Genomic DNA, 72089 nt, shown 5'->3' on the forward strand with positions numbered 1-72089 from the left:
CTGACTCTCTGACAGTGCAGCAGTGCCTCAGCACTGACTCTCTGACAGTGCGGCACTCCCTCAGTACTGACCCTCTGACAGTGCAGCACTGCCTCAACACTGACCCTCTGACAGTGCGGCACTCCCTCAGTACTGACCCTCTGACAGTGCAGCACTCCCTCAGTACTGACCCTCTGACAGTGCGGCACTCCCTCAGCACTGACCCTCTGACAGCGCAGCACTCCCTCAGTACTGACCCTCTGACAGTGCAGCACTCCCTCAGTACTGACTCTCTGACAGTGCAGCACTCCCTCAGTACTGACCCTCTGACAGTGCGGCACTCCCTCAGCACTGACCCTCTGACAGCGCAGCACTCCCTCAGTACTGACCCTCTGACAGTGCAGCACTCCCTCAGTACTGACCCTCTGACAGTGCGGCACTCCCTCAGTACTGACCCTCTGACAATGCAGCACTCCCTTATTACTGACCCTCTGACAGTGCAGCACTCCCTCAGTACTGACCCTCTGACAGTGCAGCACTGCCTCAACACTGACCCTCTGACAGTGTGGCACTCCCTCAGCACTGACCCTCTGACAGTGCAGCACTCCCTCAGTACTGACTCTCTGACAGTGCAGCAGTGCCTCAGCACTGACTCTCTGACAGTGCAGCACTCCCTCAGTACTGACCCTCTGACAGTGCAGCATTCCCTCAGTACTGACTCTCTGACAGTGCAGCACTCCCTCAGTACTGACCCTCTGACAGTGCAGCACTCCCTCAGTACTGACCCTCTGACAGTGCAGCACTCCCTCAGTACTGACCCTCTGACAGTGCAGCACTGCCTCAATACTGACCCTCTGACAGTGCAGCACTCCCTCAGTACTGACCCTCTGACAGTGCAGCACTCCCTCAGTACTGACCCTCTGACAGTGCAGCACTCCCTCAGTACTGACCCTCTGACAGTGCAGCACTCCCTCAGTACTGACCCTCTGACAGTGCAGCACTCCCTCAGTACTGACCCTCTGACAGTGCGGCACTCCCTCAGTACTGACCCTCTGACAGTGCAGCACTCCCTCAGTACTGACCCTCTGACAGTGCAGCACTCCCTCAGTACTGACCCTCTGACAGTGCAGCACTCCCTCAGTACTGACCCTCTGACAGTGCGGCACTCCCTCAGTACTGACCCTCTGACAGTGCAGCACTCCCTCAGTACTGACCCTCTGACAGTGCAGCACTCCCTCAGTACTGACCCTCTGACAGTGCAGCACTCCCTCAGTACTGACCCTCTGACAGTGCGGCACTCCCTCAGTACTGACCCTCTGACAGCGGAGCACTCCCTCAGTACTGACCCTCTGACAGTGCGGCACTCCCTCAGTACTGACCCTCTGACAGTGCAGCACTCCCTCAGTACTGACCCTCTGACAGCGCAGCACTCCCTCAGTACTGACCCTCTGACAGCGGAGCACTCCCTCAGCACTGACCCTCTGACAGTGCAGCACTCCCTCAACACTGACCCCCTGACAGTGCAGCACTTCCTCAGTACTGACCCCCTGACAGTGCAGCACTCCCTCAGCACTGATTCTCTGACAGTGCGGCACTCCCTCAGCACTGACCCTCTGACAGTGCAGCAGTCCCTCAGCACTGATTCTCTGACAGTGCGGCACTCCCTCAGTACTGACCCCCTGACAGTGCAGCACTCCCTCAGTACTGACCCCCTGACAGTGCAGCACTCCCTCAGTACTGACCCTCTGACAGTGCGGCACTCCCTCAGCACTGACCCTCTGACAGTGCGGCACTCCCTCAGTACGGACCCTCTGACAGTGCGGCACTCCCTCAGTACTGACCCCCTGACAGTGCGGCACTCCCTCAGCACTGACCCTCTGACAGTGCGGCACTCCCTCAGTACGGACCCTCTGACAGTGCAGCACTCCCTCAGCACTGATTCTCTGACAGTGCGGCACTCCCTCAGTACTGACCCCCTGACAGTGCAGCACTCCCTCAGTACTGACCCCCTGACAGTGCAGCACTCCCTCAGTACTGACCCTCTGACAGTGCGGCACTCCCTCAGCACTGACCCTCTGACAGTGCGGCACTCCCTCAGTACGGACCCTCTGACTGTCTCCAGGTGAGAGAGTCACTCTGAACTAAAGCTAACAGGATGGTGTAGATTTTGCGGAATATTCTGGAAATAGACTGCGACACTGGCTGGAATATAATCAGATGGATTCATGTTTCTTTTCTGTTTATCTGAACCCGAAATATTTAACAACTGATGGAGTCAGAACTCAGACATCGTGGCCCTCTCACCGAGGCTGCTTTGTTTACAGAATCCGCTGTATTTCTCCGGGTTCACAGTTAATGTTCTCTGTTGTTTCCTCCCCGCTCGCAGCACCTGACCTGGCCTCTCCTGTCCGTCGCCATCCTCACTTCCTTTGGTTCCTCCATGGCCTATGGCTATAATCTGGCAGTGGTGAACTCTCCAGCAGAGGTAATGTCACTGACCACATCCAGGGCCGCGTGGAGCAGGAATGGGCGAGTGTGAGGGGGGAGGGGGAGTGTGAGGGCGAGGGGGAGTGTGTGAGGGGGGAGGGTGAGTGTGTAGGGGGAGGGTGAGTGTGAGGGGGAGGGTGAGTGTGTGGGGGGAGGGTGAGTGTGAGGGGGAGGGCGAGTGTGAGGGGGAGGGTGAGTGTGTGGGGGGAGGGTGAGTGTGAGGGGGAGGGTGAGGGGGAGGGCGAGTGTGAGGGGGAGGGTGTGGGTGAGTGTGGGGGGAGGGTGAGTGTGAGGGGGGAGGGTGAGGGGGAGGGTGGGTGTGAGGGGGAGGGGGAGGGTGCGGGGGAGGGGGAGTGTGAGGGGGAGGGTGAGGGGGAGGGGGAGGGTGAGCGTGCGGGGGGAGGGTGAGTATGAGGGGGGAGTGTGAGTGTGAGGGGGAGGGTGGGTGTGAGGGGGAGGGTGAGGGGAGGGTGAGTGTGAGGGGGAGTGTGAGGGGGAGGGTGAGTGTGAGGGGGAGGGTGAGTGTGAGGGGGGAGGGTGAGTGTGAGGGGGGAGGGGGAGTGTGAGGGGGAGGGTGAGTGTGAGGGGGAGGGTGAGTGTGAGGGGGTGTGTGAGGGGAGGGTGAGTGTGAGGGGGAGTGTGAGGGGGAGGGTGAGTGTGAGGGGGAGGGTGAGTGTGAGGGGGGAGGGTGAGTGTGAGGGGGGAGGGTGAGTGTGAGGGGGAGGGTGAGTGTGAGGGGGAGGGCCAGTGTGAGGGGGAGGGTTAGTGTGAGGGGGAGGGTTAGTGTGAGGGGGAGGGTGAGCGTGAGGGGGAGGGTGAGTGTGAGGGGGGAGGGTGAGTGTGAGGGGGAGAGGGAGTGTGGGGGAAGGGTGAGTGTGGGGGGGAGGGTCAGTGTGAGGGGGAGGGGGAGTGTGGGGGAGGCGGAGTGTGGGGCAGGGTGAGTGTGAGGGGGAGTGTGAGGGGGAGGGTGAGTGTGAGGGGGAGAGGGAGTGTGGGGGGAGGGTGAGTGTGAGGGAGGAGGGGGAGTGTGGGGGGAGGGTGAGTGTGAGGGGGGAGTGTGAGGGGGAGTGTGGGGGAGGGTGAGGGGGAGGGTGAGTGTGAGGGGGACGGTGATGGTGGAGGGTGAGTGTGAGGGGGAGGGTGAGTGTGAGGGTGAGGGGGAGGGTGAGTGTGAGGGGGTGAGTGTGAGGGGGAGGGTGAGGGGGAGGGGGACGGTGATGGTGGAGGGTGAGTGTGAGGGGGATTATCTGTGTAAATATGTGGGGTGATGGGAATAGGGCCTGGGTAATCTGCTCTGTCAGTGTGTCGATTGGCTGAATGGCCTCCTCCTGCACTGCGGGGATTCGATGATATCTTGCTGGAGGAAGCTGTCAGTCTCTGAGTCACTCAAACCTTGGGACTGCCAAATTCATGGTCAATCCGTTACAGTTGCTGAATGCTTGTGTTTTTAATTTAATTCATGGGACATGGGCGTCGCTGGCTGACCAGCATTTATTGTACATCCCTAATTGCCCTTGAGAGGGTGGTGGTGAGCTGCCTTCTTGAATCGCTGCAGTCTGTGTGGTGTAGGTACACCCACAGTGCTGTTAGGAAGGGACTTTTCCAGGATTTTTGGGAGTAAAAACATTGGGAATATCAGGAATTGACAATAATCATTGTCCAAGCGAGGGGAGCTTTAGAGAAGTTCCTGTGTGAATCTGTCTGATTGTCACGAATCAGAGAGATGTACAGCTGAGAAAGAGGCCATTCTGCCCATCATCCTGATGCCAGCTCTTTGCTGTAACTATCCAGTTAGCCCCAGCCCCCTGCTCTGTTGTTGAGTCGTTACCCACTTCACTTTTGAAAGTCACGCCTGTATTATTTATCCTCAGTACATTAAAGATTTCTACAATGACACCGTTCTGGAGCGGTTCAACCAATCCCTGTCTGCCCCTCACTTGGTGCTGCTGTACTCAGCCACTGTCTCGGTGTTTGCCGTCGGTGGGATGTGTGGTTCGCTGCTGGTCGGGATGCTTGTGGCAAAGTTCGGTCAGTAAGTATCAAAGGCATTGCCTTTCTCTGCCCTGTCTCAGCTGATCTGCTGCAGTAACCCTCATTCAAGCCTTTGCTGCTTCTAGCTCGACTAACCGATTGCAGGCGCGGCTCACATTCCACCCGCTGTAAACTCTCTTACCCGTGTTTTAACCGGCACCAAGTCCTGTTACCGAATACCCCTCCCCTTCCCCATCGCGTGCTCACTAACAATGGCTGCAAAGCCTTGATTTGAACATTGATATTCTTTTTGGAATTGGAACTTGGTTTCACCACTCCCTATCTCTGGAATCTCCTGCAGCCTCACGTCCTGAGATATCTCTGCTCAGCTAACACCGGCCACTTCAGCACCCCTGGTTTTAATCATTCAACCACTGGAGGCCATATCTGCTAAACTCTGGAATCCAACACTCCTCCACCCACCCCCTCCCCCCGCCGCCCCCCCACCCCCTCCGCCCCCCCCCCCCCCCCCCTTCCTCCCCCTTGGCCTCTCAACCTCACTTTCCTCCTTTAATACACCTTAAAACCGACCTAAAGCAGAAAATGCTGGAAAATCTCATCGCAGCAGCACTGAAATAGTTGTCGATGTACCGATAAAGGAGTAATCGGAGGGGGCCGGAGTAGGACTGGAACAGGAAATGCTTCACATAACCCATAAAGAGAAAGGGATAACTGGGACCCATGCGGGTGCCCAGAGCCACAGCTTCCAATTGGAGGAAGCGAGACGTGTTAAAGGAGAAATTGTTCTGTCTTTCTCGCATTCTGATCATATAATGGACACCTTTTAGCACCTTCTCAGCCCTCTGTATCCTCATTCCTCTTGTCCAATTCCACCTCCCCACCCCAATAGTATAAATCTCTGCTGACTCTCTTTGCTCTCAGCTCTGATGAAGGGTCACCCAGACTCAAAACGTTGGCCCTATTCTCTCCCCACAGATGCTGTCAGACCTGCTGAGAATTTCCAGCATTTTCAGATTCCAGCATCCGCAGTATTTTGCTTTTATTAAAACCGACCTATTTGACCAAGCTTTAGGTCACCTGACCTGATATTGTGTTACGTGTGCTTGGTGTTAATTTTTCCTAATTCGCTCCTGTAAAGCATTGCAGGAAGGTTTTCGATGGGAACGGCTACATAAATGCAAGTTGTTGTTGTGTGGTCTCGGATTCTGCATGGACACTCTCGCTGTTGTTCCAGAGAGTGTGTTGGGACCCTCTCTATAATACGAGCTCTTCAGTCTCTGGATTGTACGGGAGAAATATTCATTGAGAACCTCGACCATCTCCTGCGGTTCCACCATAGAGTCATACAAGTGTACAGCATGGCCCAACTTGTCCATGCCACCCCTTTTTTAACCACGAAGCTAGTCCCAATTTGGTCCATATCCCTCTATACCCATCTTACTCATGTAACTGTCTAAACACTTTTTAAAAGACAAATTTGTACCCACCTCTACTACTGCCTCTAATGCCGACTAATGCAGCTTCTTCCAGACACTCGCAACCCTTTGTGTGAAAAAATTGTCCCTCTGGACCCTTTTGTATCTCTCCCCTCTCACCTTAAATCTATGCCCTCTAGTTTTAGACCCCCCCTACCTTTGGGAAAAAATATTGACTATCTAGCTGATCAGTGCCCCTCATTATTTTATAGACTTCTATAAGATCAACATAAGTCTCCTACGCTCCAGAGAAAAAAGTCCCAGTCTATCCAGCCTCTCCTTATAACTCAATCCATCAAGTCCCGGTAGCATCCTAGTAAATCTCTTCTGCACTCTTTCTAGTTTAATAATATCCTTTCTATAATGGGGTGACCAGAACTGTGCACAGTATTCCAAATGTGGCCTTACCAATGTTTTGTACAACTTCAACAAGACGTCCCAACTCCTGTATTCAATGTTCTGACCAATGAAACCAAGCATGCCGAATGCCTTCTTCACCACTCTATCCACCTGGGACTCCACTTTCAAGGAGCTATGAACCTGTACCCCTAGATCTCTTTGTTCTGTAACTCTCCCCAACGCCCTACCATTAACTGAGTAAGTTCTGCCCTGGTTCAATCTACCAAAATGCATCACCTCACATTTATCTAAATTAAACTCCATTTGCCATTCGTCAGCCCACTGGCCCAATTGATCAAGATCCCGCTCCTATCCTCGATAACCTTCTTTACCATCCACTATGCCACCAATCTTGGTGTCATCTGCAAACTTACTAACCATGCCTCCTAAATTCTCATCCAAATCATTAATATAAATGACAAATAACAGTGGGCCCAGCACTGATCCCTGAGGCACACCACTGGTCACAGGCCTCCAGTTTGAAAAACAACCCCCGACAACCACCCTCTGTCTTCTGTCATCAACAGGTTTATTTGGTAGCAAATGCCAATTTGAATGGCACTTGCTACCAAATAAACCTGTTGGACTTTAACCTGGTGTTGTTAAAACTCTTACTGTGTTTACCGCAGTCCAACGCCGGCATCTCCACATTCTGTCATCAAGCCAATTTTGTATCCATTTGGCTACCTCACTTTGGATCCCGTGAGATTTAACCTTATGCAACAACCTACTATGCGGTACCTTGTCAAAGGCCTTGCCTTGGTGTAGACAACATCAACTGCACTGTCCTCATCTACCTTCTTGGTTACCCCTTCAAAAAACTCAAATTTGTGAGACATGATTTTCCACTCACAAAGCCATGCTGACTGTCCCTAATCAGTTCTTGCATCTCTAAATGCCTGTAGATCCTGTCTCTCAAAATATCTTCCAACAACTTACCCACCACAGATGTGAGGCTCACTGGCCTGTAGTTCCCAGGCTTTTCCCTGCAACCCTTTTTAAACAAAGGCACAATATTTGCCACCCTCCAATCTTCAGGCACCTCACCTGTGACTGTCAATGATTCAAATATCTCTGCTAGGGGACCCGCAATTTCCTCTCTAGCCTCCCACAATGTCCTGGGATACACTTCATCAGGTCCCGGGGATTTATCTACCTTGATGTGCTTTAAGACTTCCAGCACCTCCTTCTCTGTAATATGTACACTCCTCAAGACATCATTATTTATTTCCCCAAGTTCCCTAACATCCATGCTTTTCTCAACAGTAAATACCGATGAGAAATATTCATTTAGGATCTCACCCATCTCTTGGATTCGCACATAGATGATCCTTAAGACGTCCTACTCTCTCCCTAGTTACTCTTTTGCCCATTACGTATTTGTAGAAGCTCTTTGGATTCTCCTTTGTCTTATCTGCCAAAACAATCTTGTGTCCCCTTTTTGCCCTCCTGATTTCTCTCTTAACTCTACTCCTCTGCCCCCTCTACTCTTCAAGGGATCCACTTGATCCCAGCTGCCTACACACGTCATGTGCCGCCTTCTTCTTCTTGACCAGGGCCTCAATATACCGAGTTATCCAGGATTCCCTACTTCTGCAGCCTTGCCCTTCATTCTAAGAGGAATGTGCTTACCCTGAACCCTCGTTAAGACACTATTGAAAGCCTCCCACTTACCAGACACCCCTTTGCCTTCCCACAGACTCCCTCAATTAACTTTTAAAAGTTCCTGCCTGATACCATCAAAATTGGCCTTGCCCCAATTTAGAATTTTAACTTTTGGGTCAGACCTATCATTCTCCACAGCTATCTTAAAACTAATGGAATTATGGTCACTGGTCCCAAAGTGATCCCTCACTAACACTTCTGTCATCTGCCCTTATTTCCCAAGAGGAGGTCAAGTTTTTCCCCCTCTCTAGTTGGGCCATCCACATACTGAATGAGAAATTCCTCCTGAATACACTCAACAAATTTCTCTCCATCCAACCCTCTAATACTATGGCTGTCCCAGTCAATGTTGGGAAAGTTAAAATCTCCGACTATTACCACCCTATTTTTCTTGGAGCTATCTGTAATCTCCTTACATATTTGCTCCTCAATTTGCCGCTGACTATTTGGGGGCCCATAGTACAACCCTATCAAAGTGATTTCCCCCTTCTTATTTCTCAGTTCTACCCATATAGACTCAGTGGCCGAACCCTCGGATATATCCCCTCTCAGTACGGCCATGATGCTTTCCCTAATCAAAAGTGCAACTCCCCCTCCTCTCTTACCTCCTGTTCTATCTTTCCTATAGCATCTGTACCCTGGAACATTGAGCTGCCAGTCCCTATGTATCCACTTTGGTCCTTGAGGGGTCCTATTCTCCCTCTAGTTATTCTTTTTCCTTTGACATACTTAAAGGATCCCTTTGATGATGTCAAGAAGCAAAATTTCACACATTGGGGATTGAAAACACGGAACTTTCTCCCCCAAGAATCCATTGAATATCGGAAAGGGAGTCAAGTGAAAATTCCAAAACAGAGATTGATAGATTTATTTTACGGATATTAAGGCTATTGAAGCCGGCAGGTAGATAGTGTTCAATGTAATATATTGCAAGTCCATACTTTGTCTTCCCTCTGTCGTTTATATCGTGGCATAACCAAGAATGAAATTGCAGAGATTTGCAGTCCATCAGAGGAAGCAGTTGTCACATGAAACTGTTGCAGGTTACATTCTTGAATTCAAGAAAATTGCTCATCACTGTGTGTATGTGTGTGCATGTGTGTATGTGTGTGCATGTGTGTATGTGTGTGCATGCATGTGTATGCATGCATGTGTGTGCATGTGTGTGTGCGTGCATGTGTGTGTGTTTATGACACAAACTTCTAAATTGATTTTAGTGACACATTTGCAGAAGGTTTAAAGAGCGAGAGCATTCAGGGGAGCGGCTGAACAAAGGCAATGCGGTGATGTGGAAGAAGGCCTGAGATGAGGTCCTGGCCATGAAAACGCCAAAAAGTCTGGAAATCCTCGAACATGTGGATGATATAGAAATAAAACTCGATGTCATTGAACAGGAAGATGAAGACTTGTACTCAGTCACAGTGCAAGGTGATGGGTGATGAGAGTAATAAGGCTGAAGATATCATTACAGCTCCGACAATGGAATTGAACATCAGAGTTTCACAATTTACTTTTATCACTGATCCAGTTGCAGCTGTGTCTGTTATCTAGGAAAGAGAGGACAAGAACTCCCAAAGCCACATTCCATTACTCAAAGCTGGTGTGAAACTGATTAGTTACTCCAATGACAGTCTGGCAGTGTGAGGCGAAGATAGTGTTAGGGTGGAAGGTGATGACTCACCCTATCACTCGCCATTGGCTGCACTAAGTGGAGACAAAGGCCGGAATTTTCCCGCCTCGCCCGCACAAAGCTCGTAAGATCCCGCCCAAGGCCAACGGAGAATGCCGTTCTGTGAGCCTGGCCTGCCCCGATTCCGGGGCGGACATCCCGGTAAAATTCCGGCCAATGTCTCTCTGATATTAAAAAATTGGGACAAGAAGATTCAGTTAAACTGAGCCGCGTTCCTTGCAGCAGAGATCAGTAGGAGTGTGTCTGTCATTGAGGAAATTCTAAAAGAGTACAAAGTGGTCATTGTGTAAAGAAACCAAATAATAAAATTAGCCATCGATACGATGATAAATGTTGTAAATCAGCAGATCATTCAAATGGTGACATTCTTTCGAGGTTTCCCATGAAGGCTGATGCATTTTTTGCGACTAAGTTACCCATGAATTACTTCACATACACAAATGACAGGCCAGTAGCTGCCAGAGAAATCAATGAAGAAACTCACAAGGATGTGTGTGATATCAGACTCGGCTGGAGACACTGGATACTGCAAAAGCTTTGGGCCCTGACAATATTCCAGAAATAATCCTGAAGACTTGTGCTCCAGAACTTGCCGCTCCCCTAGCCAAGCTCTTCCAGGACAGTTACAACACTGGCATCTACCCGACAATGTGGAAAATTGCCCAGGTATGTCCTGTACACAAAAAGCAGGACAAATCCAACCCGGCCAATCACTGCCCAATCAGACTACTCTCGATCATCAGCAAACTGATGGAAAGGGTTGTCAGTGGTGCTATCACACAGCACTTCAGCAATTAGTAGGGGAGCTGGTGATGTGTTCCAGAGGCCCAGGCTCAAGTTCAGGATGTGGATTCAAATCCCACCATAGCCGCCGGTGGAATTTAAATTCCATTCATAAAATTTGGAATATGAAATTAGTTTCAGTAATGATGACCATGGAATTTTTGCTGATTATTGTAAAAACCCATCTGGTTCACTCATGTCCTTTAGGGAAGGAAATCTGCCGTCCTTACCCGGTCTGGCCTACATGTGACTCCAGGTCCACAGCAATGTGGTTGATTCTTAACTACTTTCTGAAAATGGCCCAGCAAACCATAGAATCATAGAATCCCTACAGTGCAGTAGGAGGCCACTTGGCCCGTCGAGCTAGCACCAACAACAATCCCATCCAGTCCCTGTCCCTGTAACCCCATGTAGTTACCCTGCTGGTTCCCCTGATACTAAGGGGCAATTTAGCATGGCCAATCAGCCTAACCCATGACCATCTCCAACAAGACAGAATCCAGCCATTGCCCCTTGACACTCAATGGCATTACCCTCGCTAAAGCCCCCACGAACAACATCTATACAAAAAATAATCATATCTGGGATTAAGAATCTACTGATGACCATGAAACCATTGTCGATTGTCGAAAAAATCCATCTGGTTCACTAATGCCCTTTAGGGAAGGAAATCTGCCGTCCTTACCTGGTCTGGCCTACATGTGACTCCAGATCCACAGCAATGTGGTTGACTCTCAACTGCCTTCTGAAATGGCCGAGCGAGACACTCAGTTCAAGGGCAACTAGGGATGAGCATCAAATGCTGACCCAACCAGTGATGCCCTCATCTCATGAACGAATAAAAAAAATCCTGGAGTTACCTTTGGCCTAAAAGTGAACTGGACCAGCCATATACATACAGTGGCTACAAGAGCAGGTCAGAGGCCAGGAATACTGCAGCGAGTAACTCATCTCCTGACTCCCCAGAGCCTGTCCACCATCTACAAGGCACAAGTCAGGAGTGTGATGGGATACTCCCCACTTGCCTGGATGGGTGCAGCTCCAACAACACTCAAGAAGCTTGATACCATCCAGGACAAAGCAGCCCCGCTTGATTGGCACCACATCCACAAACATTCATTCCTCCACCACTGATGCACAGGGACAACCATGTGTACCATTTCCAAGATGCACTGCAGAAACTCCCCAAGGCTCTTTAGATAGCACCTTCCAAACCACGACTGCTACCATCTAGATGGACAAGGACCGCGGATGCATAAAAATACCATGTTCTGTAAGTTCCCTCCAAGCCGCACACCACCCTGACTTGGAAATATATCGGCCATCCACTGTCGCTGGGTCAAAATCCTGGAATTCCTCCCTAACAGCACTGTGGGTGTACCTACACCACATGGACTGCAGCGGTTCAAGAAGGCAGCTCACCCCCACCTTCTCAAAGGAATCAGGAATGGACAATAAAAATACCAGTCGAGCCAGTGGCACCTACGTCCTGTGAAAGAATCAAAAGGATTGAAGGAGCATTTCACACATCGAAATGAACCGAGAGCAGTGGGCGGGGCGGGGGGAAGGTAGGGGGGCAGGGGGGGACGGGATCGGTGGGTAGAGGGCCCATTAGGGACCAAGGGGGCAATCTGCTCGAGGAGTCAGAAGACATTGGTAGCGCGTTAAACAAGTACTACACATCTATCTTCACTCGGGAGAAGGAGGATGTTGGTACAGAATTCGGGGAGAGAGGCTGTGAGGTTCTTGAACTGTTTGACACAGAGAGTGGGGAAGTATCGGAGGTTATGATTGGCTTAAAAGTGGATAAATCTCAAAGTCCAGATGAATTGTGCCCCAATTGTGAGTTCTAGGGAGCCGGGTTCAAATCCCGCCACGGCAGCTGGTGGAATTTGAATTCAGTTAAAGATATCTGGAATTAAGAGTCTACTGATGACCATGAAACCATTGTCAATTGTCGGAAAAACCCACCTGGTTCACTAATGTCCTTTAGGGAAGGAAACCTGCCGTCCTTACCCGGTCTGGCCTACATGTGACTCCAGAGCCACAGCAATGTGGTTGACTCTCAAAGGATGGGCACTAAATGCTGGCCCAGCCAGCGACACCCATGTCCCGTTAATTAATAAAAAATAAATGAAAAGGCTGCTGTGGGAGGCAAGGGAGGAAACTACAGGGGCCCTGACCCAAATCTTTAATTCCTGTCTGGCCATGGGGGAATGTGCCAGAGGACTGGAGGACAGCTAATGTGGTTCCACTTTTCAAGGAGGTAAGCATGCAGGTGCAGCAGGCGGTAAAGAAGGCAAATGGCATGTTGGCCTTCATTGCGAGAGGTTTCGAGTTCAGGAGCAGGGATGTGTTGTTGCAATTATACAGGGCCTTGGTGAGGCCACACCGAGAGTATTGTGTGCAGTTTTGGTCTCCTTTTCTGAGGAAGGATGTTCTTGCTCTCGAGGGAGTGCAGCGAAGGTTTCCCAGGCTTATTCCGGGGACTGATGTATGAGGAGAGATTGACTAGGTTAGGATTGTTTTCGCTGGAGTTCAGACGAATGAGGGGGGATCTCATAGAGACTTATAAAATTCTAACAGGACTAGACAGTGTAGATGCAGGGAGGATGTTCCCGATGGTGGGGGAGTCCAGAACCAGGGGTCACAGTCTGAGGATTCAGGGTAGACCATTTAGGATGGAGGTGAGGAGACATTTCTTCACCCAAAGAGCAGTGAGCCTGTGGAATTCATTACCACAGGAAGTAGTTGATCCCAAAATATTGAATGTAGAGGCAGCTGGATATAGCACTTGGGGGCGAACGGGATCAAAGGTTATGGGGAGAAAGCAGGACTAGGCTATTGAGTTGGATGATCAATCATGATCGTAATGAATGGCGGAGCAGGCTCGAAGGGCCAAATGGCCTCCTCCTCCTCCTATCTTCTATGTTTCTATGTAAGAAGTGTGGTAGAGATGAACCAGGAAATTACAGACCAGTGAGTCTCACATCAGCGGGAGGGAAACCACTGGAGAAAATTCTGAAAGAGGGAACTAATCTCAACTAGGAAAGGCTTGGGTTAATTCGGGATAATCAGCATGGCTTTGTCAGAGGGAGGTCTTGCCCAACAAATTTGATAGAATTTTTTGAAGAGGTGTGTGTCGACAAGAGTAGTGCAGTCGATGTAGTTTATATGGATTTCATCAAAGCCTTTGGCAAAGTCCCGCATGGGAGACTGATAAAGAAGTTAACAGCACAAGGGTAACGTGGCAGGTCAGATCCAAAACTGGCTCAGTGGTAGGAACACAGTAAGAGTTTTAACAACACCAGGTTAAAGTCTCAGTGGTAGGAGACAGAGGCTGTTCGTGTGACTGGGGGCCAGTGTCCAATGGGATACCACAGGGATCAGTTTTCGGGTCCCTTTTGCTCATGATATAAAGAGCAATACAGCACAGGAACAGGCCCTTCGGCCCACCAGGCCTGCGCTGACACATTACGCCTTTTTAAACTAAATGACCTTTTGTCTCTACGTGGTCCATATCTCTCTATTCCCGGCCTATTCATATATCTATACAGGTGCCTCTTAAACGTTGCTATTGTATCTGCTTCTACCACCTTCTCTGGGAGTGCATTCCAGGCATTTACCACCCTCTGTGCAAATGACCTGCCTCTCACATCTCCTTTAAACTTTCTTCCTTTTACCTTAAACCTATGTCCCCAAGTAATTGACATTTCTACCCTAGGAAAAATACTCTGAATATCCATTCTATTCATGCCTCTCGTAATCTTGTAGACTTCTATCAGGTCACCCCTCAGCCTCCAAAGTTCAAGTGAAAACAAACCAAGTTTTTCCAATCTCTGCTCAGAGCTAATACTCTCCAAACCAAGCAATGTCCTTGTAAACCTTTTCTGTATCCTCTCCAAAGCCTCCACATTCTTCTGGTAGTCTGGTGGCCAGAACTATACACAATATTCCAACTAAAGTTCTTTACAGCTGAACATGACTTGCCAATTTTTACACTCTGTGCTTTGACCGATGAAAGCAAGCATGCCATACGCTTTCTTGACCACCTTGCCCAATTGTGTTCCCACTTTCAGGGAACTGTGGACCTGTACACCCAGATCCCTCTGTATGTTAATGTTTCTAAGGGTTCTGCCATTTACTGTATACTTCCCTCCTGCATTAAACTGTAGTCTGGAAGTCAGTGAGGGTGGTGAGGTATTGGGGAAGGTATCAGAGTCAAGGGTGGGTACCGGTAGACAGGAAGGTGGGTTGAAGTGTGTCTACTTCGATGCAAGGAGCATCCGGAACAAGGTAGATGAACTTGGGGCGTGGATTGGTACTTGGGACTACGATGTTGTGGCCGTTACAGAGACGTGGGTAGAACAAGGACAGGAATGGTTGTTAGACGTTCCGGGGTATAGATGTTTCAGTAAGTGGAGGGAAGCTGATAAAAGAGGTGGAGGAGTGGCATTGTTAATCAAGGATAGTTTAACGGCTGCGGAAAGGCACTTCGAGGGGGATCTGCACACTGAGGTAATATGGGCTGAGGTTAGAAATAGGAAAGGAGCGGTCACGTTGTTAGGAGTTTACTATAGGCCCCCAAATAGTAATAGAGATGTGGAGGAAGAAATTGCTAAGCAGATTATGGATATGTGTGGGGGTCACAGGGTAGTTGTCATGGGGGACTTTAACTTTCCAAATATTGATTGGAACCTTTGTAGGTCAAATAGTTCGGATGGGGCAGTTTTTGTGCAGTGTGTGCAGGAGGGTTTCCTGACACAATATGTGGATAGGCCGACAAGAGGTGAGGCCACATTGGATTTGGTACTGGGAAATGAACCGGGCCAAGTGTTAGATTTGGTTGTGGGAGAGCACTTTGGAGATAGTGACCACAATTCGGTGTCATTTGTTATTGCAATGGAGAGGGATAGGGCCGTACGGCAGGGCAAGGTTTACAATTGGGGGAGAGGTAATTATGATGCGATTAGGCAAGAATTAGGGGGCATAAGTTGGGAACAGAAACTGTCAGGGAAAGGAACTAATGAAAAGTGGAACTTTTTCAAGGAACAAATACTGGGTGTCCTTGATAGGTATGTCCCTGTCAGGCAGAGAGGAAATGGCCGAGTGAGGGAACCATGGTTCACGAAAGAGGTGGAATGTCTTGTGAAAAGGAAGAGGGAAGCTTACGTAGGGATGAGGAAACAAGGTTCAGATGGCTCGATTGAGGGTTACAAGTCAGCAAGGAATGAGCTGAAAAAGGGACTTAGGAGAGCTAGGAGGGGACATGAGAAGTCCTTGGCGGGTCGGATCAAGGAAAACCCCAAGGCTTTTTACTCTTATGTGAGGAATAAAAGAATGACCAGGGTGAGGTTGGGGCCGGTCAAGGACAGTAGTGGGAACTTGTGTATGGAGTCAGTAGAGATAGGCGAGGTGATGAATGAATACTTTTCTTCAGTGTTCACCAAGGAGAGGGGCCATGTTTTTGAGGAAGAGAAGGTGTTACAGGCTAATAGGCTGGAGGAAATAGATGTTCGGAGGGAGGATGTCCTGGCAGTTTTGAATAAACTGAAGGTCGATAAGTCTCCTGGGCCTGATGAAATGTATCCTAGGATTCTTTGGGAGGCAAGGGATGAGATTGCAGTGCCTTTGGCTTTGATCTTTGGGTCCTCGCTGTCCACGGGGATAGTGCCAGAGGACTGGAGAATGGCGAATGTTGTTCCTCTGTTTAAGAAAGGGAATAGAAATGACCCTGGTAATTATAGACCGGTTAATCTTACTTCGGTGGTTGGTAAGTTGATGGAAAAGGTCCTTAGGGATGGGATTTACGACCATTTAGAAAGATGCGGATTAATCCGGGATAGTCAGCACGGATTCGTGAAGGGTAAGTCGTGCCTCACAAATTTGATAGAATTTTTTGAGGAGGTAACTAAGTGTGTTGATGAAGGTAGGGCAGTTGATGTCATATACATGGATTTTAGTAAGGCGTTTGATAAGGTCCCCCATGGTCGGCTTATGATGAAAGTGAGGTGGTGGAGGCGGACACACTGGGAACATTTAAGACTTATCTAGACAGCTATATGAACGGAGTGGGAATGGAGGGATACAAAAGAGTGGTCTAGTTTAGACCAGGGAGCGGCGCGGGCTAATTGTTCCTTGTTTCTCGTTTCAAGGCTTCATTCTATGATCATCTTGCTGGTGCCAGTACAGAGCGAGACTGCGGATAGTTGGGAACCTGTCTCGGGGGCAGGGAATTCATATGGTGTTCGTGGAAGTGGAAATGACTAGGGTTGGGAAACATTTTCCGATCAGGGCCATTGTGATCTCCTGGACTCGTTTCGATCGCCTCAGGGGGTCGGAGAGGAATTTCCCAGATTCTTTTTCCCCATATTGGCCCTGGGGTTTTCACCTCTCCCTGGAGATCACATGGTCTGGAATGGGGGGGTGGGGGTGAGTTAATAGGTTGTGATGAACAAAGCATCGTAGCTGTGAGGGACAGCTCGGTGGATAGGATATTAGGATGTAGATAGGCTGGAAAATTGGGCGGGGATCCTGGATTCAGGATTCAATCCTGGACCGGGGAGCGGCGCAGGCTTGGAGGGCCGAAGGGCCTGTTCCTGTGCTGTATTGTTCTTTGTTCTTTGAGGAGGTGTGGGATAGAGGGAAAGTTGGCCGATTGGATAGGTAACTGGCTGTCTGATCGAAGACAGAGGGTGGTGGTGGATGGAAAATTTTCGGATTGGAGGCAGGTTGCTAGCGGAGTGCCACAGGGATCAGTGCTTGGTCCTCTGCTCTTTGTGATTTTTATTAATGACTTAGAGGAGGGGGCTGAAGGGTGGATCAGTAAATTTGCTGATGACACCAAGATTGGTGGAGTAGTGGATGAGGTGGAGGGCTGTTGTAGGCTGCAAAGAGACATAGATAGGATGCAAAGCTGGGCTGAAAAATGGCAAATGGAGTTTAACGCTGATAAATGTGAGGTGATTCATTTTGGTAGGACTAATTTAAATGTGGATTACAGGGTCAAAGATAGGGTTCTGAAGACTGTGGAGGAACAGAGAGATCTTGGGGTCCATATCCACAGATCTCTAAAGGTTGCCACTCAAGTGGATAGAGCTGTGAAGAAGGCCTATAGTGTGTTAGCTTTTATTAACAGGGGGTTGGAGTTTAAGAGCCGTGGGGTTATGCTGCAACTGTACAGGACCTTGGTGAGACCACATTTGGAATATTGTGTGCAGTTCTGGTCACCTCACTATAAGAAGGATGTGGAAGCGCTGGAAAGAGTGCAGTGGAGATTTACCAGGATGCTGCCTGGTTTGGAGGGTAGGTCTTATGAGGAAAGGTTGAGGGAGCTAGGAATGTTCTCTCTGGAGCGGAGGAGGCTGAGGGGAGACTTAATAGAGGTTTATAAAATGATGAAGGGGATAGATAGAGTGAACGTTCAAAGACTATTTCCTCAGGTGGATGGAGCTATTACAAGGGGGAATAACTATAGGGTTCGTGGTGGGAGATACAGGAAGGATATCAGAGGTAGGTTCTTTACGCAGAGAGTGGTTGGGGTGTGGAATGGACTGCCTGCAGTGATAGTGGAGTCAGACACTTTAGGAACATTTAAGCGGTTATTGGATAGGCACATGGAGCACACCAGGATGATAGGGAGTGGGATAGCTTGATCTTGGTTTCAGATAAAGCTCGGCACAACATCGTGGGCCGAAGGGCCTGTTCTGTGCTGTACTGTTCTATGTTCTATGTTCTAAACCTTCCAAAATGCATCACCTCACATTTGTCTGGAATAACTTCCATCTGCCATTTCCAGCCTATCTATATCCAGCTGTATCCTCTGGCAATCCTCGTCACTATCCACAGCTCCCCCAATCTTTGTGTTGTCCACAAACTTACTAATCAGATGATTAGTGTATATGTATAAACAATATAGATGAGAATTTGAGGGGGATGATAAGTAAGTTTGCAGCTGACATGAAGATTGGCAGGGTGATTAATAGTGAGGAAGAAGGTCGTAGCTTGCATGATGATTATAGATGGGTTGGTCAGATGGGCAGAGCAGTGGCTGATGGAATTTAACCCTGATAAGTGTGAGATGATGCACTTCGAAAGAAATAATAAGACAAGGGAGTATTTAATGAATGGCAGGGCGCTAGGAAGCTCAGAGGAGCAGAGGGATCTTGGGTGCTTGTCCACAGATCCCTGAAGGCGGCAGGACAGATTAATAGGATAGTTGAGAAGGCATATGGGATACTTGCTTTTATCAGTCGTGGCTTAGATTATAACAGCAGGGAGGTAATGTTGGAGCTGTACAAAACTTTGATTAGGCCACAGCTGGAGTACTGTGTACAGTTCTGGTCACCTCACTAGAGGAAGGATGCAATTGCACTGGAGGGGTGCAGAGGAGATTCACCAGGATGTTGCCTGGGACGGAGCATTCGAGCTATAAGGAGAGACTGGATAGGCTTGGATTGTTTTCTTTAGAGCAGAGAAGACTGAGGGGGGACACGATTGAGGTGTATAAATTATGAGGGGGATGGACAGAGCGGATAGGAAACAGTTGTTCCTCTTAGTTTAAAGGTTAATAATGAGGGGGCATAATTTGAAGGTGTGGGGCAGGAGGTTTAGAGGGGATCTGAGGAGAACCTTTCTCACTCAGAGAGTAGTGGGAGTCTGGAATGCGCTGCCTGGGACGGTAGTAGAGATGGGAAACCTCACAACCTTTAAAAAGTACCTGGATGAACGCTTGAAATGTCGTAACATTCAAGGCGCTGGGCAGAATGTTGGAAAGTGGGATTCGTGCAGATTCATTGTCGTGACTCAAGGGGCTGAATAGCCTCCTCCTGTTCCTTTCAAAAGGGAATTGATCATTATCAGAGGAGAAAAAATTTGGCAAGTTTATAGGGAGGAGGCGGGAGAGTGGGAGTGGGCACATCGCTCGAGCTAGCACAGAAATGATGGGCTGATTGATTCTTTTCGAGTTGTACCCATTCTGTGATTTGTATGTTCCTAAGCCCCTGTATGAGGTATCTAGGGGTGGGGGGAGGAATCACAGACTCTTGTCTCATCTCTCTGTAAATCGTCAACATCACTATAGAGCTTAAAGTAAAATATAAATAGCCAGAAGCTTCTGTGAGTGGTAAGCGCTGTCGGATTGCCACTTCACTCATACTGTTCTGTGCCACGCTGGAGCTCCACGTGTCTGGCCGGGTCCTTAGTCCCAACTTCTTCAGAAATGCAGAGCGTATCTTCAGTGGAACTACTTCCTCGCACTTCTCAGTCACTGAGAGGAAGATAAGTCACGTTCCTTTATTACACACTAGCTGCCTTATACTGGTAATGTTGAAATGTCCCAGTGTTTTTGAAGTGAATGTGTAGGTTGCTAGAGGGTGAGGTCGGTGCTGGGGGGGTGGAACAGGAGCTGTTGTCAGGTCGGGTCAGAGGGGAGTCACATGGTAGGGACATGCCAGGCTGGGTCTGGGTGAGTCAGGGGTTCAGGAGGGGAGTCGAGGGGTTGATTGGCGAGTTGGAGGGTGAGGGCACGTGTGTGAGTGATTGAGAGATCTATTGTATCATTACCCAGGAATTAGACTGGGGATTTTTCTAACATTTCCTGGGTAAGTATCCAGGTAAGGCACACCTGCCCAAGATCTCCAACTCTTAACTCAGAGTTGGAAACTTATTCAAAGGGCTCTAGGAACCCAGAGAGTTATCCATTGGAAGCTCAGACTTCCCACTTAATTCCCATGGAGTCAGTGCATTGGGACTTCTTCGGGGTCCCGCAGCAGATCGGGGGGAGGGGAGTTCATCCGTTCTCCGACAATCCAGAGAATGGCAGGTAGGCGAACGGGAAGCGGAGGTGCTTGCTGTTGTGGGAATTTTCAGAGGTTGGATGTTTTACTGGTGAGTGTCGCCATGTCTCCCACTGCCCATCTCTCCCATTGGTTAACAGGAAGGGGACCTTGGTGTACAGCACGCTCCTGATGTTACTGGCCGGACTCCTGATGGGATTCAGCAAAGTGCTGCGCTCTCCAGAAATGGTCATCCTGGGACGCTTCATGACCGGGATCCACTCAGGTTGGCGACGAGATTCTGCTGCTCACTTACTCACAACTGCTTTCGGGGTAACTGTTCACAGAGAGAGTTTTAGAATTAGGTGGACAGAGAGAGCGAGAGAGAGCGGGAAGAGTAGTAGTAAAGAGAGAGAGGAACGGGATTAGAAGGATAGAGTGTGAGACGGGGGAGACAGATAGACAGATCGAGAGAGAAGGAAAGAGAGAAGCACAGATAGATTGTTAGAGATGGAGAAAGAAGGGCAAAGAGAGGGCCTCAGATAGACAGAAAGATAGAGGGACAATTGGAAAGGGAGAAGGACAGAGATGAGGTGCGAAGGTAACAAGTGGACAGGTTTCAAAGGCTGTAACGTTAGCAGCTTCTGTCAGCACCTTAATCATTCTTTCCTGCCTCCAGGTATTTCCCTCAGCGTTGTCCCAATGTATTTGGGGGAAATTGCTCCAAAGAATCTGCGAGGATTCCTGGGCTTAGTCCCCAGCATCTTCATCTGTTTGGGGGTGTTTGCAGCCCAGGTGCTGGGTCTTAGTGAGCTGATGGGGAAGGTAAGGATTCTGAGCTCAATTCCACACCGTGTCTCCTGCCTGTTTATCCAGTGTCTGATTCCCAGAAACTTACAGTGAATATCACACTCCAGCCAATCCATATCCACAAATTGATTTGTCTCTGACAGCTGATCTGAAGACAGTTCCATTGAAACTGTTCCCACTCTGACCGAGAGCTCAATCTCACATTTCCACAGAAAACAAACAGACTCCATCCCTCTTCCTGGGGCTGTCTAATGCTGGGCCAGTCTGCCCATAACCCTAGTGTATTTCACCCCGATATCGGTGATGCATCATCAATCAAGCAAAGACTAGTTTGTATGCAAGAACAAATAGGCTTTTATTAGCAAAAGACTTGGAGCACACCCATGCCGATGAACTGGTCCAGACTGAGGCAGGGGGGTGGGGAGCAGTTGCCTTTATACCTGGACCGGGGGGGGAGGAGTCTCGGGTAGGGCCGGCAGGGATGTGTCCAGGCATGTCACACACACACACAGGCAATAAGCTAACAGTGGTTTACCACAATTGGCTTCTGAACAAATATTTGTGCCGTCGCTAAGTCCCTATGTACCACACGCTTTCATTTCCACTTCCATTGTGCAGCATCCTCCAATTTCAGTTTGTCTGCTCCCGATACCCTCATTCACAACCTTGTTGCCTCTGCGCTCACTATTCCAACTCACGCCTTGTTGGTCTCAAACATTCTACACTCTGCAAACTTGAGGTGATCGGAAATCCTGCCATCCATGTCCAAGTCCCATTTCCCACTCACCGCTGTGTTTATTGATCAATATTGGTTCCTCGATAAAAGCTCCATGCATAATCCTCATCTTTGTTTTCAGCTGGGGGTGGCACGGTGGTGAGCACTGCTGCCTCACAGCGCCAGGGACCAGCTCGGGTCACTGTCTGTGCGGAGTCTGCACGTTCTCCCCGTGCCTGCATGGGTTTCCTCTGGGTGCTCCGGTTTCCTCCCACACTCTGAATGACGTGTTGGTTAAGTGCATTGGCCGTGCTAAATTCAACCTCTGTACCCGAACCGGCGCCGGAGTGTGGCGACTAGGGGATTTTCACAGTAACTTCATTGCAGTGTTAATGTAAATCCTAATTCTAACACTAATAAATAAACTTTAAAATCCCTCCCGATCTCTGTGATCTCCATCAGCCCCACGACCCTCTGAGATATCTGTGCTCCTCTAATTCTGACTTCTTGAACATCCCAATTTCCATCACCTGAGCATTGCCAGCTACCTCCAGCTACCTGGCCTCAAAGCTCTAATTCCCTCCCTCTACCTCTCCCCCCTCCAATCACTTTCCTCACTCAAGATGTTTCTTAAAACCGACCTCTTAGACCAAGCTTTTGGTCCCCTGATCTAATACCTCCTCCTGCGGCTTGGTGTTATGTTTGATAATATTTCAGTGAAAAGCCTCGGGATGTTTTCCGTGAAGTTGCTGTTGTTGTGTATGGTCCTGGGAACATGTCAGGGACTGTTACCCTGCCTTGAAGAGTAATAAATAAGTACTTGCATTTCTAAAGCACCGTTCACATCCTCAGGACAACCCAAAGCTTCACAGCCAATGAAGTACTTTTGAAGTGTAGTCACTCTGTAATGTGGGAAACACAGCAGTCAATTTGTGCACAGCAAGATCCCACAAACAGCAATGTGATAACAACAAGATATAATTCTCAAGAGGATGCTGGAGCAGAGGGACCTGGGTGCATATGTACATAGATTATTGAAGGTGGCAGGACAGGTGGAGAGAGCAGTTAATAAACCTGACAGTATCCTGGGCTTTAACTCTTAAGACTACAAGATCAAGGAGGTTGTGCTGAACCTGTACAAGTCACCAGTTAGACCTCAGCTGGAATATTGTGTACAGTTCTGGACGCCACACTATAGGAAGGATTTGAACGCATTGGAGCGAATGTGGAAGAGGTTTACAAGAATGGTTCCAGGGATGAGAAACTTCAGTTCTGAGGATAGATTGGAGAGGTTGGGACTGTTTTCATTGGAGGGAAGAAGGCTAAGAGGAGATTTGATAGAGATGTTCAAAATCATGAGGGGGCTGGACAGAGTAGAGAGAGAGAAACTGTTCCTGCTCGTAACAGGGTTGAGAATGAGACAGTGTACCTCCCCACCCCGCTCCCCCCACCCGCAATACACCTGCACCAGTTTACACACCCCTAGCGTACCCTCTCCATTGTAGCTGCTCTGGTGTCCTCAGCCCTGATGTACCTGTCCCCGAAGTACTCGCTGTGGTATACTTGCCCCCGAGTATTCACTATGGTATACCTGTCCCCGAGTACTCGCTGTGGTGTACCTGCCCTCGGGTACTCGCTGTGGTGTACCTGCCCTCGGGTACTCGCTGTGGTGTACTTGCTCCCGAGTACTCACTGTGGTGTACCTGTCCCCGAGTACTCGCTGTGGTGTACTTGCTCCCGAGTACTCACTGTGGTGTACCTGTCCCCGGGTACTCGCTGTGGTGTACCTGTCCCCGAGTACTCGCTGTGATATACTTGCCCCCGAGTATTCACTATGGTATACCTGTCCCCGAGTACTCGCTGTGGTGTACCTGCCCCCGAGTACTCGCTGTGGTGTACCTGCCCCCGAGTACTCGCTGTGGTGTAACTGCCCCCGAGTACTCGCTGTGGTGTAACTGCCCCCGAGTACTCGCTGTGGTGTACCTGACACTGGGTACTCATTATGGTGTACTTGCCCGTTGTGTATTCACCCCCGGTTGGTGGCTGCCTGTTTTAGGGTCTGAACACATCATTGCCAATTTAGCCGAAGCGTTAGATTTTGTGCGGACGAGTTCCATTGCTATTTACAAATCCACATCTGCGTCGCTTTCATTTTATTTTGTCTGTTATCTTCTTTTTCCTGCCTATCTCTTACTCTCTCCCTCCTTGTCCCTCCCTCTCTGTCTCTCCATCTACCTCTCTTTCTCTGACTCTCTTTCTCCGTCTATTTCACTGCCTCTCTCACTCCCTCTCCCTCTCCATCTCCATCTCTCTCACTCCCTCTCCCTCTATCTCTCCCTCCCTTTGTCTCTCTCTTCCGTCTCTCTCTCCCCCATCTCTCTCATTTTTCTCCCACTCTCTCTCCCACCCTTTGTCTCTCTTTCACTCTACATCCCTCTCTCTCCCTCAATCTCGCTCTCCCTCCTTCTCTCTCTCTTTCCCTCTCCCTCCCACTCTCTCTCCGTCCTTCCCTCTCTCCCACCCTTTATCTCTCTCTGCATCCCTCTTTCTCCTTCACTCTCTCTCTCCCTCCTTCTCTCTCTCTTTCACTCTCCCTCCCACTCTCTTGCCCTCCCTCTCTCTCCCTCCCCCTCTCTCTCCCCCTCTCCCTCCCCCTGTGCTTTGTGTCTGATTACAGGAGAAGGAGTGGCCTCTCTTGCTCTCTCTGATCATGATTCCAGCGCTGGTTGAGCTGCTTTTTCTGCCCTGGTTCCCGGAAAGTCCTCGCTATTTGCTGATTCAGAAAGAGGATGTCGCAGCCACAGTGCGAGGTGTGACCCTGGGGGAGGAGCGGGGGGAGGCGGGGGGGGGGGGGGGGGGGGGGGTGGAGGATGGGGGTTGGCGCGACGAGGGAAGAGAGGGGCAGGGAGGGAGGACAGGGATCGGCGGGGCGAGGGGGTGGAGACGAGTAGGGAGACGATGGGGGGAGCGAGGGGGGGGGCATGGAGGGAGAATGGGGGGGTTGGGGAGGAGGGAGGACGGGGGGAGGGAGGAGGTGGCAGGGAGGGGGGATTGGGGGCGGGGGAGATGGGGGTAGGGAGGAGAGAGTGGGGGTCCAGGTCGTGGGGAGACGGAGCGAAGGTTTGGTTTGGAAGGGGAGTGAGTGGGGGGGAGGCAGCAGGAGGCTGGCAGCGCAGTGTCTCACTGAATAAAGTAGAATAAAAGTCGATTAGAAGTGTCTGTGTTCCAGAACGGGACCCCTCTCCACTGTCAGCCTGACAGAAACACTCAGCTCTGTCACTCGGGCCTGAAAGTGGAAAGAAATTTAGAATGTTTCACAGGAGGGAGTCCCATAACTTTGCCGGTTATTTAATTGCTGGCTATGCAACTGTATGGGGCTTCACTCTGAGGTGGAGTTCTGTACGGTAAGGATACTCTTCCGAGGGCTGTTTCATTCACAGTTTAATAATCCCTCTGTTCCCTCAGTGTTGGGGAGATTCAGCAGCCAGACAGGTCGGGCAGGTCACTGCTGGATTCTACCCAGAAAGAGACAAGGCCCAGGGCCTGGGTTTTAATCGACCCGCCAGGCAGTGAATATTCGGATCGTCTATTTCACACTCCCATGGGGTGAACTGACTGAACCCCCTGATTTCCTCTCTCTCTCCCCCTCCGCCTGAAACTGCCAATAACTCAGCACGGTGGTTATCACTGGGCCTGGGTGGGACTGATGTTATTGCAGGTTCGATGGACTGAATGGCCTCTTTATGTGCTGTAGGGATTCCATTGATTCTATGAATTTTCCTGCGGCTTTTCTGCTGGTGAGCAAGAAAGAGGTAGAAACTGGAGCCCCCGCCCGTACCGCCACAGCCTGGGAACAACGCAGCCAGTCTACAGAGGGCCATAGGAGCTGGACTAGGGCCATTCAGCCCATCTAGCCCATTCAGTGAGATCGTGGCTGATCTGGGTGTGGCCTTAACTCCACTTTCCTGTCTGTTCCCCCCCCCACCCCACCGAGTTGTAAGAGAGCCATGGAGGGGTCAGAGAGGTGAAATAGAGGAAGGTTGTATTTGGGGTGTCATTGGATCAGTGTCTTTGGTAACCTGTGGAGACACACTCCTTAGATGGTGGGATAGTCTAACTGGCTACTGAGCGTTGAAAGAATGGCTGACATCCAGCCCCAGGGAGCCAGGCAGTGGATGTGATGACTAATATCTCGCTCCATCCCTCAGCCCTGACGTGGTATCGGAACAGGTACAGGAGCAATATACAGACGGAGATTGAGGAGATGCAGGAGGAGCAGCGATCCTTGGCCTCCTTGGAAACCATCTCGGTTTTCCAGCTGATAGCTGACCGCTCGGTCCGGTGGCAGCTCGCCTCGGTCATCATCATCAACATTGGCATGCAACTCTCGGGAATAGATGCGGTAAGTGAGAGCGGGAGTGAACGCTCACAGCAGGTCCAGCAATAGGGGAGAGAATAGAGCAAAGAAAGACTTGGTACAGCATCTGGCATGGTCACATTGTCCCAAAGCATTTACGCACAGTGAAGAACATTGTGTAATGCAGGAAGCACCACTGCACAGCAAGATCCCACCAGCAGCAGTGTGATAAACACCAGATCATCTGTTTTAGTGACATTCACTGAGGTATGAATATCCTCCAGGACACTAGGGACAAACCCCCCCTACTCTCCCCCAGATAGTCAGCAAATTGTTTACATTCCCCTGACAGAGGGAAAATGTGGCCTCAATGACACGTCTGACAGTGCAGCACTCCCTCAGTACTGACCCTCTGACAGTGCAGCACTTCCTCAGTACTGACCCTCTGACAGTGCAGCACTGCCTCAGTACTGACCCTCTGACAGTGCGGCACTCCCTCAGTACTGACCCCCTGACAGTGCGGCACTCCCTCAGTACTGACCCTCTGACAGTGCGGCGCTCCCTCAGTACTGACCCTCTGACAGTGCGGCGCTCCCTCAGTACTGACCCTCTGACAGTGCAGCACTCCCTCAGTACTGACCCTCTGACAGTGCGGCACTCCCTCAGTACTGACCCTCTGACAGTGCGGCACCACCCGCTTAGTACTGACCCTCTGACAGTGCGGCACTCCCTCAGTACTGACCCTCTGACAGTGCAGCACTCCCTCAGCACTGATCCTCTGACAGTGCAGCACTCCCTCAGTACTGACCCGCTGACAGTGCAGCACTCCCTCAGTACTGACCCTCTGACAGTACAGCACTCCCTCAGCACTGATCCTCTGACAGTGCAGCACTCCCTCAGTACTGACCCGCTGACAGTGCGGCACTCCCTCAGTACTGACCCTTTGACAGTGCAGCACTCCCTCAGTACTGACCCTCTGACAGTGCGGCACTCCCTCAGTATTGACCCTCTGATAGTGTGGCACTCCCTCAGTACTGACCCTCTGACAGTGCGGCACTCCCTCAGTACTGACCCTCGGACAGTGCGGCACTCCCTCAGCACTGACCCTCTGACAGTGCAGCACTCCCTCAGTACTGACCCTCTGACAGTGCAGCACTCCCTTAGTACTGACCCTCTGACAGTGCAGCACTCCCTCAGTACTGACCCTCTGACAGTGCAGCACTCCCTCAGTACTGACCCTCGGACAGTGCGGCACTCCCTCAGCACTGACCCTCTGACAGTGCAGCACTCCCTCAGTACTGACCCTCTGACAGTGCAGCACTCCCTTAGTACTGACCCTCTGACAGTGCAGCACTCCCTCAGCACTGACCCTCTGACAGTGCAGCACTCCCTCAGTACTGACCCTCTGACAGTGCAGCACTCCCTTAGTACTGACCCTCTGACAGTGCAGCACTCCCTCAGTACTGACCCTCTGACAGTGCAGCACTCCCTTAGTACTGACCCTCTGACAGTGCAGCACTCCCTCAGTACTGACCCTCTGACAGTGCGGCACTCCCTCAGTACTGACCCTCTGACAGTGCGGCACTCCCTCAGTACTGACCCTCTGACAGTGCAGCACTCCCTCAGTACTGACCCTCTGACAGTGCAGCACTCCCTCAGCACTGACCCTCTGACAGTGCGGCACTCCCTCAGTACTGACCCTCTGACAGTGCAACACTCCCTCAGTACTGACCCTCTGACAGTGCAGCACTCCCTCAGTACTGACCCTCTGACAGTGCAGCCCTCCCTCAGTATTGACCCTCTGATAGTGCAGCACTCCCTCGGTACTGACCCTCTGACAGTGTGGCACTCCCTCAGTACTGACCCTCTGACAGTGCAACACTCCCTCAGTACTGACCCTCAGACAGTGCGGCACTCCCTCAGTACTGACCCTCTGACAGTGCAACACTCCCTCAGTACTGACCCTCAGACAGTGCGGCACTCCCTCAGTACTGACCCTCTGACAGTGCAGCTCTCCCTCAGTACTGACCCTCTGACAGTGCAGCACTCCCTCAGTACTGACCCTCTGACAGTGCAGCACTTCCTCAGTACTGACCCTCTGACAGTGCAGCACTGCCTCAGTACTGACCCTCTGACAGTGCGGCACTCCCTCAGTACTGACCCCCTGACAGTGCGGCATTCCCTCAGTACTGACCCTCTGACAGTGCGGCGCTCCCTCAGTACTGACCCTCTGACAGTGCGGCGCTCCCTCAGTACTGACCCTCTGACAGTGCAGCACTCCCTCAGTACTGACCCTCTGACAGTGCGGCACTCCCTCAGTACTGACCCTCTGACAGTGCGGCACCACCCGCTTAGTACTGACCCTCTGACAGTGCGGCACTCCCTCAGTACTGACCCTCTGACAGTGCAGCACTCCCTCAGCACTGATCCTCTGACAGTGCAGCACTCCCTCAGTACTGACTCGCTGACAGTGCAGCACTCCCTCAGTACTGACCCGCTGACAGTGCGGCACTCCCTCAGTACTGACCCTTTGACAGTGCGGCACTCCCTCAGTACTGACCCTCTGACAGTGCGGCACTCCCTCAGTATTGACCCTCTGATAGTGTGGCACTCCCTCAGTACTGACCCTCTGACAGTGCGGCACTCCCTCAGTACTGACCCTCGGACAGTGCGGCACTCCCTCAGCACTGACCCTCTGACAGTGCAGCACTCCCTCAGTACTGACCCTCTGACAGTGCAGCACTCCCTCAGTACTGACCCTCTGACAGTGCAGCACTCCCTCAGTACTGACCCTCTGACAGTGCGGCACTCCCTCAGCACTGACCCTCTGACAGTGCAGCACTCCCTCAGTACTGACCCTCTGACAGTGCAGCACTCCCTCAGTACTGACCCTCTGACAGTGCAGCCCTCCCTCAGTATTGACCCTCTGATAGTGCAGCACTCCCTCGGTACTGACCCTCTGACAGTGTGGCACTCCCTCAGTACTGACCCTCTGACAGTGCAACACTCCCTCAGTACTGACCCTCAGACAGTGCGGCACTCCCTCAGTACTGACCCTCTGACAGTGCAGCACTCCCTCAGTACTGACCCTCTGACAGTGCAGCACTCCCTCAGTACTGACCCTTTGACAGTGCGGCACTCCCTCAGTACTGACCCTCTGACAGTGCAGCACTCCCTCAGTATTGACCCTCTAACAGTGCAGCACTCCCTCAGTACTGACCCTCTGACAGTGCAGCACTCCCTCAGTACTGACCCTCTGACAGTGCCGCACTCCCTCAGTACTGACCCTTTGACAGTGCGGCACTCCCTCAGTACTGACCCTCTGACAGTGCAGCACTCCCTCAGTATTGACCCTCTAACAGTGCAGCACTCCCTCAGTACTGACCCTTTGACAGTGCGGCACTCCCTCAGTATTGACCCTCTGACAGTGTGGCACTCCCTCAGCACTGACCCTCTGACAGTGCGGCACTCCCTCAGTATTGACCCTCTGACAGTGCGGCACTCCCTCAGTATTGACCCTCTAACAGTGCAGCACTCCCTCAGTACTGACCCTTTGACAGTGCGGCACTCCCTCAGTACTGACCCTCTGACAGTGTGGCACTCCCTCAGTACTGACCCTCTGACAGTGCAGCACTCCCTCAGTACTGACCCTCTGACAGTGTGGCACTCCCTCAGTACTGACCCTCTGACAGTGCGGCACTCCCTCAGTATTGACCCTCTGACAGTGCGGCACTCCCTCAGTACTGACCCTCTGACAGTGCGGCACTCCCTCAGTACTGATCCATACTTTCTAATTCAGAAATATATTCTCCACTGAGACACTGACGCAGTATGTAGATAGACCAACAAGAGGCGAGGTACCGGGTAATGAACCAGGCCAGGTGTTAGATTTGGAGGTAAGTGAGCACTTTGGTGACAGTGACCACAATTCGGTTACATTTACCTTAGCAATGGAAAAGAATAGGTATATACCACAGGGCAAGAGTTATAGCTGGGGGAAAGGAAATTATAATGCGATTAGGTGAGATTTAGCTGGTATGGGTTGGGGAAGGAAACTGCAGGGGATGGGCACAATCGTAATGTGGAACTTGTTCAAGGAACAGCTACTACGCGTCCTTGATAAATATGTACCTGTCAGGCAGGGAGGAAGCAGTCGTGTGAAGGAACCGTGGTTTACTAAGGAGGTTGAATCTCTTGTGAAGAGGAAGAAGGAGACTTATGTTAAGATGAGACGTGAAGGCTCAGTTAGGGCACTTGAGAGTTACAAGTTAGCCAGGAAGGACCTAAAGAAAGAGTTAAGAAGAGCCAGGAGGGGACATGAGAAGTCTTTGGCAGGTAGGATCAAGGAAAATCCTAAAGCTTTCTATAAGTATGTCAGGAGTAAAAGAATGACGAGGGTAAGATTAGGGCCAGTCAAGGACAGGAGTAGGAGGTTGTGCGTGGAGTCTGAAGAGATAGGAGAGGCACTAAATGAATATTTTTCGTCGGTATTCACACTGGAGAGGGACAGTGTTGTCGAGGGGAGTACTGAGATGCAGGCTGTTGGACTGGATGGGATTGATGTTCATAAGGAGGAGGTGTTAGCAATTCTGGAAAGGGTAAAAATAGATAAGTCCCCTGGGCCGGATGGGATTTATCCTAGGATTCTCTGGGAGGCGAGAGAGGAGATTGCAGAGCCTTTGGCTTTGATCTTTGTGTCGTCATTGTCTATAGGAACAGTGCCAGAAGACTGGAGGATAGCAAATGTTGTCCCCTTGTTCAAGAAGGGCAGTAGGGACAACCCTGGTAATTATAGACCAGTGAGTCTTACTTCTGTTGTGGGCAAAGTATTGGAAAGGAGTATAACAGATAGGATTTATAATCACCTAGAAAGGAATAATTTGATTAGGGATAGTCAGCACGGTTTTGTGAAGGGTAGGTCGTGCCTCACAAACCTTATTGAGTTCTTTGAGAAGGTGACCAAAGAGGTGGATGAGGGTGAAGCGGTTGATATGGTGTATATGGATTTCAGCAAAGCATTTGAGAAGGTTCCCCATGGTAAGCTTTTGCAGAAAATACGGACACATGGGATTGAGGGTGATTTAGTCGTTTGGATCAGGAATTGGCTAGCTGTAAGAAAACAGAGGGTGGTGGTTGATGGGAAATATTCATCCTGGAGTTCAGTTACTAGTGGTGTACCGCAAGGATCTGTTTTGGGGCCACTGCTGTTTGTCATTTTTATTAATGACCTGGATGAGGGCGTGGAAGGATGGATTAGTAAATTTGCGGATGACACTAAAGTCGGTGGAGTTGTAGACAGTGCGGAGGGAAGTGGCAGGTTACAGAGGGATATAGATAAGCTGCAGAGCTGGGCTGAGAGGTGGCAAATGGAGTTTAATGCGGAAAAGTGTGAGGTGATTCACTTTGGAAGGAGTAACAGGAATACAGAGTACTGGGCTAATGGTAAGATACTTGGTAGTGTGGATGAACAGGAGGATCTGGGTGTCCATGTGCATAGATCCCTGAAAGTTGGCACCCAGGTTGATAGGGTTGTTAAGAAGGCGTACGGTGTGTTAGCTTTTATTGGTAGAGGGATTGAGTTTCGGAGCCAGGAGGTCATGCTGCAACTGTACAAAACTCTGGTGCGGCCGCATTTGGAGTATTGCGTACAGTTCTGGTCGCCGTATTATAGGAAAGATGTGGAAGTGTTGGAAAGGGTGCAGAGGAGATTTACCAGGATGTTGCCTGGTATGGTGGGAAAATCGTATGAGGAAAGGCTGAGGGGCTTGAGGTTGTTTTCGTTAGAGAGAAGAAGGTTAAGAGGTGACTTAATAGAGGCATACAAGATGATCAGAGGATTAGATAGGGTGGATAGTGCGAGCCTTTTTCCTCGGATGGTGTTGGCTAGCACGAGGGGACATAGCTTTAAATTGAGGGGTGAGAGATATAGGACAGATGTTAGAGGTAGGTTCTTTACTCAGAGAGTAGTAAGGGTGTGGAATGCCCTGCCTGCAGCAGTAGTGGACTCGTCAACATTAAGAGCATTCAAATGGTTATTGGACAAACATATGGATGATATTGGAATCATGTAGATTAGATGGGCTTTAGATTGGTTTCACTGGTCGGCACAACATCGAGGGCCGAAGGGCCTGTGCTGCACTGTAATGTTCTATGTTCTACATCTAACTCTAACTAATGAGTTTGATCACAGTGTTTGATGAATAGAGTCAGCATGGTTTTATGAAAGGCCAACCATGGTTGACTAACTTGTTAGAGTTCTTTGAGGATGTAACAAGCAAAGTAGATAATGGGGATCCTGTAGATGTTGTATATCTGGACTTCCAGAAGGCATTTAATAAGGTGCCGCACAATAGGTTAATTCACAAGGTTAGATCACATGGGATTAGGGGTAATTTATTCGCTTGGATAGGTGACTGGCTGATGGACAGAAGACAGAGAGTCGGGATAAATGGTTTTTTTTCTGGATGGCAGGAAGTAACCAGTGGGTGCCACAGAGTTCGTTCCTTGGGCCCCAGCTATTTACAATCTATATTAATGACTTGGATACAGGGATTGAAGGCTCTGTAGCCAAATTTGCAGATTACACAAAAATAGGTGGGACAGTAAGTTGCAATGAAGAAATAAGAACCTTACAAATGGATATCGATAGGTTCAGAGAATGGGCCAAAATGTGGCAAATGGAGTTTAACGTGGATAAGTGTGAGGTCATGCATTTTGGTTGCAAAAATGGGAAGGCGACTTATTATCTAACTGGGGAGAGACTTCAGGGTGCTCTGGTGCAGAGGGATCTGGGTGTCCTCGTTCATGAGTCACAGAAAACTAGCATGCAGGTACAGCAGACAATAAAGAAAGCGAATAGAATGTTGGCATTTATAGCTAAAGGAATAGAATATAAAGGTGAGGAAGTATTGCTGCAACTATACGAGGCATTGGTGAGGCCGCACCTGGAGTATTGTGCACAGTTTTGGTCCCTGTATTTGAGGAAAGATGTAGTGGCATTGGAGGCAGTTCAGAGGAGGTTCACTAGATTGATTCCAGAGATGAAGGGTTTGTCGTATGAAGAGAGATTGAACAGTTTAGGCCGATACTCTCTGGAATTTAGAAGAATGAGGGGAGATCAAATTGAGGTATACAAGATGATAAAAGGTCTGGATAAAGTAGACGTGGAGTGGATGCTTCCTCTTGTGGGGCATTCTAGGACGAGAGGTCAGAGTCTTAGGATAAGAGGCAGCAAATTTAAAACCGAGTTGAGGAGAAACTATTTCTCCCAAAGGGTTGTGAATCTGTGGAATTCGCTCCCCCGAAGTGTGGTGGATGCTGGGATAGTGAGTAAATTTAAGGAGGAGTTGGACAGATTTTTAATTGGTAATGGGTTAAAGGATTATGGGGAGAAGGCAGGAAAATGGGGATGAGGAGCATATCAGCCATGATCGAATGGCGGAGCGGACTTGATGGGCTGAATGGCCTAATTCAGCTCCTATATCGCATGAACCTATGAATACATCAAACTGAGAAACTTCACAGAATATTTCTTCCGGCGCTGTGTTGTGTGATTAGTGTGAGTTATCCATTGAACTGTCTCCCTTCCAGATCTGGTTCTATACAAACAGGATATTTGAAAATTCAGGGATTCCTCGACCATATATCCAGTACACCACAGTGGGGACTGGTGCTATTGAGGTTGTTGCTGGACTGATTGGGGTAAGTCAGCTTTGGAGTTGCTTAAAGACACTAATTGTTATTTTTTTATTTATTAACGGGATGTGGGCGTTGTTGGCTAGGCCAGCGTTTATTGCCCATCCCTAATTGCCCCTGTGTGCTGTTAGGGAGGGAGTTCCAGGATTTTGACCTAGCAACAATGAAGGATGGCGATATATTTCCACGTCAGGGTGGTGAGTGACTTGGAGGGGAACCTCAAGGCTGTGGTGTTCCCAGGAATCTGCTGCTCTTGTCGTTCTAGATGGTCATGGTCTTGGGTTTGGAAGGTGCTGCCTAAGGAGCCTTGGTCAGCTGTTGTCGTGGCTCGGGTAGATGGTACACACTGCTGTCACTATGCGTTAGTGATGGAGAGATTGCATGTTTGTGGATAGGGTGCCAATCAAACGGGGTTTCTTTGTCCTGGATGGTGTCGAGCTTCTCGAGTGTTGTTCCTCACAAGTTCAGCTCACAGAAACAATTCCAACAATTTCTCTCATTCTATAAGCTTCCATTTGCAAATCGGCCAAGGCAGCACTGATCACCGAAAGCAATAACTCAGAGTCGTGAGGCGTGAGATTTGATTCACATTCTGGGCCTTTGGCCCACTTCCTCACATGCTCGCTATTTTTCCATCTCACTTTTCTCCCTTGATTTTACCCTTATTTCTCTTCTCTTTGTCTCCCTCTCTCAAGTTCTCCCCCTTTCTTCTTTTTGTCTCTTTTTCTACATTTCACTCACTGTATTTCTCTTGCTTTCTTGCTCTCTTTATTCTTCTCTCTCTCTCACCCTCTCTCAGTTTTGCTCTCTCCCTCCTCTCTCTATCCCTTTTGCTCTCTCTCACACTCTATCCCTTTTTTTCCCTCCCTCTCTGTTCCTCTTTGCCTCTGTCCATTCCTCTCTCTCTCTCCCTACCCCTTTCCTGCTCATCTTGCTACCTTTTTCTCAAGAATCTTGGCTGGAGTATTTGTTCTTGTTGCTCCTCAGCACATGCTGGGCTTGCAGCAACTTGTGTCTGAGGAATGAATTCTGTGTCTCCCTGACTAACAGTGGAATTTACTCTGTAAGCCGCTCTCTCCTATTTTAAATGGAGCCTGACCCACGCTATATAACACTGAATAAGATTTTTGACAATTAAAGAGACTAATGTTGGTGGTTTTTGGTCCCAGGAGTGAAATTGCTGGGTGCGTTTTGCCTTTAATAAACAGAAAATGGTGTAGATTTGAGAATGAATCCTCTCTTGCAGACTGGGCGAAGGCTCCAGCTCTGTTATACTGGGGCAGTTATAAGACCCTCCTAGAACTGCGGCTAGAACTTTAACCCCAGCCGCACACAGTTACTCACGGAAACTCACAGCGCTGTCACTGATATTGGTCCTGGGTGAGAGAGCCAATGTGACCCAGTGGAACTGGAAGGATTGGTTATAAAATTACAACCATTTGTTAAACTGTCCTGCACTCGTTTACCTTCACCTCCTGTTGGTGGAACTCATTTTGCACAGACTCCAGGAGGTTTGTTAGAAGCACTGTGGTATTTGGGGGATATTTACTGGCAGGATTCAGCCATGCAGGACTCGGTTACCCAGAGACTAGGATTGTTCTCCTACAGCAGACAAAGTTACAGAGAGATTCAACTGACATGTTAGAAATAGAACATAGAACAGTACAGCACAGTACAGGCCCTTCGGCCCTCGATGTTGTGCCGAGCTTTGTCCGAAACCAAAATCAAGCTATTCCCTATCATTCTGGTGTGCTCCATGTGCCTATCCAATAACTGCTTGAAAGTCCCTAAAGCAGGCAGTCTATTCCACACCCCAACCACTCTCTGAGTAAAGAACCTTCCTCGGACATCCTTCCTGTATCTCCCACCATGAACCTTATAGTTATGCCCCCCCCCCCTCCCCCCCGAGTAATAGCTACATCCACCCGAGGAAATAGTCTCTGAATGTCCACTCTATCTATCCCCCTCATCATCATATAAACCTTCATCTTATAAATCATGAGAAAAAATCTGTTTTCATTGCTGGGAAAATCAGTAGGCAGTGGGAACAGATGAGGTGAAGAATCATTTTTGATACAGAATTGTTGTGATCCAGAAGGTTCCACCTGAAAGGGCATTGAAAACAGATTCAATAGGAATGGAGATTTGGAGGAATACTGCAAAAGGGAAGATTTGAAAGGGTTTGGGCAAAGAGCAGAGAGACTAATTGGACAGTTCTTTCAAAGAGCTGGCACAGATTTGATGGGCTCTTGTGCTGTATCTATATCACATTACTAGCCCTACCGAAACTGGGTGGAAAAGGAAGGGTAAAGGAGCTACATTAATTAACTCAGATTTCATCCAACCTTGTTCATCAGGAACACCAGAATGTACTATATCGCAGGCCGATAATGTGGAACCTGAGTGCTAAATGCCATTGGTGTATCCGTTGGCAACGCAGTCCCGGGTATCTGCTATTCTGCATATAAGCCCCGCTGAACCTCTCGATCAGATTCCAGTCTATAACTCAGTATCTGTTATTCTGTATATAAACCACCCCGAACCCCTCGATGAGATTCCAGTCTGTAACTCACTCCCGGGTACTTGTTATTGTATATTTAAACCCCTCTGAACCCCCTCAATTCGGTTCCAGTCTGTAACTCACTCCTGAGTACAGGTTGTTCTGTATATAAACCCCTCCGAACTCTTTGATCAGATTCCAGTCTGTAACTCACTCCCGGGTATCTGTTATTCTATATATAAACCACCCCGAACCCCTCGATTAGATTCCAGTCTGTAACTACACCGGGTACTTGTTATTGTATATTTAAACCGCTCTGAACCCCTCAATTAGGATCCAGTCTGTAACTCACTCCTGGGTACAGGTTATTCTGTATATAAACCCCACCGAACCCCTCGATCAGATTCCAGTCTGTAACTCACTCCCGGGTATCTATTATTCTGCATATAAACCACCCCGAACTCCTCGATTAGATTCCAGTCTATAACTCAGTATCTGTTATTCTATATATAAACCACCCGTGCCCCTCGATTAGATTCCAGTCTGTAACTCACTCCCGGGTATCTGTTATTCTATATATAAACCACCCTGAACTCCTCGATTAGATTCCAGTCTGTAACTCACTCCCGGGTATCTGTTATTCTATATATAAACCACCCGTACCCCTCAATTAGATTCCAGTCTGTAACTCACTCCCGGGTATCTGTTATTCTATATATAAACCCCATCCTGAACCCCTCGATTAGATTCCAGTCTGTAACTCATTTCCGGGAATCTGTTATTCCATATGTAAACCACCCGTACCCCTCGATTAGATTCCAGTCTGTAACTCACTCCCGGGTCTCTGTTATTCTATATATAAACCACCCCGAACCCCTCGATTAGATTTCAGTCTGTAACTCACTCCCGGGACACTGTTATTCCATATATAAACAAACCGAACACTTCGAAAGGCTCACATTCCTGCGCTGACACTGTCTGATTGTACAGAGTGACTCACATTCCTGCGCTGACACTGATTGTACAGAGTGACTCACATTCCTGCGCTGACACTGATTGTACAGAGTGACTCACATTCCTGCGCTGACACTGATTGTACAGAGTGACTCACATTCCTGCACTGACACTGATTGTACAGAGTGACTCACATTCCTGCGCTGACACTGATTGTACAGAGTGACTCACATTCCTGCACTAACACTGATTGTAGAGAGTGACTCACATTCCTGCACTGACACTGATTGTACAGAGTGACTCACATTCCTGCACTGACACTGATTGTACAGAGTGACTCACATTCCTGCACTGACACTGATTGTACAGAGTGACTCACATTCCTGCACTGACACTGATTGTACAGAGTGACTCACATTCCTGCACTGACACTGATTGTACAGAGTGACTCACATTCCTGCACTGACACTGATTGTACAGAGTGACTCACATTCCTGCACTGACACTGATTGTACAGAGTGACTCACATTCCTGCACTGACACTGATTGTACAGAGTGACTCACATTCCTGCGCTGACACTGATTGTACAGAGTGACTCACATTCCTGCACTGACACTGATTGTACAGAGTGACTCACATTCCTGCACTGACACTGTCTGATTGTACAGAGTGACTCACATTCCTGCACTGACACTGATTGTACAGAGTGACTCACATTCCTGCGCTGACACTGATTGTACAGAGTGACTCACATTCCTGCACTGACACTGATTGTACAGAGTGACTCACATTCCTGCACTGATTCTGTCTGATTGTACAGAGTGACTCACATTCCTGCGCTGACACTGATTGTACAGAGTGACTCACATTCCTGCACTGACACTGATTGTACAGAGTGACTCACATTCCTGCGCTGACACTGATTGTACAGAGTGACTCACATTCCTGCACTGACACTGATTGTACAGAGTGACTCACATTCCTGCACTGATTCTGTCTGATTGTACAGAGTGACTCACATTCCTGCGCTGACACTGATTGTACAGAGTGACTCACATTCCTGCACTGACACTGATTGTACAGAGTGACTCACATTCCTGCGCTGACACTGATTGTACAGAGTGACTCACATTCCTGCACTGACACTGTCTGATTGTACAGAGTGACTCACATTCCTGCACTGATTCTGTCTGATTGTACAGAGTGACTCACATTCCTGCACTGACACTGATTGTACAGAGTGACTCACATTCCTGCACTGACACTGTCTGATTGTACAGAGTGACTCACATTCCTGCGCTGACACTGATTGTACAGAGTGACTCACATTCCAGCGCTGACACTGATTGTACAGAGTGACTCACATTCCTGCACTTACACTGTCTGATTGTACAGAGTGACTCACATTCCTGCACTGACACTGATTGTACAGAGTGACTCACATTCCTGCACTGACACTGATTGTACAGAGTGACTCACATTCCTGCGCTGACACTGATTGTACAGAGTGACTCACATTCCAGCGCTGACACTGATTGTAGAGAGTGACTCACATTCCTGCGCTGACACTGATTGTACAGAGTGACTCACATTCCTGCGCTGACACTGATTGTACAGAGTGACTCACATTCCTGCGCTGACACTGATTGTACAGAGTGACTCACATTCCTGCACTGACACTGATTGTACAGAGTGACTCACATTCCAGCACTGACACTGATTGTACAGAGTGACTCACATTCCTGCGCTGACACTGATTGTACAGAGTGACTCACATTCCTGCGCTGACATTGATTGTACAGAGTGACTCACATTCCTGCACTGACACTGATTGTAGAGAGTGACTCACATTCCTGCACTGACACTGATTGTACAGAGTGACTCACATTCCTGCGCTGACATTGATTGTACAGAGTGACTCACATTCCTGCACTGACACTGATTGTACAGAGTGACTCACATTCCTGCACTGACACTGATTGTACAGAGTGACTCACATTCCTGCGCTGACACTGATTGTACAGAGTGACTCACATTCCTGCGCTGACACTGATTGTACAGAGTGACTCACATTCCTGCACTGACACTGATTGTAGAGAGTGACTCACATTCCTGCACTGACACTGATTGTACAGAGTGACTCACATTCCTGCACTGACACTGATTGTACAGAGTGACTCACATTCCTGCACTGACACTGATTGTACAGAGTGACTCACATTCCTGCACTGACACTGATTGTAGAGAGTGACTCACATTCCTGCACTGACACTGATTGTACAGAGTGACTCACATTCCTGCGCTGACACTGTCTGATTGTACAGAGTGACTCACATTCCTGCGCTGACACTGATTGTACAGAGTGACTCACATTCCTGCACTGACACTGATTGTACAGAGTGACTCACATTCCTGCGCTGACACCAATTGTACAGAGTGACTCACATTCCTGCACTGACACTGATTGTAGAGAGTGACTCACATTCCTGCACTGACACTGATTGTACAGAGTGACTCACATTCCTGCACTTACACTGTCTGATTGTACAGAGTGACTCACATTCCTGCACTGACACTGATTGTACAGAGTGACTCACATTCCTGCGCTGACACTGATTGTAGAGAGTGACTCACATTCCTGCGCTGACACTGATTGTAGAGAGTGACTCACATTCCTGCGCTGACACTGATTGTACAGAGTGACTCACATTCCTGCGCTGACATTGATTGTACAGAGTGACTCACATTCCTGCACTGACACTGATTGTACAGAGTGACTCACATTCCTGCACTGACACTGATTGTACAGAGTGACTCACATTCCTGCACTGACACTGATTGTACAGAGTGACTCACATTCCTGCACTGACACTGATTGTACAGAGTGACTCACATTCCTGCGCTGACACTGATTGTACAGAGTGACTCACATTCCTGCGCTGACACTGATTGTACAGAGTGACTCACATTCCTGCGCTGACACTGATTGTACAGAGTGACTCACATTCCTGCACTGACACTGATTGTACAGAGTGACTCACATTCCTGCACTGACACTGTCTGATTGTACAGAGTGACTCACATTCCTGCGCTGACACTGATTGTACAGAGTGACTCACATTCCTGCACTGACACTGATTGTACAGAGTGACTCACATTCCTGCACTGACACTGATTGTACAGAGTGACTCACATTCCTGCACTCATTCTGTCTGATTGTACAGAGTGACTCACATTCCTGCGCTGATTCTGTCTGATTGTACAGAGTGACTCACATTCCTGCGCTGATTCTGTCTGATTGTACAGAGTGACTCACATTCCTGCACTGATTCTGTCTGATTGTACAGAGTGACTCACATTCCTGCGCTGACACTGATTGTACAGAGTGACTCACATTCCTGCACTGATTCTGTCTGATTGTACAGAGTGACTCACATTCCTGCGCTGACACTGATTGTACAGAGTGACTCACATTCCTGCACTGATTCTGTCTGATTGTACAGAGTGACTCACATTCCTGCACTGACACTGATTGTACAGAGTGACTCACATTCCTGCACTGATTCTGTCTGATTGTACAGAGTGACTCACATTCCTGCACTGACACTGATTGTACAGAGTGACTCACATTCCTGCACTGACACTGATTGTACAGAGTGACTCACATTCCTGCACTGACACTGTCTGATTGTACAGAGTGACTCACATTCCTGCACTGATTCTGTCTGATTGTACAGAGTGACTCACATTCCTGCACTGATTCTGTCTGATTGTACAGAGTGACTCACATTCCTGCACTGACACTGATTGTACAGAGTGACTCACATTCCTGCACTGATTCTGTCTGATTGTACAGAGTGACTCACATTCCTGCACTGACACTGATTGTACAGAGTGACTCACATTCCTGCACTGACACTGATTGTACAGAGTGACTCACATTCCTGCACTGACACTGTCTGATTGTACAGAGTGACTCACATTCCTGCACTGATTCTGTCTGATTGTACAGAGTGACTCACATTCCTGCACTGATTCTGTCTGATTGTACAGAGTGACTCACATTCCTGCACTGATTCTGTCTGATTGTACAGAGTGACTCACATTCCTGCACTGATTCTGTCTGATTGTACAGAGTGACTCACATTCCTGCGCTGACACTGATTGTACAGAGTGACTCACATTCCTGCACTGATTCTGTCTGATTGTACAGAGTGACTCACATTCCTGCACTGATTCTGTCTGATTGTACAGAGTGACTCACATTCCTGCACTGACACTGATTGTACAGAGTGACTCACATTTCTGCGCTGACACTGATTGTACAGAGTGACTCACATTCCTGCACTGACACTGATTGTACAGAGTGACTCACATTCCTGCACTGACACTGATTGTACAGAGTGACTCACATTCCTGCACTGACACTGATTGTACAGAGTGACTCACATTCCTGCACTGACACTGTCTGATTGTACAGAGTGACTCACATTCCAGCACTGACACTGATTGTACAGAGTGACTCACATTCCTGCACTGACACTGTCTGATTGTACAGAGTGACTCACATTCCAGCACTGACACTGATTGTACAGAGTGACTCACATTCCTGCACTGACACTGTCTGATTGTACAGAGTGACTCACATTCCTGCACTGATTCTGTCTGATTGTACAGAGTGACTCACATTCCTGCGCTGACACTGTCTGATTGTACAGAGTGACTCACATTCCTGCGCTGACACTGTCTGATTGTACAGAGTGACTCACATTCCTGCACTGATTCTGTCTGATTGTACAGAGTGACTCACATTCCTGCACTGACACTGATTGTACAGAGTGACTCACATTCCTGCACTGATTCTGTCTGATTGTACAGAGTGACTCACATTCCTGCGCTGACACTGTCTGATTGTACAGAGTGACTCACATTCCTGCACTGATTCTGTCTGATTGTACAGAGTGACTCACATTCCTGCACTGACACTGATTGTACAGAGTGACTCACATTCCTGCACTGATTCTGTCTGATTGTACAGAGTGACTCACATTCCTGCACTGATTCTGTCTGATTGTACAGAGTGACTCACATTCCTGCACTGACACTGATTGTACAGAGTGACTCACATTTCTGCGCTGACACTGATTGTACAGAGTGACTCACATTCCTGCACTGACACTGATTGTACAGAGTGACTCACATTCCTGCACTGACACTGATTGTACAGAGTGACTCACATTCCTGCACTGACACTGATTGTACAGAGTGACTCACATTCCTGCACTGACACTGATTGTACAGAGTGACTCACATTTCTGCGCTGACACTGATTGTACAGAGTGACTCACATTCCTGCACTGACACTGATTGTACAGAGTGACTCACATTCCTGCACTGACACTGATTGTACAGAGTGACTCACATTCCTGAGCTGACACTGATTGTACAGAGTGACTCACATTCCTGCGCTGATTCTGTCTGATTGCTTTTCCTGTTCCTTTCTGCACTTCAGAGTTTGACAATCGAGAGAGTGGGGAGGCGTCCGCTGCTGATTGGTGGATTCAGCTTTATGGGATTTTCCTGTGCTGGGATTACGATGTCATTGCTCTTTGAGGTAATTCCTAATTCGCTCGAGTTATACAATGTGATTCATCAGATATTTAATGAACTGGGAGCTCTCTGTAAAAGGCTCACTTGGTGCTCAGACTGCCCACGAGAAAGATGCGAACAGCCAAGAAAGGACTTGCATTTCTAAAGCGCCATTTTCCACTTTCAAGACATTCCAAAGCATTTTACAGCCAATGATGAAATTTCGCTCCAGCTGGAGCATCATGTTTAACTCTGGACACTGCATTTCAGAAAGGATCCAGGAGAGAGTGCAGAGATTTACTAAAATAGCACTCAAGGTGAAAGACTTCAGTTATGTGTGTGTGTGTTGCGTGTGTGTTATGCGTGTGTGTATTATGTGTGTGTGCGTTGTGTGCGTGTGTTGCGTGTGTGTGTTGCGTATGTGTGTTGCGTGTGTGTGTTGCATGTGAGTGTTGCATGTGAGTTTTGCATGTGAGTGTTGCACGTGTGTGTGTTGCGTGTGTGTGTTGTGTGTGTGTGTGTTGTGTGTGTTGCATGTGTGTGTTGCGTGTGTGTGTGTTGCGTGTGTGTGTGGGGTGGGTGGAGAGGACTTAGGAAGAGGAGCTTCTGAGTAAGTGGAGAGTGTTCATAAGACATACAGCAGCATGGTGGCACAGTGGTTAGCACTGCTGCCTCACAGCACCAGGGACCCAGGTTCGATTCTGGCATTGGGTGACTGGGTGGAGTTTGCACATTCTCCCCGTGTCTGCGTGGGTTTCCTCCGGGTGCTCCAATTTCCTCCCACAGTCCAAAGATGTGCGGGTTAGGTGGATTGGCCATGTTAAATTGCCCATTAGTGTCCAAAGATGTGTAGGTTAGGGGGATTAGCGGGGTAAATGTGTGGAGTGACTGGGATAGGGCAGGAAGTGGTCCTGGGTAAGATGCTCTGGAAGAGGGTCAGTGCAGACTCAATGGGCCAAATGGCCTCGTTCTGCACCGTAGGGATTCTACGATAAATAAGACCTGTACATGTGAGGAGTGAGGGAGAGTAATTTAACCTGTCATTAGGGAATATGAAGAACCTGGCTGAGAATATAAGATAATAAAACTTTTACAAAGAAGTTTAAATGCACAGATTTTCATATTTATATTTTATGTAGATCTATAATACACAAACTGTACATCGAGTGTTACTGAGCTGCTTTACTGCTGTTCTGTCATTGCTGGGTATCTGGGGTCATACTCATTTTCCAAGTGTTAAAATGGAGTCATATTGGGCAGTAATTTGGAAAGCTGTTCTCGAACCAGGGAGCAGAGTCTCCGGGGGAAGGAATCTTCCTTCCTCAAGTTTAAGGTGCGAGGGGTAAGGTTTAAAGGAGATGTACGAGGCAAGTCTTTTTACAGGGTGGAGGCGGAGAGATTCTTTCCACTTAGTAAGGAAGTTAAAACTAGAGGACACAGCCTCAAAATAAAGGGGGGTCGGTTTAAGACAGAGTTGAGGAGGAACTTCTTCTCCCAGAGGGTGGTGAATCTCTGGAATTCTCTGCCCACTGAGGTGATGGAGGCTACCTCGCTGAATATGTTTAAAGCGCGGATGGATGGATTCCTGAGCGGTAAGGGAATTAAGGGTTATGGGGATCAGGCGGGTAAGTGGTACTGATCCACGTCAGATCAGCCATGATCTTATTGAATGGCGGGGCAGGCTCGAGGGGCTAGATGGCCTACTCCTGCTCCTATTTCTTATGTTCTTATGTTCTTACACAGATGGTGGTGGGTGCCTGGAACTCGCTGCAGGGGGAGGTAGCGGAAGCAGATGAGTTCTAAGGGGCGTCTGGACAAATACATGAATAGGATGGGAATGGAGGGATATGGCCCCCGGAAGGGTAGGGGGTTTTAGTTCAGTTGGGCAGCATGGTCGGTGCAGGCTTGGAGGGCCAAAGGGCCTGTTCCTGTTCTGTAATTTTCTTTGTTCTTTGTTCTAATTCAGCTGGCGAGGCTTTTCACCCTGGGGTTGGTGGATGCTGATTGGATGACGATATTCCATGAGATCAATAGGTTTCTGGATTGTGAGACAGTCGGGGATCCAGTGGGAAAGTGGATTTGGGTTGGAGTATCAGCCATGATCTTACTGAATGGAGGAATGGGTTAGAGGATCCAAGTGACACACTCTGCTGTGGCCAGGATTCTCCCAAAACAAAACTGAGTGCCCAACGGGCGGGGAAAAGGGGAGTATTCCCAGCCTGTCTTTTAGGCGTACTTACCGGAATGAATCTCTGACACAATGCAGAGTCCCTCAGCGTGATTCACGCTGTGAAGTGGTGGGTGGGGCCTATTCCTGCCCCTAATCTCTACCACCTAGCAGTACAAGGGCAGCAAAAGCATAGGAACACCAGCACCATGTATATCCTCCAAGCCTCTCATCATCCTGACTTAGAAATATATTGCCATTGCTGAACTGTCACTGGGTCAAAATACTGGAACTCCCTTTCTAACAGCATGATGGGTGTGCCTACACCACATGGGTTGAAGTGGATCAAGGAGGCAGCTCACCACCACCACCTTCTCAAAAGGCAATTAGGGATGGGAGATAAATGATAGTCTGGCCAGCGCATCAAAGAACAAAGAACAGTACAGCACAGGAAACAGGCCCTTCGGCCCTCCAAGCCTGTGCCGCTCATTGGTCCAACAAGACCAATCCTTTGTATCCCTCCATTCCCAGACTGCTCATGTGACTATCCAGGTAAGTCTTAAACGATGTCAGCGTGTCTGCCTCTACCACCCTACTTGGCAGCGTATTCCAGGCCCCCACCACTCTCTGTGTAAAATACGTCCCTCTGATATCTGAGTTATACTTCGCCCCTCTCACCTTGAGCCCGTGACCCCTCGTGATCGTCACCTCCGACCTGGGAAAAAGCTTCCCACTGTTCACCCTATCTATACCCTTCATAATCTTGTACGGCTCTATTAGGTCTCCCCTCATTCTCCGTCTTTCCAGGGAGAACAAGCCCAGTTTACCCAATCTCTCCTCATAGCCAAGACCCTCCATACCAGGCAACATCCTGGTTAACCTCCTCTGTACTCTCTCTAAAGCCTCCACGTCCTTCTGGTAGTGCGGCGACCAGAACTGGACGCAGTACTCCAGCATCCATATCAAATGAACAATTTTTTAAAAACTACCCCTTTGGCCAAGCTTTGGGTCACCTGACCTAATATCTCTTGTGTGATTTGGTGTCACGGTTAGTAAGAAAGATTGTGTCTGCATTTTATTTATTTATGTTTCAGTTAAATTTGGCTTAAAAATCGGAGGTTTTTTTCAAAACAGGGAGTAGGCCCAGGAGCAGCCTGGGGAAGGTTTAAAAAGGGCTTACCTTGGAGGTTTCAGCCTCATTGTTCCATAGGAGCAGGCTGAGGGTAAGAAAGATTGTGTCTGCGTTTTATTTATTTATTTTTCAGTTAAATTTGGCTTAGAAATCGGAGGTTTTTTTCAAAACAGGGAGTAGGCCCAGGAGCAGCCTGGGGAAGGTTTTTTGGAGGGTTTAAAAGCAGGCCGCACTTTTGAGCGGGCAGAGTCTGGAGCAGGCAGCGGAGTGAGCAGGGAGCAGAGTGTGAGCTGTAAGGGCTTTGGCTCACAGGGCTTCGGCGAAGGCGAGGAAGGTTGTTTGCTTTTCTTCTGTTACACCCCCTTTTTTTGTTTTATCTCCCAAAAACTAAAAAGGACATGGCTGGTATGAGTGGGAGGCCAGTATACTGCATTCGGTGTGGGATGTGGGAGTTCCTGGAGACAACTTGCCTCCCGGAAGTCCATATCTGTGCCAGATGCGTGGAACTGCAACTCCTGAAGGATCGTGTAAGGGAGCTGGAGCTGAGGCTCGATGAACTCAGTTTAGTTAGGGAAAATGAGAGATTAATAGATAAAAGTTATAGTGAGGTAGTGACACCAGGGTCTTGGAAGGAAGGCACGTGGGTCACAGTTAGGAGGGGTAATAGTCAGAAGGGTGATGTGCCAGAAAGTACCCCAGTGGCAGTCTCCCATAAACGAAAGGGATGGGCAACAGATGGGAGAAGGGAAGGGAGTGAGCAGTCTGTGGAGGGATCCCCTGTGGTTGTCCCCCTCCAAAATAGGTATATTGTTTTGGATTCTGTGGAGGGGGATGACCCTCCAGGGGTAAGCCACGAGGACCAGATCGCCTCCACAGAGACAGGCTCAGGGGTCCGGAAGGGAAAGAAGGGGTTTAGGAGAGCGATAGTTGTGGGGGACGCAATGGTTAGAGGCACGGACAGGCGGTTCTGTGGGAGTGAACGAGAATCCAGGATGGTAGTCTGCCTCCCTGGTGCCGGGGTACTGGATGTCTCCGAGAGGGTAGGAAGCATATTTAAAAAGGAAGGTAGTCCAACGGATGTGATTATACACATTGGTGAAAATGATGTAGGTAGGAAGAGCAGGGGGGTCATACGAGAGAAATTCAGGGAGTTGGGTGCTAGGCTAAAAAGTAAGGCCTCCAGGGTAGCAATCTCTGGACTGCTCCCGGTGTCGAGTGCAAGTGAGGCTCGGAACAGGGAGATTCTACAGTTGAACGCGTGGCTAAAGGACTGGTGCAAGAGGGAGGGTTTTAAATTCATAGATAACTGGGAAATCTTCAAGTCAGGATGGCAACTGTACAGAAAGGATGGGTTACACCTTAACTGGAAGGGAGCAAATATCCTGGCTGGGAGTTATGCTGGAGTGTTTCGGCAGGATTTAAACTAGTGTGGCAGGGGGGTGTGGAACAAAACAGTAGGTCAGTAAATACTGAGGCTGGGGTTGAGCTGGGGGCCAGGGCAAGGCTAGCTAAGAAGAGGAGCACTCTGGAGGAGGATGACCTGAGTGGGCCTGGAGGTCTGGAGTGCATCTGCTTCAATGCGAGGAGCGTAACGGGTAAAACAGACGAACTTAGGGCCTTAATGCTTATGCGGAATTTGGATGTGGTTGCCGTGACGGAAACTTGGTTAAAAGAAGGACAGGACTGGCAGCTGAATATTCCGGGGTATCAGTGTTTTAGGCGAGACAGAGGAGGGGCTAAAAAAGGTGGGGGAGTAGCGATATTAGTTAAGGAGCATATTACCGCGGTGCAGAGGGTAGACAACTTAGAGGGGTCATGTACTGAGTCTCTGTGGGTGGAACTCAGAAACAGGAAGGGTGCAGTCACTATGCTGGGGGTGTACTACAGACCACCCAACAGCCCACGGGAAGTGGAGGAAAGGTTATGTCAGGAGATTCTGGATAGGTGCAGAAAAAATAGGGTTGTTGTAGTGGGTGACTTTAATTTCCCTGGCACAGACTGGAAAGTGCTTAGAGCTGGGGGTCCGGACGGGGAGGAATTTGTAAAATGCGTACTGGAAGGTTCTTTGGAACAGTATGTAGATAGCCCGACTAGAGAGGGGGCTATACTGGACCTAGTTCTGGGAAATGAGCCCGGTCAGGTCGTCAAAGTTTCGGTTGGGGAACATGTGGCAAATAGTGACCACAACTCTGTTAACTTTAGGATAGTAATGGACAAGGATGAGTGCTGTCCTACGGGCAGGGTGCTAAATTGGGGGAAGGCTAACTATAGCCGGATTAGGCAGGAATTGGTGGATGTTGATTGGGAGAGGATGTTCGAGGGTAAGTCCGCGTCTGGCATGTGGGAGTCTTTTAAGGAACTATTGATAAGGCTGCAGGATAGGCATGTGCCTGTAAAAAGGAAAGATAGGAAAGGTAGGATTCGAGAGCCCGTGGATAACCAGGGAAATTGAGGATCTGATTAAAATGAAAAGGGAGGCGTACGTTAAGTCCAGGCAACTGAAAACAGATGGAGCTCTGGAGGAATACAGAGAGAGTAGGAAAGAACTCAAACGGGGAGTTAGAAGGGCAAAAAGAAGTCACGAGATGTTCTTGGCAGGCAGGATTAAGGAGAATCCTAAGGCATTCTATTCATACGTTAGGAACAAAAGAGTTGTCAGGGAGAAAATCGAACCTCTCAGGGACAAAGGAGGGGAATTATGCTTAGAACCCAAGGGAATAGGGGAGTTCCTAAATGAATACTTTGCATCGGTATTCACGAAGGAGAGGGGCGTGTTAACCGGGAGTGTCTCGGAGGGAGGTGTTGACCCGTTAGAGAAAATCTCCATTACAAGAGAGGAAGTGTTAGGTTTTTTAGGGAACATTAAAACTGACAAAGCCCCAGGGCCTGATGGCATCTATCCTCGACTGCTCAGGGAGACAAGAGATGAAATTGCTGGGCCTCTGACGGAAATCTTTGTCGCTTCTTTGGACACGGGTGAGGTCCCTGAGGATTGGAGGATAGCGAATGTGGTCCCGTTGTCTAAGAAGAGTAGCAGGGATAACCCAGGAAATTATAGGCCGGTGAGCTTGACGTCCGTGGTAGGGAAGTTGTTGGAGAGGATTCTTAGAGACAGGATGTATGTGCATTTAGAACGGAACAATCTCATTAGTGACAGACAGCATGGTTTTGTAAGAGGGAGGTCGTGCCTTACAAATTTGGTGGAGTTTTTTGAGGAAGTGACAAAAACGGTTGATGAAGGAAGGGCCGTGGATGTCGTCTATATGGATTTCAGTAAGGCATTTGACAAAGTCCCACATGGCAGGTTGGTTAAGAAGGTTAAGGCTCATGGGATACAAGGAGAAGTGGCTCGATGGGTGGAGAACTGGCTTGGCCATAGGAGACAGAGGGTAGTGGTCGAAGGGTATTTTTCCGGCTGGAGATCTGTGACCAGTGGTGTTCCGCAGGGCTCTGTACTGGGTCCTCTGCTATTTGTGATATATATAAATGATTTGGAAGAAGGTGGAACTGGTGTAATCAGCAGTTTGCGGATGACACGAAGATGGCTGGACTTGCGGATAGCGAAGAGCATTGTCGGGCAATACAGCAGGATATAGATAGGCTGGAAAATTGGGCGGAGAGGTGGCAGATGGAGTTTAATCCGGATAAATGTGAAGTGATGCATTTTGGAAGAAATAATGTAAGGAGGAGTTATACAATAAATGGCAGAGTCATCAGGAGTATAGAAACACAGAGGGACCTAGGTGTGCAAGTCCACAAATCCTTGAAAGTGGCAACACAGGTGGAGAAGGTGGTGAGGAAGGCATATGGTATGCTTGCCTTTATAGGACGGGGTATAGAGTATAAAAGCTGGAGTCTGATGATGCAGCTGTATAGAACGCTGGTTAGGCCACATTTGGAGTACTGCGTCCAGTTCTGGTCGCCGCACTACCAGAAGGACGTGGAGGCGTTAGAGAGAGTGCAGAGAAGGTTTACCAGGATGTTGCCTGGTATGGAGGGTCTTAGCTATGAGGAGAGATTGGGTAAACTGGGGTTGTTCTCCCTGGAAAGACGGAGAATGAGGGGAGATCTAATAGAGGTGTACAAGGTTATGAAGGGTATAGATAGGGTGAACAGTGGGAAGCTTTTTCCCAGGTCGGAGGTGACGATCACGAGGGGTCACGGGCTCAAGGTGAGAGGGGCGAAGTATAACTCAGATATCAGAGGGACTTTTTTTACACAGAGGGTGGTGGGGGCCTGGAATGCGCTGCCAAGTAGGGTGGTGGAGGCAGGCATGCTGACATCGTTTAAGACTTACCTGGATAGTCACATGAGCAGTCTGGGAATGGAGGGATACAAACGATTGGTCTAGTTGGACCAAGGAGCGGCACAGGCTTGGAGGGCCGAAGGGCCTGTTTCCTGTGCTGTACTGTTCTTTGTTCTTTGTTCTGATTTGTGCTCCTTAAGCACCTTGGGACAATTAACCATGTGACAGGCGACAATTAAATGCAAGTTGATGTTGTTGCTGAAGAGCTGGTTAATCAATGAGCTACAGGAACAATGCAAGGTTCAGGTCGAGCTGATTCCACGCTGAGATCAGTGGAGGATTCTGCAGAGATTTCCTGGAACCCGAGACAAACAATCAGACAATATATCTTCCTATTTATAAAATATTGCAATGTGAGGATTGATTGAGAGTCTGGTTGAATTCAGTTGGGTAATGATGAGTGCTGTTGGTTGGACGGCAGTCTGGATGATGACTCAATGCTGGGATTGAGGACAGGTAATAAAACCTCCATATATCAATGTTCATCTAAACAGTGGCCCCACTGTCAGAGGGTCAGTACTGAGGGAGTGCCGCACTGTCAGAGGGTCAGGACTGAGGGAGTGCCGCACTGTCAGAGGGTCAGTACTGAGGGAGTGCTGCACTGTCAGAGGGTCAGTACTGAGGGAGTGCTGCACTGTCAGAGGGTCAGTACTGAGGGAGTGCTGCACTGTCAGAGGGTCAGTACTGAGGGAGTGCCGCACTGTCAGAGGGTCAGTTCTGAGGGAGTGCTGCACTGTCAGAGGGTCAGGACTGAGGGAGTGCTGCACTGTCAGAGGGTCAGTTCTGAGGGAGTGCTGCACTGTCAGAGGGTCAGGACTGAGGGAGTGCCGCACTGTCAGAGGGTCAGTACTGAGGGAGTGCTGCACTGTCAGAGGGTCAGTTCTGAGGGAGTGCTGCACTGTCAGAGGGTCAGTACTGAGGGAGTGCCGCACTGTCAGAGGGTCAGTTCTGAGGAAGTGCTGCACTGTCAGAGGGTCAGTTCTGAGGAAGTGCTGCACTGTCAGAGGGTCAGTTCTGAGGGAGTGCTGCACTGTCAGAGGGTCAGTTCTGAGGGAGTGCTGCACTGTCAGAGGGTCAGTGCTGAGGGAGTGCCGCACTGTCAGAGGGTCAGTACTGAGGGAGTGCCGCACTGTCAGAGGGTCTGTACTGAGGGAATGCTGCATTGTTGGATTTCCATAATTTGGGTTCAGTATTAAACCAAAGCCCTGTGTGCTATCTCCAGTAGGTGTAAGAATTCCTGAGGCATCACTGGCAAGATGATGATGGGAAGTTTTCCACATGTCCCCGCATATATTTACCGTTTGGCGAACAACACAAAAGCAAATTGTCTGGTCATTTATCACATTGCTGTTTCTGGGATCTTGCTGTGTGTGAGTTGAATCCTGTGTTTCCAAAATGCAACAGTGACTACACTTCAGAAATGTATTTCACCGGTTGTGACGCGGTTTTTAATATCCTGAGATGGTGAAAGGCGTCACAGAAATAAAGGGCTTTGTTTTCTTATTTTGCAATGTATGTTTTCCTCCAACACTGAGACTGCATTGACTGCGTGCTGTACTGCTGTGCTGGCAGGTTCCGTGGATGCACTATGCCAGCGTTGCCTGTGTTGTGGGGATCATCGCTGGATTCTGTGTCGGACCAGGTATGGAAAGAGCTTCTCTCCGTGTAGACATGTGACCTGTCCGTCTGCTGCTCAGACTATCATCCAGGTTGTGTTGCCTCAGACTGAACCGTCCCTGCTCTCTCCTGGCAACCCTCTCAGCCTCCAACACCTGGAAACTTTCCAGCTTCCAAAACTCGGGTTTGCTTAATTTTTAAAATTATTTGGAAAACGCTCCATGGTCTCACCCTTCCCCGTCTCTATCGTCTCCTCCAGTCCCACAACCTCCTCCCCAGATATAACCCTCTCCCCTAACTCTGGCCTTCTGTGCATCTCCGCTGTTGATTTCCACTCCATCTGATGAAGGAGCAGCGTTCCGAAAGCTAGTGGTATTTGCTACCAAGTAAACCTGTTGGACTTCAACCTGGTGTTGTTAAAACTCTTACTGTATCTCCGCTGTTACCAGCTGTGCCTTCAGTTGCCTCTTTAATCATCCATCCTACTCGCTCCCGATGTGGTTTGGCTTTATAACACTGCTGTGGAACTCCTTTCAATGAGTTACTTCGTGAAAGGTGCTATATAAATGAAAATCATTGTTGCTGAATAGTCTAACTGGTCAGATGGATCCAATCTCTGTAATGTGCTTCATAGAAGCATTATCAAACAAAACCGTAGTCCCAGAATCATAGAATCCCTATGTTGCAGAAGGAGGCCATTCGGCCCATCGAGTCTTCACTGACCACAATCCCACCCAGGCCCTATTCCCATAATCCCATGCATTTACCCTGCTAATCCCCTGACACTAAGAGGCAATTTAGCATGGCCAATCAACCTAAACCCACACATCTTTGGACCGTGGGAGGAAACCGGAGCACCCGGAGGAAACCCACGCAGACACAGAGAGAACATGCAGACTCCGCACAGACAGTGACCCAAGCCCAGAATTGAACCCGGGTCCCTGGCGTTGTGAGGCCACTGTGCCACCGTGCCACGCAAAATCCCATAAGGTTTAAGAAGCATAAAGAGGAGAGAGAGGTAGAGGTGGTGAGGCTTTGGGAAGGAATTCCAGAGCTGGGGACCCATGCAGCTTCATACCAATGGAGGAGCGATGGAAATCGCTGTCCTCCAGTTTAGTGTCTTTATCTGAGAGCTGACCCCTCCAATGTACTGGAGACCCTCCCTCACTGGAGTCTGGAGCAAGGATCATACTCATCTATGCTGAGAGAAAGCAGCACACACCATGCTGACCTGGTGACCATGGGGGCGAGGGTGGGGGGGGGGGGGGGGGGGGGGTGGGGAAGGGGGTGGTATTTGATTTTGCAGCACTGGAGCCTTTCACCTCCATGGACCCCCTTAAAAACGTTACCCTCCCAAACTGATTGTGGAACCGAGGTTGTGGAGCAGTAACGAGTTGTGAGTGAGCAGGAGCGCAGTGGGAATGATAAATGTGAGTCTTGGCATTTTAGGTATTTGATTTATTGGTCTTGTCCATGAAGAATATATTCCATTTACAACAGAGAATGTATTCAGTGTAATTACATCTTTAATTAGTACTTTTCATGCATCATTGTATATAAACAATGATGAATATATCTTCCCTGTTATTCTTAATGAACAATGGCGCTCAACTCTGAGTTCAGATCCATTTTATCACATTAAGCTCTGTCATGGCCATTATGCAAAAATAATGCAAATCTGCACTAAATTGTTCCTAAACGCATCCTCTGAGTATTAGATTAGATTCTATCGCCATCCCTATTTAAGTAAATGGCGAAGCAAGCCAAGCATTGGAACATACGACACAGCAGATGACATTTAATTTTTACATTTCAATCTTCACTCTCTGCTTGCAGTGGGACAGGTCTGTGGAGCAGCCGGGGGTGGAGGGGCCCTGGCCGACGGGGGGATTTCTGGGTCAGGGGGACAGAGGGAACTCACACCGTCTTTCACCTAGCCCTGCCCTGCACCGGGCTGGCACTGGGAGCAGGAGGTTATTGAGAATACATCCTGCTTGGATTTGGAAAGGTCACGCCTGCGCAGGTTGTGAGAATGTGTACAATGCTGTAGTTTCTTCAAGATTTGTGCAAATAGAACAAAATAGCACATTGGCACCGATTGCTCTTGTAAACTAACTAACTTCTTCCTCTCTCTCCTTATCTTCCCCCGTCCCACGTTCTTGAGGATGTATTTCTCTCTCTCACACCTGCCTGCTGTTCTTCCTGTTTCTGTCTGACTCTCACTCTTTCACTCTCTACCCCAATCGGTCTATCATCAATTTTCCATTTGCCCTATCACATCTGTATGATCACTTTCATCATTGCTATAACTCTTATCTTTCTCTCTATTTAACTTCCTCTCTCCCTATCACGCTCAATTTCTATCTCTCTCCCTCTCTGTATCCCTTATCCTCTCTATTCTCTTTTTCTGTTTCTCCCTCTTTCTCTCATTGTCTTCCCCATCTTTGTTTTCTCTCTCATTTGTTTACCCACTTTTACTCTCTCTATAACTATTTCCTTCTCTCTCTTCCACTTTCTCTCTCTCTTTTTTCTCAGTCCCTCCATTTCCCTCCCTCTCTCTCTCCCTCTCTCTCTCCCTCTCTCTCTCCCTCTCTCTCCCTCCCTCTCTCCCCCTCTCTCCCCCTCTCTCCCCCTCTCTCTCCCTCCCTCTCTCTTTCTCACTCCCCCTCTCTCTCCCTCTCCCTCCTTCTCTCCCACTCTCCCTCTCTCTCTCCCTCTCCCTCCCTCTCTCTTTCTCGCTCCTTTCTCTCTCTCTCTCTCTCCCTCTCTTTCCCTCTCTCCCTGTCTTTCTCTCTCTCCTGCTCTCCCTCGCTCTCTCCCCCTCTCTTTCCTTCTTTCTCCCTCTCCCTCTCTGCCTCCCCCTCTCTCCCCCTCTCTCTCTCACTCCCCCTCTCTCTCCCCCTCCCTCCCTCGGTGACTCTGTGGGTACAGCGGGGGTTCCCTTTCTCATGACCGCTGAGCTCTTTACCCAGTCGCATCGTCCAGCTGCTTACATCATCGGAGGGGCCCTCAACTGGCTGTCGAATTTCACTGTAGGTTTTGTATTCCCGTTTCTTCAGGTGCGTACAGCAGCAGCATTCCATATTCAACCCAAACCAGCTGCTTTCAACAATCTAATACACATTATATCATCAAAACGAGGGAGTGTTCAACACAACACCACATGCTGCATTATCAAATGTTAGGTACAATTATACCCAGTAAAACATGGTGCGGCACTCCCTCAGTACTGACCCTCTGACAGTGTGGCACTCCCTCAGTACTGACCCTCTGACAATGCAGCACTCCCTCAGTACTGACCCTCTGACAGTGCAGCACTCCCTCAGTACTGACCCTCTGACAGTGCAGCACTCCCTCAGTACTGACCCTCTGACAGTGCGGCATTCCCTCAGCACTGACCCTCTGACAGTGCGGCACTCCCTCAGTACTGACCCTCTGACAGTGCAGCACTCCCTCAGTACTGACTCTCTGACAGTGCGGCACTCCCTCAGTACTGACCCTCTGACAGTGCGGCACTCCCTCAGTACTGACCCTCTGACAGTGCAGCACTCCCTCAGTACTGACCCTCTGACAGTGCAGCACTCCCTCAGTACTGACCCTCTGACAGTGCGGCATTCCCTCAGCACTGACCCTCTGACAGTGCGGCACTCCCTCAGTACTGACCCTCTGACAGTGCAGCACTCCCTCAGTACTGACTCTCTGACAGTGCGGCATTCCCTCAGTACTGACCCTCTGACAGTGCGGCACTCCCTCAGTACTGACCCTCTGACAGTGCGGCACTCCCTCAGTACTGACCCTCTGACAGTGCGGCACTCCCTCAGTACTGACCCTCTGACAGTGCGGCACTCCCTCAGTACTGACCCTCTGACAGTGCGGCACTCCCTCAGTACTGACCCTCTGACAGTCCGGCACTCCCTCAGTACTGACCCTCTGACAGTGCAGCACTCCCTCAGTACTGACCCTCTGACAGTGCGGCACTCCCTCAGTACTGACCCTCTGACAGTGCGGCACTCCCTCAGTACTGACCCTCTGACAGTCCGGCACTCCCTCAGTACTGACCCTCTGACAGTGCAGCGCTCCCTCAGTACTGACCCTCTGACAGTGCAGCACTCCCCCAGTACTGACCCTCTGACAGTGCAGCACTCTCTCAGTTCTGACCCTCTGACACTGCGGCACTCCCTGAGTACTGACCCTCTGACAGTGCAGCACTCCCTCGGAACTGACCCTCTGACAGTGCAGCACTCCCTCAGTACTGACCCTCTGACAGTGCGGCGCTCCCTCAGTACTGACCCTCTGACGGTTCAGCGCTCCCTTAGTACTGACCCTCCGACAGTGCGGCACTCCCTCAGTACTGACTCTCTGACAGTGCAGCACTACCTCAATACTGACCCTCTGACAGTGCGGCACTCCCTCAGTACTGACCCTCTGACAGTGCGACACTGCCTCAGTACTGACCCTCTGACAGTGCAGCGCTCCCTTAGTACTGACCCTCCGACTTTGCGGCACTCCCTCAGTACTGACCCTCTGACAGTGCAGCACCCCCCCAGGTACTGCATCTCTGACAGTGCAGCACTCCCTGAGTACTGACCCTCTGACAGTGCAGCACTCCTTCAGTACTGACCCTCTGACAGTGCAGCACTCCCTCAGTACTGAATCTCTGACAGTGCAGCACTCCCTGAGCACTGACCCTCTGACAGTGCAGCACTCCCTCAGTACTGACCCTCGGACAGTGCGGCGCTCCGTCAGTACTGACCCTCTGACAGTGCGGCGCTCCCTTAGTACTGACCCTCTGACAGTGCGGCATTCCCTCAGCACTGACCCTCTGACAGTGCGGCACTCTCTCAGTACTGACCCTCTGACAGTGCAGCACTCCCTCAGAACTGACCCTCTGACAGTGCAGCACTCCCTCAGTACTGAATCTCTGACAGTGCGGCACTCCCTCAGTACTGACCCTCTGACAGTGCGGCACTCCCTCAGTACTGACCCTCTGACAGTGCAGCACTCCCTCAGTACTGACCCTCTGACAATGCAGCACTCCCTCAGTACTGACCCTCTGACAGTGCAGAACCCCCTCAGTACTGACCCTCTGACAGTGCAGAACTCCCTCAGTACTGACCCTCTGACAGTGCGGCACTCTCTCAGCACTGACCCTCGGACAGTGCGGCACTCCCTCAGTACTGAATCTCTGACAGTGCAGCACTCCCTCAGTACTGACACTCTGACACTGCGGCACTCCCTCAGTACTGACCCTCTGACAGTGCAGCACTCTCTCAGTACTGACCCTCGGACAGTGCGGCGCTCCGTCAGTACTGACCCTCTGACAGTGCGGCGCTCCCTTAGTACTGACCCTCTGACAGTGCGGCATTCCCTCAGCACTGACCCTCTGACAGTGCGGCACTCTCTCAGTACTGACCCTCTGACAGTGCGACACTCCCTCAGAACTGACCCTCTGACAGTGCAGCACTCCCTCAGTACTGAATCTCTGACAGTGCGGCACTCCCTCAGTACTGACCCTCTGACAGTGCGGCACTCCCTCAGTACTGAATCTCTGACAGTGCGGCACTCCCTCAGCACTGACCCTCTGACAGTGCGGCACTCCCTCAGTACTGACCCTCTGACAGTGCAGCACTCCCTCAGTACTGACCCTCTGACAGTGCGGCACTCCCTCAGTACTGAATCTCTGACAGTGCAGCACTCCCTCAGTACTGAATCTCTGACAGTGCGGCACTCCCTCAGTACTGAATCCCTGACAGTGCAGCACTCCCTCAGTACTGACCCTCTGACAGTGCGGCACTCCCTCAGTACTGACCCTCTGACAGTGCGGCACTCCCTCAGTACTGACCCTCTGACAGTGCGGCACTCCCTCAGTACTGACCCTCTGACAGTGCGGCACTCCCTCAGTACTGACCCTCTGACAGTGCGGCACTCCCTCAGTACTGACCCTCTGACAGTGCGGCACTACCTCAGTACTGACCCTCTGACAGTGCGGCACTCCCTCAGTACTGACCCTCTGACAGTGCAGCACTCCCTCAGCACTAACCCTCTGACAGTGCGGCACTCCCTCAGTACTGAATCTCTGACAGTGCGGCACTCCCTCAGTACTGACCCTCTGACAGTGCGGCACTCCCTCAGTACTGATCCTCAGACAGTGCGGCACTCCCTCAGTACTGACCCTCTGACAGTGCGGCACTCCCTCAGTACTGACCCTCTGACAGTGCAGCACTCCCTCAGCACTAACCCTCTGACAGTGCAGCACTCCCCCAGTACTGACCCTCTGACAGTGCAGCACTCCCTCAGTACTGAATCTCTGACAGTGCGGCACTCCCTCAGTACTGAATCTCTGACAGTGCGGCACTCCCTCAGTACTGACCCTCTGACAGTGCGGCACTCCCTCAGTACTGACCCTCTGACAGTGCAGCACTCCCTCAGCACTGACCCTCTGACAGTGCGGCACTCCCTCAGTACTGAATCTCTGACAGTGCGGCACTCCCTCAGTACTGACCCTCTGACAGTGCGGCACTCCCTCAGTACCGACCCTCTGACAGTGCGGCACTCCCTCAGTACTGACCCTCTGACAGTGCGGCACTCCCTCAGTACTGACCCTCTGACAGTGCGGCACTCCCTCAGTACTGACCCTCTGACAGTGCGGCTCTCCCTCAGTACTGACCCTCTGACAGTGCGGCACTCCCTCAGTACTGACCCTCTAACAGTGCGGCACTCCCTCAGTACTGACCCTCTGACAGTGCGGCACTCCCTCAGTACTGACCCTCTGACAGTGCGGCACTCCCTCAGTACTGACCCTCTGACAGTGCGGCACTCCCTCAGTACTGACCCTCTGACAGTGCAGCACTCCCTCAGTACTGACCCTCTGACAGTGCGGCACTCCCTCAGTACTGACCCTCTGACAGTGCGGCACTCCCTCAGTACTGACCCTGTGACAGTGCAGCACTCCCTCAGTACCAGCATTGGCAATTTTGACCTGGTTTAAGGTTTAAAGTCCTTGAGCCGGGTTTGAGCCACAGCCTCCTCTGACAGTCTTACATCGGTTGATCTCGGATCTCTGACATTCCAGGTGGGGGGAGATTTTGTGGGTAGAATGGGGCAGGAGCCTTTACAAGTGCCCTCGCTTACCCCGTGGGTTCGAATGAGTGTGTAATTGGTCACATGTATTGTGTGTTTGTGCAGATGTCCGCTGGAGCTTACTGTTACCTGGTGTTTTGTGGGATCTGTTGGATTGTCGCTGTCTACGCCTATGTTGTGATCCCAGAGACCAGAAACAAAACCTTCATGGAGATCAGTCAGATGTTTTCCTCCAAGAACGCAGCCAGATATCACGCATCACTCGATGAGCTTCAGCTGAAGAAGTTTAAGGGATACGGAACCTTAGAAAATAGTTCGACACATTTTGAAAGTTCTAGATTTTTCTAGGAAACTTATTTTATGGATGAATAAAGTGCAGGAGGAATGGGCGGACCAGGCGATGCTTTCTTTTGTCTGATGTTTATGTTATTATTAATGGATAATTAACTCAGCATCCCAGAGTTCAACAAGATCTCTCTGGGTGTTGAAATGACCCTCCATTGGACCATCTCCATTCCTAACTCATTCTGCCTTCGGATCTCAAATACTAATGGGGTTCCAGCACCCACCTCCCTCCTCCAATCCCACAACATCTACAGGTTTTTACAATCCGCACACATCACCAAATCACTGCTCCATGGCTCTCCTTCATGTTCGGACTCTTGCTTTCGAGACAGACTGTTGGGAGCTCAATCCGCAGCAAGCCAGCGATGACCCGGTCCCATGAATGAAAGAAGTTTTTTTTCTAAAAACCACTCCAGAGACCTGAGGCACATAGTCCGAGCTAACACTCCCGTTACCAGACCAAAAGAGTGAGTGCAGCACTGTCAGAGGTGCTGACTTTCTGATGAGATGTTAAGCCAAGGCCCTGCCAGCCTTCTCAGTTAGATGACGTGATCCTCAATGTGAGGGTCTGTCATTGATGATGACATTGGTGACAAAAAGAGAGCAGTCACACGGCCACCGTTCTGGAGAATAACATGGGAGTTATCTCCAGTGACCCGGCTATGTCATATCCCTCAACCAATATCACTGCAACCCAATACATACCAATGTATCCACCCTGTTGTCTGTATCATAGGAAACAGAGTCCCAATCCCCTTTCACCTGTACTCAGTGGTCCACATTGGCTCCCAGTCCAGCAATATCTTAATTTTAGAGATCGTTTTCAAATCCCTGATGACCTTGCCTCTCCCTATCGCTGTCATTTCCTCCAACTCTACAACTCCCTGAGATCTCTGCGCTCTGAGCTCTTGCACATTCCCAATTTCCATCGCTCCATCATTGGCGGCCCTGCCCTCAGCCGCATGGGGCCCAAACTCTGGAATTCCCTCCCGAAACCTCTTCACCTTTCTATATTTTAAAAATTCGTTTGTGGGACATGGGTGTCGCTGGCTGGCCAGCATTTATTGCCCATCCCTAGTTGCCCCTTGAGAAGGTGGTGGTGAGCTGCTTTCTTGAATCGCTGCAGTCCATGTTCTGTGGGTTGACCCACAATGCCGTTAGGGAGGGAATTCCAGGATTTTGACCCAGCGACTGCGGAGGAACGGCGATATATTTCCAAGTCAGGATGGTGAGTGGCTTGGAGGGGAACTTGCAGGTGGTTGTGTTCCCATGTACCTCCTGCCCTTGCCCTTATAGATGGAAGTGGGTTTGGAAGGTGCTGTCTAAGGATCTTTTGTGAATTGCTGCAGTGCATCCATTAGCATAATTTTTGACACGCAGCTTCATCTCAGATGATCACTCCTTGTGATGCACCTGGACATCTTTTAGTACATTAAAGGCACTGTATAGATGCAAGCTGCTTGTTATTAAAGAGCAAAGCAAGTCCAGAGGGTGTGAGCTCAGATTCCACTGTGAATTCCATTTTATACATCTGGAAATAAAAATTGGATCTCAGTAAAAGTGGCCATGAAGCTATTAGATTCACGTAAAAACTCAACTGGTTCATGAATGTCCTTTAGGGAAGGAAACTTGCTGTCCTTACCCTGTCTGAACGTACATTTGACTCCAGACTCACACCAGTGTGTTTGATTCTAAACTGCCTCTGAGGGGGACAAGTGATAAGGACAACAAAAAATGCAGAGTAATTGCTGGCCTTGTATAAAAGTATCTTTAGCAATCACAAACTAAAAAAGGCCACAATTAATTATAATGTTTGCAGTCCAACCTTAAACCTGTCCAACTTGCTTTCCTCCTTTAAGACATGCCTTAACATAAGAACTAGGAGCAGGAGTAGGCCATTTGGCCCCTCGAGTCTGCTCCGCCATTCAGTAAGATCATGGCTGATCTTTTCGTGGACTCAGCTCCACTTACCCGCCCGCTCACCATAACCCTTAATTCCTTTACTGTTCAAAAATCTATCTTTGCCTTAAAACATTCCATGAGGTAGCCTCAACTGCTTCACTGGGCGGGGAATTCTACAGATTCACAACCCTTTGTGTGAAGAAGTTCCTCCTCAACTCAGTCCTAAATCTGCTCCCCCTTATTTTGAGGCTATGCCCCCTAGTTCTAGTTTCACCCGCCAGTGGAAACAACTTCCCTGCTTCTATCTTATATTCCCTTCATAATCTTATATGTTTCTATAAGATCTCTCCTCATTCTTCTGAATTCCAATGAATATAGCCCCAGTTTACTCAGTCTCTCCTCATAAGCCAACCCTCTCAACTCCGGAATCAACCTAGTGAATCTCCTCTGCACCTCCTCCAGTGCCAGTATATCCTATCTCAAGGAAGGAGACCAAAACTATACACAGTATTCCAGGTGTGGCCTCACCAGCACCTTATACAGTTGCAACATAATCTCGCTGTTTTTAAGTTCCATCCCTCTAGCAATGAAGGACAAAATTCCATTTGCCTTCTTAAAACCTGCCTCTTTGATGGAGCTTTTGGTTTCCCTATGTAGCCCAGTGTTAAATGTTTTTTTGTGGTCGTAAATGCCTTGGGAAATGTTGCTATGTTAGGGTTGCTATGCAAATGCAAGTTGTTGTTGCTGATGGGCCCGAGCTCTCTGGGACGTGTCTGATGTGGACGGGTCAGGGGAGTGTTAGCCCCAGTCTGTGCTCCCCTCGGCCACCAATTAGTAATCTGAAGTCAGCGAGTGCTGCCTGATCTTTCTTTACTTTCTTCTTCCCGGATAGTTTAACAGATTCGGGCCTGACCGGGTAAAGGCACAACTGGCCAAGGAAGCCGGGGGTTACCTTTGCGGTTATGGCAGAGGAGAGCAGGGCCTGATGGTGCTTAATGCGGTTCCATCAGACCTGTCAAGGAGCGATGGCTAAAATAGCCACGTGCTGTCAATGTCCAGACCTGCATCCACCCCTGGACTGAAGGGAGTACAGATGAGTAGGTGGAGAAAAGGGGTGTCTTGCTCAGCTAATCCCTGGGATGAAGGGGATGTTTTATGAGGAAAGGATGACCAGGCCTCTACCTATTGGAGTTTAAAAGAAAGGGAGATGACGCTTATAGAAACATCCTGAGGAGACTGAATAGGGAGGGGGTTTCCCCTGGAGGGGGTTTCCCCTGGAGGGGGTTTCCCCTGGAGGGTGTTTCCCCTGGAGGGTGTTTTCCCTGGAGGGTGTTTCCCCTGGCAGGGGAGTCTAGAACAGTTTAAAAGCTATGGATCTACCGATTAAGACTGACATGCGGAATCTTTTTCTCTCAAAGCGTCATTAATCTGTAGAATTCTCTTCCCCAGAGTGCAGTGGAGACTGGGTCATTGAATTTATTTAAGACTGAGTTCGATGGAATTTTAATGGACAAGGGAGTCAAAGGTCATGGGGGACATACAGGAAAAGGGAATTGAGGCTGCTATCAGATTAGCCATGATTTTATCAAATGGCAGGGCAGGCTTCAGGGGCCGAATGGCCTAATTCTTTTGTTTTCTTGTTGATATTATGGGAAACAAGTGGGGTGTTAGTGAGAAAAAAAGAAGTCAGGAGATAATTGAAAATCCGCAGTAATGTCACACTACCTTTCAGCAACGAGTGTCGGACATCACTGTGCAGACTTGGAGAATGAGTTAGAAAGCTGGCAATTTGATACAATTTATGATAGGTTCCAGCCACTGGTGTTTAGTAGGGGCAGCAGCCACTGGTGTTTAGTAGGGGCAGCAGCCACTGGTGTTTTTGTAGGGGTAAGGATGTAAATGGAAAGTGGGAGGCCTTCAAAGGAGAAATTTTGAGAGTGCAGAGTTTGTATGTTCCTGTCAGGATTAAAGGCAAAGTAAATAGGAATAAAGAACCTTGGTTCTCAAGGGAGATTGTAACACTGATTAAGAGGAAGAGAGAGTTGTATGAAATGTACAGGCAGCAAGGAACAGATCAATGCTCGAGGAGTATAAAAAGTGCAAGAAGCTACTTAAGAGGGAAATCAGGAGGGCTAAAAGAAGACATGAGGTTGCTTTGGCAGAGTGAAGGAAAATCCAAAAAGCTTCTATAGGTATGTTAGGAGCAAAAGGATAGTGAGGGATAAAATTGGTCCTCTTGAAGACCAGAGTGGTAGACTGTGTATGGAACCAAAAGAGATGGGGGAGATACTAAATGGTTTCTTTGCAACCGTATTTACTGAGGAAACGGGTTTGGAGTCTATGGAAATAGGGCAAACAGGTAGGGAGGTCATGGAACCTTTACAGATTAAAGGGGAGGAGGTGCTCGCTGTCTTGAGGCAAATCAGAGTGGATAAATCCCCAGGACCGGACAGGGTATTCCCACGGACCTTGAGGGAAGCTAGTGTTGAACCTGCAGGGGCCCTGGCAGACATATTTAAAATGTCAGTATTCATGGGGGAGGTGCCGGATGATTGGAGGGTGGCTCATGTTGTTCCGTTGTTTAAAAAAGGTTCCAAAAGAAATCCGGGAAATTATAGGCCAGTAAGTTTGACGTCGGTGGTGGGCAAGTTATTGGAAGGTGTGATAAGGGATAGGATCTACAAATATTTGGAGAGACAGGAACTTATTAGGGAGAGTCAACATGGCTTTGTGCGTGGTAGGTCATGTTTGACCAATCTATTAGAGTTTTTCGAGGTGGTTACCAGGAAAGTGGATGAAGGGAAGGCGGTGGATGTTGTCTACCTGGATTTCAGCAAGGCCTTTGACAAGGCCCTCATGGGAGGTTAGTTAGGAAGGTTCAGTCATGAGGTATACATGGGGAGGTAGTAAATTGGATTAGACAATGGCTCAATGGAAGAAGCCAGAGAGTGGTTGTGGAGGATTGCTTCTCTGAGTGGAAGCCTGTGACTAGTGGTGTGCCGCAGGGATCGGTGTTGGGTCCATTGTTGTTTGTCATCTATATCAATGATTTGGATGACAATGTGGTAAATTGGATCAGCAAGTTTGCTGATGATACAAAGATTGGAGGTGTAGTGGACAGTGAGGAAGGTTTTCAAAGCTTGCAGAGGGATTTGGGCCAACTAGTAAAATGGGCTGAAAAATGGCAAATGAAATTTAATGCAGACAAGTGTGAGATATTGCACATTGGAAGGACAAACCCAAGCAGAACGTACAGGGTAAATGGTAGGACTCTGAAGAGTGCAGTTGAACAGAGGGATCTGGGAATACAGGTACAGAATTCCCTAAAAGTGACGTCACAGGTGGATAGGGTCGTAAAGAGTGCCTTTGGTACATTGGCCTTTATAAATCGGAGTATCGAGTATAAAAGTTGGAGTGTTATGGTAAGGTTATATAAGGCATTGGTGAGGCCGAATTTGGAGTATTGTGTACAGTTTTGGTCACCTAGTTACAGGAAGGATGTAAATAAGATTGAAAGAGTGCAGAGAAGGTTCACAAGGATGTTGTCGGGACTTGAGAAGCTGAGTTACAGAGAGAGATTGAATAGTTGGGACTTTATTCCCTGGAGCGTAGAAGATTGAGGGGAGATTTGATAGAGGTGTATAAGATTTTGATGGGTATAGATAGAGTGAATGCAAGCAGGCTTTTTCCGCTGAGGCTAGGGGAGAAAAAAAACCAGAGGGCATGGGTTAAAGGTGAAAGGAGAAAAGTTTAAAGGGAATATTAGGGGGGGCTTCTTCATGCAGAGAGTGGTGGGAGTGTGGAATGAGCTGCCGGATAAAGTGGTAAATGCGGGGTCACTTTTAACATTTAAGAAAACCTTGGACGGGTTCATGGATGAGAGGGGTGTGGAGGGATATGGTCCAAGTGCAGGTCAGTGGGATTAGGCAAAAAATGGTTCGGCACAGACAAGAAGGGCCAAAAGGCCTGTTTCTGAGCTGTAATTTTCTATGGTTCTATAGTTGCAACCACTGGTGTTTTAATGGGGGCTGCAGCCACTGGTGTTTAGTGGGGGTTGCAGCCACTGGTGTTTAGTGGGGGCTGCAGCCACTGGTGTTTTAATGGGGGTTGCAGCCACTGGTGTTTAGTGGGGGTTGCAGCCACTGGTGTTTAGTGGGGGTTGCAGCCACTGGTGTTTTAATGGGGGTTGCAGCCACTGGTGTTTAGTGGGGCTGCAGCCACTGGTGTTTAGTCGGGGCTGCAGCCACTGTTGTTTTAATGGGGGTTGCAGCCACTGGTGTTTAGTGGGGCTGCAGCCACTGGTGTTTAGTGGGGGTTGCAGCCACTGGTGTTTAGTGGGGGCTGCAGCCACTGGTGTTTAGTGGGGGTTGCAGCCACTGGTGTTTAGTCGGGGCTGCAGCCACTGGTGTTTTAATGGGGGTTGCAGCCACTGGTGTTTAGTGGGGCTGCAGCCACTGGTGTTTAGTCGGGGCTGCAGCCACTGGTGTTTTAATGGGGGTTGCAGCCACTGGTGTTTAGTGGGGGCTGCAGCCACTGGTGTTTAGTGGGGGTTGCAGCCACTGGTGTTTTAATGGGGGTTGCAGCCACTGGTGTTTAGTGGGGGCTGCAGCCACTGGTGTTTAGTGGGGGTTGCAGCCACTGGTGTTTAGTGGGGGCTGCAGCCACTGGTGTTTAGTGGGGGTTGCAGCCACTGGTGTTTAGTGGGGGTTGCAGCCACTGGTGTTTTAATGGGGGTTGCAGCCACTGGTGTTTAGTGGGGGTTGCAGCCACTGGTGTTTAGTGGGGGTTGCAGCCACTGGTGTTTTAATGGGGGTTGCAGCCACTGGTGTTTAGTGGGGGCTGCAGCCACTGGTGTTTAGTGGGGGCTGCAGCCACTGGTGTTTAGTGGGGGTTGCAGCCACTGGTGTTTAGTGGGGGTTGCAGCCACTGGTGTTTTAATGGGGGTTGCAGCCACTGGTGTTTAGTGGGGCTGCAGCCACTGGTGTTTAGTCGGGGCTGCAGCCACTGTTGTTTTAATGGGGGTTGCAGCCACTGGTGTTTAGTGGGGGTTGCAGCCACTGGTGTTTAGTGGGGGTTGCAGCCACTGGTGTTTAGTGGGGGTTGCAGCCACTGGTGTTTTAATGGGGGTTGCAGCCACTGGTGTTTAGTGGGGGTTGCAGCCACTGGTGTTTAGTGGGGCTGCAGCCACTGGTGTTTTAATGGGGGTTGCAGCCACTGGTGTTTTAATGGGGGTTGCAGCCACTGGTGTTTAGTGGGGCTGCAGCCACTGGTGTTTAGTGGGGGTTGCAGCCACTGGTGTTTAGTGGGGGTTGCAGCCACTGGTGTTTAGTGGGGGCTGCAGCCACTGGTGTTTAGTGGGGGTTGCAGCCACTGGTGTTTAGTGGGGGTTGCAGCCACTGGTGTTTAGTGGGGGCTGCAGCCACTGGTGTTTAGTGGGGGTTGCAGCCACTGGTGTTTAGTGGGGGTTGCAGCCACTGGTGTTTAGTGGGGGTTGCAGCCACTGGTGTTTAGTGGGGTTGCAGCCACTGGTGTTTAGTTGGGGTTGCAGCCACTGGTGTTTAGTTGGGGTTGCAGCCACTGGTGTTTAGTTGGGGTTGCAGCCACTGGTGTTTAGTGGGGGTTGCAGCCACTGGTGTTTAGTTGGGGTTGCAGCCACTGGTGTTTAGTTGGGGTTGCAGCCACTGGTGTTTAGTTGGGGTTGCAGCCACTGGTGTTTAGTGGGGTTGCAGCCACTGGTGTTTAGTTGGGGTTGCAGCCACTGGTGTTTAGTTGGGGTTGCAGCCACTGGTGTTTAATGGGGGCTGCAGCCACTGGTGTTTAATGGGGGCTGCAGCCACTGGTGTTTAGTGGGGGTTGCAGCCACTGGTGTTTAATGGGGTTGCAGCCACTGGTGTTTAATGGGGTTGCAGCCACTGGTGTTTAGTAGGGGTTGCAGCCACTGGTGTTTAATGGGGTTGCAGCCACTGGTGTTTAGTGGGGCTGCAGCCACTGGTGTTTAGTGGGGCTGCAGCCACTGGTGTTTAGTCGGGGCTGCAGCCACTGGTGTTTAGTGGGGGTTGCAGCCACTGGTGTTTAGTGGGGCTGCAGCCACTGGTGTTTAGTCGGGGCTGCAGTTGCTTCTCTCCTCAGGTTTGTGTTGTGTGTCCTATTATATGGGCAGTTGAGTTTAATGGGGATTGAAAGTGAGACTCCATTTAAAGAGCCTTTATTTTATTTTTGCTAAGCTAAGAGTATATTTATACAGTAAATTAAAAAAATGAATCACAGGCACTCTCGGTTCTCCCAAACCACTCATGTTGTCAGACCTTGTGTTGTCTTCATTTGTATCACCTTAATTTAGTGTTAATTATATTCCTCATTTGCAGAGAACAAGCATTAGCAGCTCACCGGGGGAATTAGCGGCACATGGAACTTATACCCAGAGACAGCCAGGCCCATTAGTAAACACACTGCCAGGGGAGGGGAAGAAGCAGAAATAACATTAAACAGGTATTCTGGAGCAGGATAATCACATTGTACAACACATTGGCTTATGGGTAAGATGTGAAGGCTGGTCCAGCCCCTGTCCCCCCTCCCCCCCCCCTCCCCCCCCCCTCCCCCCATTCCCCACCAAACCACCCCCCTCTCCCTCCCCCCCGCCCCCCCCCCCCCCCCCCGAGGCGAATCATCCATCTGTGATGTGAGCCTTGCTGCTAAGGAGTGTGCAGATGAGCAAGGGGCTGGGTAAATGCTGCCAGCAAGCTTTCCTTATTCTATGCTTTACTGGATAAAGCTGACTGGGCAGATTACATATCACTGGTGGCCACTTCAACGTCAAAATGAATTACGTTTTTTTTTATAGAAAGAAGCAAGCCACGTACCAGGTCACCACACGAGCTGAAATTCAAATACATTCCCCTCCCGATCCTCAACTGTCCTTCCAGAATACGCAGCCAAAGTGGAAAGTTGGTAATGGCTGGTGTAAACCGATTGGTTCGTTTCACAATATTGTCCATCTATACACAGCATCGTTAGAACGGTAAATATTTCCAGAGGGCCTCACGGGAGAGATAATGGGACAGAATTTGACAGCGAGCCACATAAGGAGATATTGGGACGGGCGGCGGGAAAGCTTGGATGAAAGAAGTCGTTTTTAAGGAGTGTCTTAAATGCGGTCAGAGAGGTGGAGGGGTGCAGGACGGGCGTTCCAGAGCTTTAGGCCCAAGCAGATAAGGACCCGGCCACCAAGATTAAAATTGTGGGTGCCAAGAATTGAAGAGGCAGGAATTGGAGGAACGCACTGATTTCAGCGTGCTGTGAGGCTGCGAGAGATTACGGAGGAGGTGACACCGTGGGAGGGGTGTGAAAATAGGGATGAGAATTCTAAAATGCAGGCTTTGGCTGGATAAAAAAAACGATGTTGGCCAGTGAGGCCGGAGTGACGGGTGAACAGGATTTGCTGTGGGTTAGGATATTGACAGCAGAGATTTTAAACAGTATGTTCTAGGTTTCTGTGTCGCCTGGGACTGACTGTAAAGGGAAACTGCTTTACACACAAGTCATTGTAGCAGATGTGCTGTGACTTAGTCACCTGCTCTACCCTCAGCTATTAACTGCCAAACTCCTCTCTCTATCTCTATCTCCTGCTCTCTTTTCTCTCGTTCTGGCCTTACTAGCTCTGGTTGAATTGTATCCACCTTCATCAGGTGATCACCTTCATCACTCACCTGATGAAGGAGCAGCGCTCTGAAAGCTCGTGATTCCAAATAAAACCTGTTAGACTTTAACCTGGTGTCGTGAGACTTCTTACTCAGCCCACCCCAGTCCAACGTCGACATCTCCATACCATTATATCCACCTGTCAGCGTTCCACAGCCCTCTGTCCAGGTGACAGCGTGTGGAGGTGTCAGTTTGCTTTAGAATCAAAGCTCACCCTTATGTGTTGTTCATGTTGGGTTGGGAATACGTCGGCACAGGCATTGGATCAGAGCAGCACTGGGATCAACTGTACTCCCTGTGCAGTACTGAGGGAGTGCTGCTTTGTCAAAGGCGCTGTGCATGATCTTACAATCCCGTCCTACCCAACTCCACCCCCCCCACCCCCCACCCCCTCTGCTGGGGAGAATCCTGGCTGTTTTTTTGCACTATGTGGTGTAAGATTACATTTTCAAACTTGCCCGAAAAATGAGTCTGTGACTCTCCCGTTTTCTTGCTCGTTCGGCACTTAGAATTTTTTGCCTAAAATTCCACCCGCTGTCTTTCAACTGAGACACTGGGCGGGATTTTACAGCCTTGCTCGAGCGAGACCGGAAATTCCCGCCCGAGGTCAGCAAAGATTTCCATTGTCAGATCCTTGTCCGCGCTGATTCCGTGGCGGGTGAGGTGGTAACGTTCCAGCATTAAACAGAAACTCCAACTGCCTTCTGAGCGAAAAGAAAGACTTGCAATTCTATGGCACCTTTCACAACTCAGGATGTCCAAAAGCACGTCGCAGCTAATAGAGCAGTTGTTGAAATATAGTCACAGTTATGTCAGAATCACGCAGCCAGTTTGTGCACAGCATGATCCCACCCACCAATGAGGTACTGCTCAGTTAATCTGTATCGTGATTTTCATCGAAGGGGAAATAATTCTTGGGGTGAACTCCACTGCTCTTCTTCAATAGTGACCTGGGGATCTTTTACTTACACTCCAGATGGCAAACAGGGGGTGGGATTCTCCTGGAATCTGTGCCCCAAGACTGGAAATTCCCATCCTGAGCTCAACGGACTTTTAAGTGACCAGCCAGATGTTCTGTCTTACCCGTGACCATTCCCACGGTGGGCGAGATGGGAAAATTTCAGCCTGGTTCCAAAGATGACACCTGGGCCAAGTGCAGCACTTTCTCAATACTGCACTTGGTGTAACAGCCTCGATTCCGAGCTGGAGTTTCTGGAGTTGGGATTGAATCCGCTGCCTCTTGATCCAGAGGTGAAAATGTTCCCCACTGAGATGGAGCAGATACCAGTCCCTATAATGGCACTATAACAAGAAAAGATAAGTTGTTCTCCCTGGAGTCCGAGTCAATTTGTATCCCCCCCACCTTCAACAATAAAATAGATTAATTTCAGTTGCTCTTTGTGGGATCCTGCTATGCACCTCATGCTGTGATTGGTGGCAGAATGGCCACACTTCAATGATTGTGAAGTTCTGAGGAGGTGATTGGGTAAATGAGTGTTCTTTCATCTGAAATGTGATGTCCTCCGTTGAGAATGAAGCACCGCTCCACAAACATGAACATTGACACCTTTGGGGAAAGATATTGGCGAGAGTGTGTCATCCTGGTTGGACAGTGTGCGCTGCCTCTGGGACATGTGGGACAGCAGAGTTTGCCACAGTGCAGGTGGCAAATATAGAAACTGACGGGTTTTTTTTAACAGCTGGACCAGAAAAGACACATCACCTTCAGCAGAGAAGGCAAGAGGGGATTGACTATGATCTCTGTGTCAAGGGATGTGGGGAGTGAGCAGGAAAGTGGAGCTAAAGCAAAAGATCAGCCATTATAGTGTGGAATGATTGAATAGCAGAGGCGGTTTGAGGGGCTGAATGGTCCACCCCCTACTATTTATAATGTTCTTATGGTAGTTCTGGGGGAGTGGAGAATGGGGGACATGCAGATGATGGCCGAGTGGTAATGTCTTTAAACTATTAATTCAGAAACTCAGCTAATGTTCTAGGGACCCAGGTTCGAATCCCGCCGTGGCAGATGGTGGAATTTAAATTCAATTAAAAAAATCTGGAATTAAGAATCTACTGATGACCATGAAACCGTTGTCGATTGTCAGAGAAACCCATCTGGCTCACTAATGTCCTTTAGGGAAGGAAAGCTGCTGTCCTTACCCGATCTGGCCTACATGTGACTCCAGAGCCACAGCAATGTGGTTGACTCTCAACTGCCCTCTGAAATGGCCAGGGGTGACACTCAGTTTCAAGGGCTTCTAGGGATGGGCAATAAATGCTGGCCAGCCAGCGACGCCGATGTCCCACGAATCAATAATAAAAAGTGCTCACTCCCAGGGTAAGAATGGACTCCTGCTGTCAATGCCTGTCCTGGATCCTGTTTAAAATATGGAAAGTGATGGACAAAGAAATATTCTCTGCTACATCGAGCCAGTCCCTCACAATTGTGATACTTCCTGCATCACAATAAACACACTCCCAGCTGAGATTACATGTTTTCCTGGGAGAGGTGACAAAGTAGATTAGAAATCCGAGCCAACCTCAGAGAAACAAATCCTCCTGGACCAACAAGGTGATTGATTCCAGTCCAAGAGATCACCCTGGCCCTGGTTAATCTGGGATCTCCATGCTGATCTCCCCAGCCAGGAGCAGGTCCATCTTTCTCACTCCAAGGAATTCAGTAACTCAGCATTGACCACAGGAATCACCAGCCTGTTCCACAGGTTCACCATTCACTGAGATAAGAATCACCTCCTGATATCTAAACTTGCTGTGGCTTTGTGCAATTTGAGATTGGGAGCCCTGCTTCTCCAGAACCCAGTCCCATCAATAACTAATCCATATAAACACAAACCGTCGTCATCATCAGAACCTAGATCTACATTTTTCTAAAGTGTAGATACCATGGTCTTTGAGTTTATCTCAATGATTTAGTCAGCATCTGTGGCCCAGATCTGACTTTTTATTTGACCTCC

At 49.4% G+C, this 72089-nt stretch overlaps 1 protein-coding gene across 1 annotated transcript; it reads left to right on the forward strand.

The window, feature by feature from the left end:
* Nucleotides 1-4357: 4357 nt before the first annotated feature.
* On the forward strand, nt 4358-59558 carry LOC144500865 (solute carrier family 2, facilitated glucose transporter member 9-like). Its single transcript, XM_078224338.1, has 10 exons — nt 4358-4498; nt 20408-20532; nt 20926-21071; nt 24449-24581; nt 25980-26173; nt 33719-33829; nt 42791-42892; nt 52045-52114; nt 55021-55148; nt 59275-59558. The coding sequence occupies exons 1-10, from the start codon at nt 4452-4454 to the stop codon at nt 59515-59517; spliced, it is 1299 nt and encodes a 432-aa protein (XP_078080464.1). The 5' UTR covers nt 4358-4451; the 3' UTR covers nt 59518-59558.
* The last annotated feature ends 12531 nt before the right edge of the window (nt 59559-72089 follow it).

The sequence above is a fragment of the Mustelus asterias genome, chromosome 11 (genome assembly GCF_964213995.1).
Source record: "Mustelus asterias chromosome 11, sMusAst1.hap1.1, whole genome shotgun sequence".
Taxonomy (NCBI): domain Eukaryota; kingdom Metazoa; phylum Chordata; class Chondrichthyes; order Carcharhiniformes; family Triakidae; genus Mustelus; species Mustelus asterias.

Coding starts and splice junctions, on each gene's coding strand:
- LOC144500865 (XM_078224338.1), top strand. CDS start 4,452: ATGTGTGGTTCGCTGCTGGTCGGGATGCTTGTGGCAAAGTTCGGTCA. Junction 4,499..20,407: donor CTTGTGGCAAAGTTCGGTCA/GTAAGTATCAAA, acceptor ATTGGTTAACAG/GAAGGGGACCTTGGTGTACA. Junction 42,893..52,044: donor CGATGTCATTGCTCTTTGAG/GTAATTCCTAAT, acceptor CTGTGCTGGCAG/GTTCCGTGGATGCACTATGC.